Source organism: Cibotium barometz, chromosome 50, assembly GCF_041138505.1.
Source record: "Cibotium barometz isolate CiBa-2024 chromosome 50, ASM4113850v1, whole genome shotgun sequence".
In the NCBI taxonomy this organism is placed as follows: Eukaryota; Viridiplantae; Streptophyta; class Polypodiopsida; order Cyatheales; family Cibotiaceae; genus Cibotium; species Cibotium barometz.
The window spans coordinates 43,468,062-43,540,150 of NC_141095.1; the positions used below are offsets into that span (position 1 = coordinate 43,468,062).

The following is a 72,089-nucleotide window of genomic DNA, read 5'->3' on the forward strand; positions in this document are numbered from 1 at the left end:
ATGTGCTTAGTGCGAGCATGAAACACTGGGTTCCTCTCGCAACTGCTAATGCGCTCTGGCTGTCATTAAAAATCGTAGTGCTAGACGACTGTCCAACACCCAAATCAGCCATAAGACATCTGAGCCACACACACTCAACTGTAGCTGTAAAAGCTACCCTGTACTCAGCTTCACAACTAGAAGTGGCCACTATAGGCTACTTCTTACTGAGCCATGATATACATGAATTACCCACTAGTGGACACTCATGTGTCATAACATCCAACCTAATCTGAATCATTGAAAGCATGCAGCTGTGACTCACCTCCCTTTGGATACAATAGTCCAAAATACCGAGTGCCTTGTAAATAGCAAAAAACCCACTTAATAGCTTGCCAATGCTTCATACCTAGGCTATGCATAAATCTGCTCAACTGTGGTATATCTAGCCTTATGTTACACACATAAAGAAGGGATCTAATAGCCTGCTGATACAAACTAGCATCAAAGGAGTCTCCTACATCTTGAAGACTAAGTCGAGTACTTGTCTCCATAGGTGTAGCCACAGGTTTATAGTCTTCAAGATTAAACCTCTTAAATAGCTTCTGTATATATTTAGACTACTGCAACATAACAATGCCATCATTGCGTTGCATAAATTGAATCCCCAAATAGTAATGCAAGGGTCCCAAATCTGACATCTCAAACAATGATTGGCAAACCAGCCTTAAAGGTTGAAATCTGATCTATATCGAGTCCCGTGAGGAGCATGTCATCAACGTATAGAACGATGACCAAAAATGTGTCCTTACTCCTCTTCACATATAGGGTACTCTCTGTTGGACTGTTATAAAAATAATTTGCAACCAAGTATACATAAATCTTCTCATACCATGCTCTAGGAGCGTGCTTAAGGCCATAAAGAGCCTTTTTCAACCTGCATACTTTAGACTCTTCTCCTTTCACAACAAAACCAGAAGGCTGCGATACATACACCTCCTCATGTAAATCACCATTCAAGAATGTAATTTTAATGTCCCAACTGATGTACATTCCACCCATGATGTGCTGCCAAAGAAATGAGACACCTAATGGTAGTCATACGAGATGTGGGTGCAAAGGTCTCATCATAATCAATGCCCTTTTGTTGGGCATACCCCTTTGCAACAAGTCTGGCCTTGTAGAGCGATCAATGCTACCATCTACTTTGCGTTTTAACTTGTAAACCCACTTAGTACCAATGGCCTTCTTGTCATGAGTTAGATCTGTCAAATACTAGGTGTCATTCTTGAGTATAGAGTTATACTCATCCTACATAGCATGCATCCAATGATCATCATCCTGTGCTTCCTCAAAGGAAACAGGTTCCTCCTCATTACATAAAGTAAAAATGAGAACATGATCCACATGAGAATAATCTACATGATGAGAACCTGCATGAGTTCTGTTAGGTAAAGGAGCTACCAACTTGCTATCCCTCAGTGTCTGCACAAGCCATTTTGGCATACGCCTAGATTCTTCTATGGTTGCTCTCTCCTCATCCATTACATCCTCAATAATTGCCTCATCAAAAGGCTGATTTGTAGGCTGAATTTCAGCACTTGTTGGTTGAGCATTCAATTGCTCTACATATGGCTGCTCTCCATTAAACAAAGGTAGGAGCGAATCAAACATGTCCTGTGAGCATACATTCAGCTGTTTTTTGCATGAAAGCATGGAAAAAACTAAGTTTTTGACAAAAACAACATCTCTACTTACCAAAATCCGCTTTGAGGCCGGATGGTAGAGTCTATATCCCTTGCTTTCTGAACTGTATCCCACAAATATGCATTTATCTGCCTTATCACATCAAGCTTATTGTGTTGTTGCTCAGACATAAGAGTATAAGTAAGACAACCAAAAACATGCAAATGAGCCACATAAGGCTTCCTGCCATGCAGAGCTTCATAAGGAGTTTTAGGCTGCAAGACCTTGGTAGGGCATTTGTTCAACACATAGTTTGTGCACATAGTTGCCTCTAACCAAAAACCATGAGGTAAATCTTGGGCTTTCACCATACATCGTGCCATCTCCATGATGAGAGACCCGTTCTTCCTCTCAGCTACACCATTTTGCTGAGGTGTGTATGGCATTCTACATTGATGCCTTATGTCTTTTTCAGCCATATATGCATGAAATTCCTTGGACATATACTCCCTCCCTCGATCTGAACGAAGGGTGCCAACTTTACATTCACATGCATTTTCAGCCATAGATACAAAGTGCCTAAAGCATATAAAAACCATTGACTTATGCTTTAATGGATACACCCAGCCATATCAGGAGTAATCATTAATAAAAGTGACGAAGTAGAGATATCCCCCCCAATAGATGGTGTCCTCTCATAGGACCACATACATCACTATGTATAAGTTGTAATTTCTTAACAGCTCTCACAAATCCATCCTTTGGAAATGATGCCCGATGCATTTTACCAAGAATACACCCCTCACATACATGTCTAGAAGGGGTCTCAAGAGTTGGCAACCATATCATGCCTTTGAAAGCGTAACAAACTGCCATAATTCAGATGGCCAAATCGTGTTGCATAACTCATAGCACGAGTCATAGTAGAGACTGAGCAAGCATCGTGCTGTAACTTCTCAAATACATCCATCTTGTATAGGTCATGAAACAAGATACATAAGACAATGATAGAATAACCATCATTTCTATTCATGAACTGTACATTTGTCATCCACAAATTTCACCATTAAGCCTGACAAGGCTAAGGCTGAAACCGACAAGTTCTTCTTAATGTCTGGCACATATAAAACTTTAGAAAGAGTAAATGCGTCCCCATTTGCAGCAGTGAGCAAAACTCTACCAAGTCCTTTGACAGGATATGAGGAACCATTTGCAGCACATGTGACGGTTCCTACACACGAGATAGATTCCAAAGATGAGAACAATTTTTTTTGTGAAGCAATGTGCTTACTAGCACCATTGTCAAAGTACCAAGCATCCGATTCTACCATTGACATGCATACATCATGAACAGAAGGGTCATAACTGCAATGTACAGTCCATGCCCAATCATCTTGAGCAAAACTTGTTCCTTCTTCTCTGCACTTGGTGCAGATACACCTGCCACACAGCCATGCCCGATTCTTTGTTTTTCTCCTTCTCTAGCATTTTTTGCACTCATTTATGTAATACCTTAGTTTCCTGCAGTAGTGACACTTGCCCTTCTTTTTAGGCTTATCACCTTCCTTACCTGAGGATTCTAATTTTGGCTTATAGGCACCATGTGAAGAAGCTTTACCTTTGCCTTTCTGGCTAGCAACAAAAGCTTGGTCACCAACTCGCATAACAGATTTGTTTTGCCTAGACTACTCATCTTGTAAGAGTACTGAAACCAGCTCATCAAATGTAAGGGCATTTGGATTTCCCTTCATCTCATGAGTCTAAGGGTAAAGGCAAAACTCTGATAAGAATCCGGCAATGCATTGAGAACTGTGGGCACCAATGTACTATCAGGATATATCTCATCCACACTAGTGAGCTACTCCTAAAAATCTTTGATCTTGGTCAAGAAGTCGTCCATTTAGTCTCCCTCATTCATGTGCTCAGACTCCAACTGTTTGCACAGATATGCGACACGTGCTTCATTGCGCACCTGGTATAATGCAGCAAAGTGCATCACATGCCTGTTTTGAAGTCTTACATGCCTGTTTTGAAGGCAAGTGCATCACATGCCTGTTTTGAAGTCTTACGTGACCAAATATGAGGAATAATGCTTCACTTCACAGAAAGTGCAAGCAATGCATGTGCCTATGCATCTCCTCCATCCCATCTCGTTTGAGCAGCAGTGGGAGGTACTGGTGGTGCATGTGGGGGAGCCACATCTGTATCAGATTCTACTTCAGATGTACCTGCAACACCTGGTTGCACTAGTAGTTGTGAAACATGACGAGTTTCACTACCACTAATCACATTCCAAAGGCCTTTATTTTAGCAACCACTACATGCCTCATCATATAGGACCACAATGGGTAGTTAGTCCCATCAAGTTTATCCTCAGCAAACAACATGTTGAATACATCACTACTACCAGCCATGACGGTCTACCAAATGCAAAATATTTCAACACACTACAAGTACCCTGAATGTAAACCCGGATGGCTGCTAACTGGGCTGAATCACCTGCAAAGTGTATGAAAACTAACACAGAGTAGAGAATAGAGTGTTACTGGCAGTACACACCCTAAAATGAGTAGATAAGAGGATGTACATACACACGCGAGGGAAAAAACCTCGGGAAAAAGTACCCTGGTGGTCCTAACTATGTTCACACACATCACTACTATATAATGCTACATACTTCACATGTACTTAACTCTCTACTAATTTATTTTCTCCATATATTCAATGCACATCTATCATAACCTAGAGATGATCGTGGTGACTCAAAATCTTGCATCATGGTTAAGGGATATTTATGATAGTCAATTAACATATCTGTCATTCATGTATGATAATCAATTAACATATGCGTCATCCATGTAACAAACTTCATGACAAATATGTCAAAGAAAGTAGCCAAATTGGTGAAATATTGAGGAAAGTAGTGTGATGGAGTGAGTTTGTGTCAAATCATTTTAAGAATGTTAAAAAAAAGTAGATTGAGTAGGGGAAATGTTAAAGGAAGCAATTGAGTTGCCAAAAAAATGTCAAAGTGAAAAAGTGTTAGAGAAATGTCAAAGAAAGTGAAGAAGTGTTAAGAGTAATTAACGAAAAGAGAAGAACAAGTCCATGAATGTGATGGGAAAGGTCCCAAATGTGAAAATATATGCAAAAGGGAAGAATCTTCAAATTTTCAAAAGGGGACACGACGTACAAAGTCACACTATATGAATTGAAAAGGCTCACTTCTCCACCCCTAGAGGTCCAAACACTTCTTCAACCGCTGTAGAAGTCATCATTATCATTACTTTATTGATTGTAGAACACTATATGAATTGTAGAAGGCTCACTTCTCCACACCTAAAAGTTCAAACACTTCTTCAACCGTAGTGTAGTCATATTTGGTAGTGATGTGTGTGAACACATTATGTTAGGACCAACTGGGGCACTTTTTCCCTCTTTAGGAGTTTCTTTACCCCATACTAGTATACAACAATCTTGGGCTATATGTATCATCGTTGTACAGCACACACATTCATTATAAATATATCATCTCATTGTGCGCTCCCTTGAGCTTCTCCACTTTGTGTGTGTGTGTGTGTGTGTGCGCGCGCGCGCGCGTGCGCATTCTCGCTACCCTATTTCCAACATTTGGTATCATAGCATATGCTCCTCGCCCCTATGTTGTTGTCAACCCTTCACCCCAAGTCATCTATCTTCTTGAATTAGATCAAGGAGCCCTTTTGGGAGAAGAAAGAGGATCATGAAGTGTGTAGTACTTTATACTGTAGTTTTGTAATTAGATTTTCATTTCAGGCACGTTTTGGAAACTATTTGCCTGATTTTTTATTTTTTGGAGACATCTTCGGGAACCGGATTTGTATTGTTCTTCATCGGATTCTAGAGTAGTTTTGTCATATCTACCTATAGACGGGTGTGTAAATACACAAGAAAGCATCAACAGACACTCACAACATCGGATCTTGTCTACGAGCTACACTTCAACGACATCGATCTCTACATCTTACGGGTAAGATTTCTACTCAGTTTACTCTCCATTTCTTTCATACACTTTTTCCCATTGTCATCGGCGTTATTAGCAACCACCTTGTTACATCAAAGTATCGCTTAGCACTTGTAGGTTGCATGGTTACTTACTTGGGTATTATTAAAAATGGTAGATAGTGATGTATTTTGGATGTTATCGCCGGTCGCTAATGTGATAAGCTTGATGGAACCAACTACCCGTCATGGTTCTATATAATGCAGCATGTATTGGTAGACCAAAGGGCTGTGGAATGTTATGGTTGTTACTAAGAAACATTTTGGTTCCTCTGATGAACATGATGTAGAAGGTACATCTACAAACACGAACGTAGTTACATGGTGCATTACCACAACATATCATACCTCCTATGTAGGAACAAACAAAGCGGGATGGAAGAGATGCACAGGCACATGCGTTGCTTGATTTGTCAGTCAAGAAAAGTATCATTTCTCACATTCAGTCATGCAGGACTGGTAAACATTCTTGGGATGCACTTGCATCATTGTACCAGGTACATAATAAAGCACTTGTTACTTATATACGCTAGCAATTAGAGTCAGAACATATGGATGAGAGAGACTCCATGGATAGTTTCCTTACAAAAATTAAGGATTTTAAAGAGCAGTTGGCCAGTATTGATGAAGTGTATCTTGACAGCTCATTGGTGCCCACTATCTTGAATGCATTATCGGACTCATATTAAGGTTTCGCTTCTACCACAAATGTTTAAGGAGTTTAATGCATACATGGCTGATCATGGGGTAAAACACCGATGTATTGTACCTTATACACCTCAACAAGACGGTGTAGCTGAACGCAAAAACAGGTCTCTCATCATGGAGATGGCATGATGTATGGTCAAAAGTCAGGAGTTACCTTGTGGTTTCTATCTAGAAGCAATCATGTGTGCAACATATGCTTTGAATAGGTGTCCTACAAAATCTTTACATACAATTACGCCTTTTGAAGCTTGGAATGGCAGAAAGCTCTCTTTGGCTCACTTTCGCATTTTTGGTTGTCTTACTTATATACTTGTTCCTAAGAAAATTCGTTAGCAAGCTTGACGATAAGGCTATTAAATGTATTTTTATGGGATACAACTCAGAAAGTAAGGGTTATTGTCTCTATCATCCTGCTATACGAAGCGGATTCTTGTGAGTAGAGATGTATTTGTGGAAGATGCAAGTTAGTCCTTGCTTTCATGTAAAAAATAGAAAAATGTATGTTCGTATGACATATTCAACACTCTCCCTTCATTGCTTAATGTAGGACACATTAATGTAGAACATTTGGGTAATCAAATGAATGTTGAGCCCACACACAGGTTACAAATAAGCATTTTTTCAGCCCACAGATCAACCTATGATGAGGCAAATATGGATGATACATATGATAAGAAAAAAAGGAAAATTGAAGAGTCAAAAAGTATGCCAAAATGGCTAGTGCAAACACTACGTGACAATAAATTGGCCACTCCTTTTCCTAGCAGAACACATGCAAGCTCTCATCACACATCTCTTGTTGATGCAGGTTATGCTTTTATTGCCAGTGTATGTAAGATGAAGAGGAATCTCTCCTTTGATGAAGGAAATAAATTTGAAAATTGGATGAGTGCTATGCAATCTGAGTATGATTCAATACTAAAAAACGATACATGGGATTTGGTAGAGTTACCTCTTGGCAAGAAGGCCATTAGTACGAAATGGCCTTATAAGCTCAAACGTAAAGCGAATGGCAAAGCTAGGCTTGTTGTGCAAAGTGTTATGCACAAGAGAAAGGCATTGACTTTGGTGAAACCTTTTCACCCACATGTCGTATGACTACCATGTGGACTATCATTGCATTTGCAGCAGCACATAAAGGTTGGAATGTACGTTAGTTGGATATCAAAACTACTTTCTTAAATGAAGATTTGCATGAGGAGGTCTATGTATCTCAACCTCGTGGTTTTGTTTACAAAAGTCAACAATCAAAAGTATGTAGATAGAAGAAAGGTTTATATGGTCTTAAGCAGGCTTCCAAGGTAAAGTATGAAAAGATTCATGCATACCTTGTTGCACAGGGTTTTTGCATCAGCCCAACTGACAGTACCCTCTATATTAAGAGGACTAAAGTTTTTTTATTGGTCATTGTGTTATACGTTGATGACATGCTACTCATAGGCCCTAATGATGATCATATTTTAGCTTTTTTAGCTTATTTAGAGAAGTCTTTTGAGATGTCAGATCTTGGACCATTGCACTATTATTTGGGCATTGAGTTTTGGCAGTGTAATGATGGCATTATTATGGTGCAGAGGAAATACATAGATGCATTGTTGAAGAGGTTCAATCTTGAAGACTATAAACTTGTGGCTACACCTATGGAGCCAAGTTTTTGACTGGAAGATGCAAGTGACTCTTTTGATGCTAGCTTGTATTAAGAAGTTGTTGGATGCCTTATCTTTTTTTGGGTGCTTTGTTGAAGAGGTTCAATCTTGAAGACTATAAACTTGTGGCTACACCTATGGAGCCAAGTTTTTGACTGGAAGATGCAAGTGACTCTTTTGATGCTAGCTTGTATCAAGAAGTTGTTGGATGCCTTATCTTTTTTTGGGTGCTTTTTTTTAGCGAGCGAGCGAGCAGTTTTGCGAAACTAGCGAGTGGTTAAAATTATAACACATAGGTACCTCTAACATCTCTCTCTCTCTCTCTCTCTCTCTCTCTCTCTCTCTCTCTCTCTCTCTCTCTCTCGACACATGTACACACCAACACATTTCACACTTTTGCGAGATACTGATAAAAGTTGCATCCATACATGAGACATTGAATATAAAATCCACCAATAAGTGTTCTTGGTTGAAATCGTAACACATAGGTACCTCTAACATCTCTCTCTCTCTCTCTCTCTCTCTCTCTCTCTCTCTCTCTCTCTCTCTCTTGTTATTGACATCTCTTGTTATTGACACATGTACACACCAACACATTTCACACTTTTGCGAGATATTGATAAAAGTTGCTTCCATACATGAGACATTAAATACAAAATCCATGGAAAACATCAATAAGTATTCTTGGCAACCAATGACATTTCACACTTTTGCGAGATATTGATAAAAGTTGCTTCCATACATGAGACATTAAATACAAAATCCATGGAAAACATCAATAAGTATTCTTGGCAACCAATGACATGGCCATCTCCATGACTCATATTCCATGTGAGACACCAGCACTACTTGAAGTTGCATGATCTTGCTGGTTTATGTTGGATCATGGAGGTCCCTCCCAATTCGGATACTAATATGTTGGATCATGGAGGTCCCCCCCAATTTGGATACTAATATGGGTTGGTCATGTTATGTTGTGGTATACCATAAGGATATGGCATCATTGCCGGTGTCATTTCTACTCCAGGTGGTGGTGGATAATAAACAAGTTGTTGGGCTGTATTGGTAACTCCATAGGTGGTGGTGGATAGTAAGAAATTTGCCAAGCTGTAGAAGTAGCACCACGTGGTACATATGCATCATGCCATGCATCATTTTATTGGATTAATTTTATTTTGTTATTGAGAGAGAGAGATAAGAGAGACACAAATAGAGAGAGAGAGAGAGAGAGAGAGAGAGAGAGAGAGAGAGAGAAAATGAAAAATTGCCATATTTGGGAAAATGATCACCCAAATTTGTGTAACACCATTGCATGTGTTCAAGCTAGCTTGCTCGGCATTCTCCAAGATTGAGTTCTTTACAAGAATGATTTTGTATATAATTTTTGCACAAGATTTGGCATGTATATGAGCTTGCTTTGTACATGAGATTTTTTTTTGTTTTTGTAAATAGGTAGTGATGTGTATGTGAGCATTTCTTTTTCATTATAACTTCAAAAGTGTAGGAATGCGTATATATATCAAATCTTTTCAACTTGTAACGTTTATATTCTTCTAAGATGTATAACGTATAAGCTGGGCTCCACTGTAGGAAACGGCCGGTGCTCGTGCTAGGCTGGACTACATGTACTGGTCTAATAACAGCCCCAAGGCTACCACAGCATGCAGCCGCCTATCGGGTGTGAGCCTGTAGGAACATCAGCGCTTGCTCGGGCTGGTCAGCGTCAAAGTAAGCTCGATCCTCCCAAGAGCCCATCCTCCGGATGGGAGAGGAATGGATAACGATACAGTGGCCTTGCATTTGAAGCCCATTTTGGTAGTCATATGGACTATTTTGAAGAAAAGCATCAAAATTGGCATACCTAAATCTAGCATTTCCTCTGCTTTCAATAGAGCACCAAACTTGGCATACATATACACATAGAGAGAGATGTGTCCTCTTTTATATATAGTAAGAAGTGACGTGACCTGTCTCCGACATGAAGTAGCCATCTCTTGTCTCCCATAGGTAGGGGTAGGGCACACCATTCTAAATAACAACTCTGCAAAAAACTCATGAACTCCTGAGGTGCACAACACAAAAATATACACACTTCAAACACATCTCTCTCTCTCTCTCTCTCTCTCTCTCTCTCTCTCTCTCTCGCGGGTGCACACATGCATTCCTTACATTCAAGAGTTTTCTACCTTCTATTTAAGATCAATTAATTGGAACAAAATGGTAGTGCATGATCATTTTGTTTATTTAGACCAATTAGGGTGAAGGCCTTACATTTATACGCATTTTTATATACATAGAAGGTTGTGCACATAAAAACACTTATGTGTAAAACGAAAAATATAACTCTTTACTTTTAGTCCTTCCCAAGGATCTGTTCACATGCAGAGGCTTTTCATGTTGCAGTTCAAGCCAAAGCATCTCCAACCAATTTATAGCGTTTGCATAGAGAATCTGCAAATTCTGAATTTTGCAAATATTTTTTTATAAGAGCCTATCCACATTATATCTCCTTTAATTTGATAATTACATCCATGACTCTTTTGCGTTTTCACACCTATGTCTTGGTGATTCACATGGAGTCATTTAACAAATGCATGATATTCTTTTTAATGATTAGTTATATCTGAAATTCACATATATGTGGTTTCTAAAAAAATATCTCACAAGTGACTATTTCTGTCTTGCGTAAGTCTTTTGCCTATTTAGAGGTTTCATATTCCATTTAATAAGAAATATATAGATTTTTTCCCTTTACACAGATAACTACCCGTTATTAGAATCTTTAGATTATAAAGCTCTAAAACAAATTTACTAGAATAAAGCAACACTTGCAAAATTCAACATCCACGAAACTTACAAATCTATGGTACTAGGTTTACAAGAATGAAATTACTCTTCCAAGGAAGGGCATCTTCCTTGGATCTTATAAGAGGAAGTGTGCAAACTCTCCACTCATATGAAAGTGTGGTTATATTATCTATATAAATATATTTATTTATTTATAGATATATACACATACATTAATTATGTGTTTACAAGAAAGTGTGTATGCACTTTGGTAACTCATTAATGAAATTTGTATTTCACAAAGCTCTACAAACAATTACAACACATGTAGATTACAAAATCTCACACTACACATTACACATTATACATTACACACGGTTGGTGAACTCAATTGCATAACAACACACTCTTGTTAATATATAATGATTTTGTTTGTGGTGCTTGAATAAGGGAGGAATAATCATTTGTCATGCAAAAAAAGAAGTGGAAGCGCTTTACTACATTAAAAAAATTATGGATAAATTTATATCTTTTTATAAATGTATAAAAATAAAGTTAATAATGACACTTAAACATGTCTCCTATTAACTTTATGAAATTTACATGTATAAAGATTAAGGAAGAAATAAACACACACACACACACACATGTACATACATACATACATATGTATGTATGTATGTATGTACATGTATATAAACACACACACACACACACACCACACACATCTTTTGATTGATGTATGTGTGTGTGTGTGTGTGTGTGTGTGTGTGTGTGTGTATATACATATACGTATGTATACATACATATACATACATACATATATATACACACACACACACACACACACACACATGTATACATACATACATACATATATGTGTATGTGTGTATAAGTATATGTATATGTATGTGTATGTGTATAAGTATAAGTATAAGTATAAGTATATGTATATGTATGTGTATATAAACACACACACACACACACAGATACATTTGATAGATGTGTACATTGTTTTAGGTTTATGGTTAGTGTGAGTGGTTAAGATATTATAAGTATATTAATAGTTCATTTTTTGACAGATGTATCTATGCTTATGTGATGAGCTGAAGAATTTTGCATAAGGTATAATGTCATATACCTATAATTTTGGCAATATTGAGCATGCGAAAAGATTCTTAGAATTTAGTTAGTGGGGCTAGAAAAAGATTACCTAAAAGTAGTAACAATAGCTAGAACAAATCTTTTTGTTTCTCCCTTCAAAAAATGATTTCATCTAAATAAGCCATTTGTTCACATATATAGTCAAAACTTTTGATACAAAAACACCATAAATATCTTTCATGCAAAAAAAAAACTTTGTATGAAAGAATTAAGTAAAATTAATTAAGAAATAGTTTAAAAAACCTACTAAATTTTATTGTGCCAAATAATGCAACTTATCCCATCTTTGTGTATGCTAATTGCAAAAAAATTCCTATTATGATATAATCTCCCAAGCACGCACATAGAGGGGACTAGCCATGTTCCAAACCAATGTGTAGAGATGGCGGATTGCAATAACCAAACAAAACCAATGTGTAGAGATGGAGGATTGCAATAACCATATTTTGAGACCTTTTTACCCTACATCACCACACAAAACATTTGGGAGCCTAATATACTAGCTTGTCTAGGTTTATTCTTGTTTTATTATACTATGTGGTTTTAAGCATTTGTATGCTTATCATGTAACTTTTCTTAACATTTGAAAGAAAACTTACCTCTCATAACCACTTTATCACTTAGATAATGATTAAGACACAAAGCATTGTAACAAGTTAATATGTTATGGGGATGTGCACATTTGTTAGCATTAGTTTTAATGTGATATTGTGGTATAGATTTTATTATATATTGAATCAAATAAAGTAGTAGGGTTTTATATCATTTCTTTTCTATAAAAGATATGATGATCTAGATTTAAATCTTTAATCGATGTATAAGAATAACTGAGGCATTCGATGCCATTAAACATCGTGCCTTCTCCCACAAATGTATAAAAGATATCATGATCTAGATATCATTTTTTTCTTTAAAAGATATCATGATCTAGATGTAAACCTTTAATTGATGTATAAGGATAACTGAGGCATTCGATGCCATAAAACACGATGTTGCCTTGTCCCACAAATATACATTGAAGCAATGGCAAATGATGAGGTAATTTTGAGTGCTTGATTAAAACGTGCTTGCTTACACTAAGAGGAGGGTGCTTTTTATGAGGTAATTTTGAGTGCTTGCTTACACTAAGAGGAGGGTGCTTTTTATGCTAGATGTGTTTAATTCCATGTTTTTGTAAAGCAAGTATATGATTTATATTTATGTAGTGTAGGATTGTCCTTTGATATTTGAATAACTTAGATTTTTTAAGTGAATTGAATTTCCTTGTTCTAGTCCATGCATTGCACGAGATGGTCTACTAGTGGTTCAAATTTGGCCTCCTCTCTTGATGTGCATTTGACCTTTGTTATTGGAGTCCTTGCCATATTACTTATATTCAATCTTTTAAAAAACAAGGTTAGTTGTATCCTTAGTTAGTCCATGGTATTCCTACTTTAAATATGGCTACATGGTAGTATCATTAAACTCTTTTATATATTTTATTTTTTTAATATTGGAATAGACACACAAGGTAGTATCATAAAACACTATTGTGTATGTCTTTTTCTTTTTTTGGCATACACCTAGACACCCACTAGTTTTCTCGTTTGTTATGCACCAAAGTTCCTATAATCACATACCAGAATAACTTTCTCACTTTTTAGACATACATCATGTGAAGGTAAGTGTAAATGATACATATAATTTTTATTGGTAATACAATTGGAATCCTTCAACTTTTTGATCACTCTATGACATCAACACTCCCATTTTGAGTTGCCACATAACTTTGATCGAAGCCTTGTTCAACAAATAGATATCTTATTTAGTGCACATGATCACAATCATAAAATTAGATTGAATGTTAACAAAGGCAACCTGACAATTGTAAATGAATTACGTATGATTCTACTTTCCTTTATCGACCACATCATGTATCTTCTTAATACAATATCTTAAAGTGAAAAGCCACAAGAGAGAACCTATATTACTTTACTATTTATAAATCTCTATGATAAAAATGAAAAAGCCTTTAAATATATTTTCTAAACTTGTTTTTTAAAAATGTTTTGGTGATAGAATTTATTTAGTGTTTTAGTAATATATTTTCAAAACTTGATTTTTTAAATGTTTAGGTGATAGAATTTATTTAGTGTTTTAGTAATAACAATGCAACCATTTTTTAAGATTTGATTTATTTTACATTATACTTTGCTATAGCACACATGTTTTGACATCTTATGTACAGCTTTGCTACTTGTTAAATATCAAATTTCCATTATACTTGATATGTTTTGTTGTCGGACGTATCTTTCAAGGTGAAAATCAATTTAGTGGATGCAAAGTTTGTTATAGCATGATTGTATACAAGATGATTGTGGACCAACCTATATAGCCTTAAAAGGTATAACCAAAATCCTATAGAGCCTCAACACAAAGTTTGTCAAGGTTTCTCCTCCTCGAGAAAGGTTGCAATAAAGACATATATTCTTTAACCAAGCCTGCCGGCTTGGTTACTTAATTAAAAAACCTTAGCCGGTCTAAGGTTTCAACCTTGCCCACGTCTTTTCCACACATCGCATGCACGACCAGGGAGATAAAGAGAGACAACATAATTTTTTTCTCCTATTCTAATCGCATCGGGTTATTAGGCTCGCGCAGGCCTCTGCATTGCCATGCACGAGAGACCCAAAGAGACAACGAAAGCCAGAGCCACCCAACCCAAAAGAAATGGATCAATTGCCTTGGATTCGTGCAAGCCTCTGCATCGCCATGCACCAGAGCCACCTGCCAAAGAAAAAAAAAGATCGAATCCTTCACATGCTCACCACCCCCCTATTCGTTCATCTCCTTGACCTATAAGCTTCTCACCGCCTCAAATAAATTTAAGGTTTGCATCACATCATACCTTATCCATTAATTTTTCAATCCTAAGGTTGCTTTTCCCTTGAACTAGTTAATCAAAAAGAATATTTGGGACCCATATTGTGTTATTTCCTCAATATCATATTTCTTTAGAAATGTTTAAACTTTGAGGGGAAACAAATTTATCCCTTGCATAAATAAGGATGTAAAACATTCTCCTAATTTATTTATTGATTTGTACAAAGCAAAATGTTAATTTTTTTTGAAATAAAGCCATTGTGGTTATTGATGCAAAAATATTCTCCTGGAATTGATTGATTGATTTATACAAAGAAAAATGTCAAATCTTTGATTTTAAAAAACACATTTTGTTCAAGGATCTATATTAATTATTGATGCAATAACATTCTCCCAATTTATTTATTGATTTATACAAGTAAAATGTAAAATCTTTGAAACAAAGCCATTTTGTTCAAGGATCTATTTTGAAACACATCTAGTTTTCATGCAAAAACATAATCAGTACTAGCCATCGTTGAATTGGGAAGAGGTCCTTTGTAATTGTTGATTGGTTGCGCGATCGCCTATATTGTGCTCCTCTCAAAGGTGTGTTTACCTTCAAAACATTAACATTTATCAAAGATCTTATGTAAAGGATCTTTAGAACTTTATTATCATGCTACAAACAGAGTACGAGACACGAGGTAGCGATGGCTATCAAGAAACTATACAAGGGGAATTGAGAGGAGGATACATGAGAATTGATTGGGAGGAGGTTACAAGTGGTTGTATGGAAGCATAGTTGCCAAATAACTAGAGCCTCCACATACGCAACTTATCTGTGGATTTAATCTTGTTGTCACAAGTGGGACAGGACAACTTTATCATTGATAGGGCCCGACCTCTCACACACAAGTGGGAAAGGAGAACTTTATCTCATTGATAAAGCCTTAACTCTCTCTCACGTGGTGTTGCAATAATGGAAGAAAAAGAGGGGTGCTACCTCATTTGATAATGGACTTCGGCTATGCACACAAGCTTGAGCCCATTCTTACATGGTTTATAGATAATCGCAGGAATAATTAGAAGGATAGATTAATAGTGGGGATCATGATGCTTTTCACCAGTAACAATTTATTGAGAAAAGAAGCAATCTCATCAAATATGGATTGGTTGCTAGAATCAATCGAGCATGCCTCTCTTTTGTGGAAATCAATCTGTGATTAATTTTGGGAGGTGTCTTACACTAATTGGCATGTTACTTCTAGTTTTTTGGAGCTATTCTTAAAGCTTGATGTCAATATACAAAGACCCAAGATGGGTTATCCACTTGGGAAAGACAATTAAAGTGTGTCTTTCACCTCCCAAAACTAATGGCATTCTTTTTGAGCATGAAGAAAACGCTTTCCTTTCATGTTTACTTCTTTGATCAATGAAGTATATATGATTAACGTTTTATTAAGCGAAAGAGAGTCGCACCATGCATGTGATGACTTATGTGCAAAACCATGTTATTGCTTCCAATAATTAATTTTATGGCTTTCTTACTACAAACAAGAAGCTTCATCTTGAAAATTATCTTTAAAATTTTCAAATAGTAGCCTAGCTCTAGCCATAATACTTTGAAATGGTGGTTAATAAGGACCATAATGTGTAAGCCCTCTTGTTAAAAACATAAATTGTTTACTTGGTGTGCTATTCACCGCATATGTATAATGTAAGAAATACTCCTCATTGATTTGCTTGTCTTAGATTCTAATTTGTTTAAGTTCCTTTTATGTTTTTTCTCTTAAAGGTGTCTCTTCATGACTCTTTGTGTAATACATAAAGAGCTATCTTGAATGTGTCTCTTTATCCCTTTAAGTTGTCTCTTTATGTAGTACATATTAACATGCAAGAATTTCATCATGCTTCTATCTCTGACATCAAGGCCAATTCTTAGAACATGAAGGGTCCTACATGGGACTTAGTAGTCTTGTAGTAATTTAATGATGGCTTTTTTTAATCGCATACTTCATGTTATCAAACCTTTAATCTTTCTATGTGCTGAGGCTCTATAAGATTTTGATTGTACATCTTTAGGCAGGTCCACAATCATCTTGTATACAGAGGCATGGATTTAATGTGAAGATATGCTTTGTGCCAAATTTGACGAGTAAGGTACCAAGGTACAAAGGTGGGCATTGGGGAAGCAAGAAACCAGATGTGCGGTGTCATTGGCTAGGACTCTGGACTGCCCTGCTGGAGGAGAGACAAGCTGTCCGAATGAAAACAATTCATGTCTGAGCATCTTCATCTGTTTGAATGTTTACCTCACACGATCACCATTGGCCAAATTCCCACCACGATCTCCATGCCTGACTCCTTCCCCTGCTCAAAACCAAGGCATTCTGACCATCGATCCTGCAGGCCTGCCCCGATTACGCTTGTCTTGCTGCCTTTCTCAACATTGTGAAATGCAAATGCAGCGCAGCTCCGCCCAGCAGCAGGGCGTGGCCCTTGCCGCCCCTCCCAATGGCTTCTTCCTCCGCTATGGCGGCGCCGCCCTTCACGCCGATAGCATGGACGACGACGAGGAGCCCGCCTCCCTTACCGCCATCGCCCCACAGATTGTGGCCAAGGAAACCTCCGGGCTGGCGGAGCTGCAGCGGCGATTCTCCGTCCGGGACCTCGCCAGCAAGTTCGAGAAAGGCCAGGCCGCCGCGCAAGCAGCCGTGGCAAATCTCTCGGACGATGTAAGAGGCAGCTGTTGCCATCTCTTATTTCTGCGCTACAGCCATAGTGATGGTTTTCTGAGGAGATTTTTGTTTGTCAGGTGAGGTTCCGGGAGGCCGCTTCTCTCGATCAGCAGGCTCTTCTACAGAAGCTCCGCGAGGTTCTGGTGGCCCTGCGAGGTCGAGTCGCCGGACGCAACAAAGACGACCTGGAAGAAGCTCTTACCTCCGTATGTCGCTGCCGTTGACATACTTCCGTCAATGCGTAGACGAACTTCTTTGTTCAACAATAAAAACTTATAAAAAATACAGACGTACTCATTCTTTTCCAACACTGGCTTCTCAAAACAGGTAGAGGCATTATCCTCCCAATTGACACAAAGAGAGGCGGAGCTCGCACAAGAAAAGCTGGAAGTCAGAAAGCTGGCAGCTCTTTTCAAACAAGTAAGTTGCAAGTTCTCTTGTGATATGTACCCATGCTTATTCAAAAGTAAAGAAACTGGGCGGTGAGGTGTGTGGAAGCTTTAGGGTCTCATTACATAGGTGCTCTTATGCCAAAGCAACTTCATCAAATAGAGTCCTAAGCAACGGTGGTCCGGAAAGTCAATGACCCGGGACAATGGACCAAACCTGTCCTTGAAGAGGCATTGGACCTTCCCCATATCATATTGCTAGATATCAATACCCCATCCAGGGACTTCCATGCAGTCGTTTGTGATCAAGGTTAAGGTAATCCATGGCCAATTAGTGGCAATGGGTATTGCCCTGACCTCTTCTAAGTTAGTTGCCCGTCAAAGGATTGTTAGTCAAAGGACAAAGGCAAAGTCAAGGACAAGGGCAAGTCTTCAAAGAAGGGCAAAGACAAGTCACAGGACATTGACACAGACTCGTCTAGTGATAACACCAGCTCTCCCAAGGCCTTACAGACTGGAGAGAACATGATTAGTGTCATGCTCTTGCTCTGATCCTAAGGGCATCCCCCCCGCGTGCTGTCTTCTAGAAACGGCTTGTGGGCGGGAGAGGGGGCTTTCAAAAGCTCTCTTATATTAAATCTGGAGCATGGGACCCGTGTGTCGGAGTTCCAAGTATAAAGACAGACAAGTTCACTTGATGGTCCGAATGAGTTCCAGGATCAACCAAGTTTCCTTCATGGTTCGGATGAGTTCCAGAACTAACGGTTGTCAGAGACTATGGACAAGATGTGTTCCATGTTCATTTGTTGGAGGTTATTAGATGTGATGTGTTCCCAGTTCTACCTAGAGTTTGGAGCCAAGCAGATTTTCTTTTGCTCTTTACAGTGGCATTATGTTTTCTGAAAAAAACAAGCTGACATGTGCATTTTCCGAGGTGTACTCAGTACTTGCCGTGCTGAGGTGTCCATGGTCGCACCTTTGTCGTTAGTTTTCTTCTGACATTTTTTGCACACTTCAAGATGCAGAGGGGGTGTTAAAATAATGCATCTTCAATATGCTGTCGTGGAGGTCCTGTCGGCTTGTTTCTACAGCCGACTTGGTTCATGCACAAGTTTATAAGAGTTGCTCTCTTTTATTCATTGTATCATCCAATAGTGCCCTATTTGCCGGCTCTTGTACTTTGTAACCTCAAGCTAATAAAGGTCTTGTTCTTGCTTGCAATCTTTCTCTCTCTCTTGTTCTTGCTTGCAATCTTTCTCTCTCTCATGTTTATTTGCTTCCGCTTGTGCACACACTCTCTCTCATGTTTATTTGCTTCCGCTTGTGCACACTCTTTCAGGTGTTACATGCGGAATCTCTGAGAGTCTTCTTTCAGTCCTAAACACCATCTAGAACATCCTGATGCAAAAAACGCCAACAGAAGAGAGAGTAGAGAGAGAAAGAGACAGCTAGAAATTCAGTATATCATATGGTACAAAAAGGTACATCTGTCTTTGCAGCCATAGGTTGCCTTCTTGAAAAGGTAGAATACCTAATTCTATGGTCCTAGTCTATGAACCAACTCAAAAGGAGTTGAATGAAGAAAACGATGAGCAACTATGCCTTAAATAGGCTGGAAAATCATTGATGGACTGGCCAACTGGTGGTCGGCCATGTCCGAGTCCAAAATCCATGTGATATGCAACTGAGAGGTTCCTTAGTCTATTCTTATGCTGGCTGACAGCAACACCACCTCTTCCATCAGATAATCTCTTGCCAAAATAGCATTACATGCTCCTAACTTCCGGCTCTAGTGAGTCTTTATCATGTTGCCTCTTCAGGACTAGCTTTGAAGTATGCATGTGCATGTCTTGACACCCCCCTCTACTAAACTTGATGACGGGATTAATCTGTTTCTTGGATGACTGTCATCGTCCCATTCTATTCCTGGAGTCCCCTATGTCATCCTTCCTTTTGTGGAAACCTTTTCACTAAACACCCGGCCCGACCTCCAAATCCACTCTAACTTTGACGAAGATCTATGCATCTGTTCCATCCAATTCCCATTCCGTTCTTGCCTTGTCTCTGAACACTGTCTTGGTTTTCATTCTTGAGAAATGAGTTTGGCACTCTCACTCCACCCCTTGGAGGATCATCCTCCCTTGGAACCGTTGCCTGAAAGCCTTTCCTGGGTGCCCCAAGTGGCACCCGACTCATAGGACTGCCATCCCCTTTGGGCTTTGTGGAACACCACCAACCAACCTCCTGGGAGTCCTTCCTGGTCTTGTGTTCCTTGGCTTGGGCCTCCTACTTGTGCACTTTCCTGTACCTTGGACCTGTACACCTTCATATGGGACTGAATCAGGGTTTAGCCTTGCTGAGCCTGATGCTCTGATACCAATGTTACATGCGGAAGCTTTGAGAGTCTTCTTTCAGTCCTAAACACCATCTAGAACATGCTGATGCAAAAAACGCCAACAGAAAAAAGAGTAGAGAGAGAGAGAGAGAGAGAGAGAGCTGGAAATTCAGTATATCATATGGTACAAAAAGGTACATCTGTCTTTGCAGCCATAGGCTGCCTTCTTGAAAAGGTAGAATACCTAATTCTATGGTCCTAGTCTATGACCCAACTCAAAAGGAGTAGAATGAAGAAAACGATGAGCAACTAATAGGCTGGAAAATCACTGATGGACTGGCTGACTGCTGGTCGGCCAGGTCCAAGTCCAAAATCCATGTGATATGCAGCCGACAGGTTCCTTAGTCTATTCTTATGCTGGCCAACAGCAACACCACCTCTTCCATCAGATAATCTCCTGCCAAAACAGCATTACATGCTCCTAACTTCTAGTTCTAGTGAGTCTTTATCATGTTGCGTCTTCAGGACTAGCTTTGAAGTATGCCTGTGCATGTCTTGCACCTGACAGCAGGGATGATGGCGACAGCTTTGATGAGAAATGCATAGAGGACATGTGAAACATAGACGAGTTGGCTAAGGATAGAGGACATGTGAAACATAGACGAGGTGGCTAAGGTGGCTCTGATACCATGTTAGCATTCATGGTGCGAGGATGGAGCATGTGTAGACAGACATTAGGTTTTGCTGAAAGGCTATGGTGGATGGAGGATAGCCATGGTGAGTGTGTGTGTGGAGAGAGAGATGTGACAAAGCTCAAGAGAGAGATTGCACAACTCAAATGATACTCCATGTTACAACTAAGTACATGCTTTTATAGGCATCAAACCTTATCTTTTGACCAAAACTAACAAGGGCTGTTCACACCCAAAGAGGGTGTTCACACCAACTAACTCCGAAACACCCAACAGTATTCAGGTCAGCTAGAGCTTTTATGATCCTAAAGAGTCATAAGAAAGGCCCTTTATTGTGTTCATATCGTTGTGCCCAACTTGTGTCCCAACTATTGGTCCATGTCTTGGGCACCTCCCGGCATCTCTTGGGTTGCCAAAATAGCCCCAAACAGGCCATACTTTGCTGCCTAGAAGGAGGCTGCAAGTAGGAAGCATGCCTACATGGCACTCGCATGGGTGATGCACGTGACGCATGTGTTTGGCCTTTCTTTCCAATGTACTATGATTGAAGGTAATCTTAGGAAGGCTCTTCAAATTGAACACGAGTCTCCACTTTTGAATGGAAGTTTTAACTTTCCAACACCACCAACTTTTGCCTTTTTTTTCTCATGACGCTAGTTTTGCTCCAGATTTCGGTAATTTAAATCAGTTTCAACTGAATATTGTGGTTCATCTCTATGTTTTAATTTCTTATGCTGAAGCTTGGTTTGAACTATTTGCTGTACTGGTTGGTGTTGGGATGTGGGTCAGGCTTCTGATGATGCAAAGAGGATGATGGAAGAGGCAAGGGCATTAGCACATACAGAGATTGAGGCTACTAGAGCTGCTGCAAGGAGGATTGAAGAGGGACTAGAAGAGAAAGAAAAGTTCCATGGAATCGTAGACCAGCAGGTATTTTACAATTAGACTGAGAATTATTACTTTGTCTAGAGATGTGCTCACTCGCAAGATGAGTTCCACTGTTTGCTCAAAGGAACTGGAAGACATGAGAAGGGAAGTGCAAGAAGCCAGAAGAATAAAGATGCTGCATGAGTCAAGTAAGGTGAATATCTAACCTTGTTTGTGTCGTTTCACTGTGTTCTATTCTATGTTTAGGATCTTGAGGTGATAAAATTACGATACTGGATATATTGCATTACAACTAAGCACCATAAAAGCTGTACTTTATATGGGGATGGTTGGTGAAGTAATGCACTCATTGATATCATAACGTGTATTAATAGAATTTCTGTAAGGCCGGGTATGTTATGGGGAGTCTGGAGGGCCAGGACAATGGATGAGGTGGCCAATTTAATGAGAAGTTCGTGTCATTTGTGTTTTTTCTCCTCGTTGGTTCAAAAATTGAGATGCATGTTTCAAGTGTTAGTTAGAGATATTTATACTAAGATTCTGAGGTTTTGTTTAACGTTGGTTGCTTAACAGGCAATGGATATGGAGCATGAACTAGAGGGTTTAAGGCAGCAGCTTGCCCAGAAAACTGTTGAGCTTACAGCATTGCGGAAAGAAGTGAGTCCAGAATTAAGTTCACATGTAGAAAAGCAGTTTTACACAATCAACGAGTCATGAATTTTTAGAGGATATAGGAAGTTGTGTGTGACGATATTTTGGTTCATAGTGAAAATTAAGAAGAGCTTAAAAAGCATCTCAAGATTAAACTGGAGGTGTTATTTAATAACTGTCTCTGTGTAAATCCCAATCGTGTAGAAATTTCTTATTTGGGACACATCATTTCACCACCTCTAGGTAATGAATTTAAAGCTGTTCTTCAATGGCCTACTTGTAACATGCATTGCGGAAGTATTAATGTTTAAGGAAAGATGAAGGTTGCAACACACTCAATCATTACCATCATCAGGGCAGCTTGTAGAAGAAAAACGTAGCCAGCATAAAGCACCCAAGCAGGGTCCTCTAGGGGTGGCCAGAGGGCTGTAAATGCAGCCAACACCTAGGGCATCCCAGTGGACTTTGCATTCGGGTAATCTGCCTTTCCCTGCTCCGCCTGCCCTTGCTCATCACAAAGGGATGAAGCCCTCGCCATTGCCTTGACCAAGAGGGGTTGAACGTATTGTTTTTCACAGAGGCGTGTCTTCATTCAAACCAGCAAGCAACTCTTCATGGCAGCCACAAATGCTTTTTGGGAAGAGTTTCTTTGAGCATCCAAGGAATAAGAAGACCGATGCATTCGGGCATATGAAGAAAGAAGACATGAAGCCGAGGAGCAAGCAGAAGCTCATATTAAGGCATATGAGAATGCAAAGCGAAAAAAGGAACAATACCAAGCCCAAGAAGAGGAGCACCCACATGCGATGTTTGAAAGTGATGGACGAGTTTTTTGCCAAACAAAGTGCGGAGTTACTAGCCATGATGACTGCATTCATGAGATCAAGTACAAAAGTGGAAGTAGTTTTGGTGAAGCCAAAGGAAGTTGACAAGAGTGTTGCAGTTGAATACCAAGGGAACCTTCCCCAGGTCGATCAAGGAGCACAAATTTCTAGTTGTGCAGAGTCACCGTTAGTTCTTGAACTGGTCTCCGAGGTCATCACATTCATCGAGAGGAGGTGGCAACACCTGAGGTTCAGGCATGTCTCTCTGAATCCGTTGAGGAGGAGGATGAGTTGAGTACTTTAGTAGCTCTTGAGCTTTAGGTGGTGTTGCATGCGCGGAAGCCTTACTGTACTGATCCACAGCCCTAAGCTTTATTAAGAACAAGATGCTGATTAAACATGATTAAGACAGAGGAGAGAGAAGAAGAGAGAGATAGTTGGTGTTAGGGTTTTCTTTATTATATGGTACAAAAAGGTGACATGAAAGTCTGTACATAATCTAGGCCCTTGGTCTACCCCCAAAGGGGTGACCTCTAGCCCCTTCTGCATGTTAGATGCTGACTTCTATTGCTGAATATGCTTAATGTGCTAAAAATGCTGGATTATGCTTATATACATGCTGAAGTTGTTGGTTGGTCTAGTCCAATGGCTGTTGGCCTGTTAGGTTGGACAAATATTACATAAAACACCCTTTTTAATTGGTGCGCTTACTTCAATGCTCCCACACCTGCTAGCACAACATATAGAGGCAAAGAGGCATGTGTAAGTGCCCATAGTTCAAGGAGATAGCGGCATGTTGGAGGCTCAACCCACAGTCAGATTGATAGCGTGGAGCAAATGTGCATCATGTGCACCCATGCTCCAAGTTAAGCAGGAGGGGATGTCACGTGCACACTCTTTTGAGGTGTGACGTGGACATGCTTCTAACCATTGGCCAGCTCAGAGGTTGAGTGCGTGGATGGATTCATGTATTGTAAGGGCATTTGTGCCAATTCATTGTATTCTTGTCCAGGTACCCAATGAATAGCAAAGTGTGGATAGTATGTGCATGGGTTAATCTTTAGATCTATCACAATAAACTAATCCATCGTAAAGTCATGCATATGAATGCATCAATAGGCTAGGTCATATCTTTATCTATTGTGTATCTCGCATGAAGAAGAAGTATGTGTATGGGTTAATCTTTAGATCTATCACAATAAACTAATCCTAAACTGCTTCTGCAAAGCACCCATGTTACAATAGGAGTATTGGTGCAATGCATGTATGAACAACGGACATTGTAGGGCTACTGGTGAAACCCCATCAACTTACACAACCTCTTGTGGTGAAGACACGTCTACAAACATGTCCTCGTGTGGTGGCATCTTTGCCGAAAAAATTGTTAAATTTGTTGAAGAACGTGAAGACACTCCAGCCAACTCCTATAATGGCTTTCAAAAATCCTCTTGAAGTGCTTGTTGCTATGCAACTATTGTAGAATAAGAGCAAGTAAATCCCGTGTTGTTGGCACTGAAGGAGATAGCACAGGCGGAAGCATAAACAGTAAACATATGAGAGAGTGCAAAGGAGATTGAGAGATGTCACGTGCACACCCATCAGGTGTACAAGTGGCATGGCATCATCAAGCATTAAGGAGGACATTTAAGTATTATTCAGGCATATATCAGCATAAGCATGTATATGGGGGTGTTTCAGCACCAACATCAGTACCTTAGCCTTCATAAGCATGTATATGGGGGTGTTTCAGCACCAACATCAGTACCTTAGCCTTCATAAGCATATAAGGCATTTAGTTGCATCAGGTCGGGGTTGTTAGCACCAGCTGACAGCACTTTATGACTAGCCGACAGCATGTTGTGACCAGTTGACAACAGATATGCATTTATGGCAGGTCGTGAGCATCCAGGAGCTGGCCGACAGCAGCAAGGCTGGCCGACCAGCATTATTCCCACATATATATAAGAAACGCATCCATTGAGTCCTTCATCTCAGTTCAGTTCATAGATCTCAGATCAGCAACGCATTGATCATCCTCTCCTCAACGTTTCCTTCTTAGGCAACAAGGAGAGCATCAGTTCGTCATCTGTTCATCAGTTCAGCATGAGTACATCAGCTTTTCAGCATACAGACAACATCGCATTAGTTCCAAGCATTCCCTTCAGCGTTTCCTTCCTAGGAGACAAGGGAAAGTCAGTGGGACAGCAGCTCATCCAGCAGATAGTCATCAAATCAGCATATTCTCAGCATTGGAGCAAGGAACAATCCTCATCTTCAGCATTCAGCTCATCCATCTCATCCCGAAAAGGATTTTCATCTAGGACAGCATCATAGATCTAGATCTCATTGTAAACCCATTCATTTTAATATAGCTGCATTGCATTGCATGGACACTATCTGTCTATTTCTTAAGCATCATTAAGTGAAGTTTAGTCAGCCTAAGGTTGTGTTTACGACGGTCAATCTCTCACATGTCACAAGAGAGTTGGACAAGATCACCTTTTATAACAGTAGTAAAGCTTTACAATGGCAATAGCCAGCAATTGAGTGTTGAACTATGTGCAAGGGAAGTGGATGAATGAGTGATAATTGGGAACTCCTTACATAGTATAGTAGGGACCTGGCCGATTGCCTCTAGGGCTGGCCGATTGGCCCTGGACAAAATAAATAGGAGAAAATAGATAAAATACCAAATAAATGGTAGATCCCCAAAACATAGAGATGCGCAAATTCTAACACCCCCTCTACAGCTCACAGTGTGCAAGAGTCGGAAGAAGATAAGTCAATGAAGATGTAAACATGGACCCTCCAGTACCGCGAATACTGGAATCACCTCGGAGAGAGCACCCACTGTAACTCGCGGCGGTGCCCGGGAGACTAGGGCCTTTGGCACACTTGTTGATACCATCAATGCATATTAAAACATTTAAACATGGCCACAGCCTTAACACATATCCATCATCACTTTGCATAAAACATAAAGCTGGACAAAACATCCACAAATGTTGAAAATGGAGCTTGCACATGTGACACCGCATAGAGGCCGGAATGGGCCGACCCCCCTCCCTTGGAGTATTTTATTACCCAAGGAGAATAATATCATGTACAAGCTTTGAGGGCCTTACTCTCCCCACGAGAGATGCCGGATTATCCATATACAAATGCCATAACACAGCCCAACACGAGGCTACCAGAACACAGGTTGTAGAAATGCCGAGCCAACAATGTAATCCATATACCTCTGTGTGGGTACTGATTCTTTCCCAAAAACCACGGGTCTTCATGCAATAGAGCTGGTACAGCAAGTACAACATCCATTCAGCCGGTACATCAGGTACAGTGGCTGGTATAGTAGGTACAATGGCTAGTACAATCGGTACAAGGGCTGGTACAGCTGGTACAAGGGCTGGTACAGCCAGAACAGTGGCTGGTACAGCAAGTACAAGGGCCGGTACAACAAGTACAATGGCTAGAAATCATAATAAATGATTAAATACCCTTGCTTTCAGTATTTCTTCGCGATGGAAGCCTCCAAAACAGTCCCCAACAGCCGGTATTCTTCGTGGGCAGCCTTCAAGAGAGAGAGAAAGAGAGTAGCCATCATTAGGGCAGCCTGTAACGGTGGTAGAGGCTAGTGTGTAGCAAGAGAGTCTCCATTAATGAAGAGAGAGGGCTTCAATTTATAGATTTGGGGCTCCCATGAGTGAAAATGGAAAGAGAAGGCTATGATGACAAGTGGAGAGCCACACGATAGCTGGAGCGACAAGTGTGAGGCCACTTGTCTCACTTTGATCCACTTTCTTGCCACATGTCCACTTTGATCCACTTTCTTGCCACATGTCCTAATTTAAGAGATGGGTTCTCCCATAATCTTTACCTCTAAAAATATCCCAACTAGTAGACATTCTGTCATAGGCACTTTGCCAACTCTTGGTATCTCTCAATTCCACATGTAATGACGCGAACAGAATTTCCATTGGAGTCGGGTCAAAAATAGCAACTCCTAAATTTTAGGAGTGTGGTCCTTTGTATTCTAGGATAATCCCCATTCCCAAAGCTTGTACTTCCAAATATTTAGACATCCTGGCCTTTCATACTGGGAAATGTCCAGGCTGGTGACACCCACCAACCTGTTTCCTCAAAACAAGATGCCACCACGAACAGTAAGGAACTTTGCTTAGCCACGAATTCCTACACAAGTGTGTGATGAAGTCCAAGAATAGATGATGAGCTGTTGGACACACCACGCTCATAATCCCAACAGTGGATGGAACACATCACGTCCCAAAAGCCTCGAACAATGAATTTGGAACAGATCCAGTTCATAATCTCTGCTGTACCAAAGATAACCATGTCTTGCCAGATGTCTAATGCTTGGAACTCCGAATCATGGTCCCCATGCACCAGTAAGTGGAGTTGCAATCAGCCCCCTCTCCGGCCCACAAGCCTCTTCTAGCTGGAAGCACATGGGGGAAACTGCATGTGTACTAGAGAAGTACACCATATGGGGTCTCCTGAGCCAGAAGCGGACTGGGAGTCCTAGAAGTGGTACTAGAATCTGTATCACTATCCTGTGTCGTGTCTTTGCCTTTTCTCTGAGATGAAGCCTTGCCCTTGGTCTTGTCCTTCTTCTTGGACAAACAATCTTTGGACAGATGGCCTCTTTTTCCACAAGTAAAGCAGCGACTCCGACCTTTCTTCTAAACTGAGGAAAGTGCCTGGTTACAATTGTTGGCTAACACCTTCAACTTACCCTGTGAGACGAGAACGGACTCTTCCTCCAAAAGTAGGGAGCTAAGATCATCAAAATCCAATTGAGTGGATGTGATTTGGCACTGCAAAGATCGAGAAATCACATCATGGTCTGGAGGAAGCTTGGTGAGGATAAGAGCAGCCAGCTGAGAAGAGGACAAAGCACCACCCATAGCCAGTAACTGGTCATGGATAACCTTGGCCTTCATGAGAAAAGATTGCATGGAATTGTTTTCAGGAAATAACAAGCCGTAGAGCTGCCCCTGCAAGGTAATTGCCCTCATCGATGAATCTCGTGCAAAGAGATTCTCCAATTTTGACCATACCTGATGAGCACTGGTGAGAGTTTGCACTGTTGGTGAGACCTCCTCGGTGATGGTCCGCACAAGCTCAGAATGCGCCTTCGAGTCCCGATTCTCCCAGTCTTGTAATTCCACAGCAAATTCATCCTCTTGATCTTGAGTCCATCGGCTAGAGTTTTGAGGACGCTCGGGCTTCCTTTCAGCGCCTTGAACAATGTCCCACAAACCCTTGTGGATGAACCAGACCCACATCTAAAGCTTCCAATGAGCGTAGTTGGGTCCTTTCAACTTGTCATCCTTGTTTGTACAAGGGAGAGCCATATCCACAACAACAAAGGACAAATCTCAGCTCTCAAACACTTCTCTCAAGTGCTTACCAAGGAAGCGAGGCACCAGGAACAATCAGCCCCCTCTCAAACCATAGAGAGAAAGAGGCGGGCCAGTAGCAAACAGTCCAAGATCCACCGGGAACCGCCTACCGGAAGGGCAGGGACTTGTGGAGGAAGAAGACAGTGAAGAGCCACTTGTTTGGCAGCACCATGAGCAAGAAACGCACCACCAACAGATTCTGAAGAAGAAAACAGAGCCAAAACACTTCAAAACTTGCCTCTGAAGAGCAAAACACAGCCTGTAGGGCTGGCCGACAGCAACCAGAAGTGGGCTGGACCAGAAAACGCAGTAGTGTGTGAAAACGCAACCACTGTTTGGGGCTGATCTTCAGCCAGGAGGAGATAGGGTAGAAAACGCAAGGCAAAGATGTGACGGCAGGCAGATTTGCAGAGCTTGGAGCAGCCTGGACCTAAGCGTATGATACCATAAAGGAGATAGCACAGGCGGAAGCATAAACAGTAAACATATGAGAGAGTGCAAAGGAGATTGAGAGAGTTGGACAAGATCACCTTTTATAACAGCAGTAAAGCTTTACAATGGCAATAGCCAGTAACTGAGTGAACTATGTGCAAGGGAAGTGGATGAATGAGTGAATAATTGGGAAGTCCTTATATAGTGTAGTAGGGACCTGGCCGACTGGCTGTGGACAAAATAAATAAGAGAAAATAGATAAAATACCAAATAAATGGTAGATCCCCAAAACACTGAGATGCACAAATTCTATCAGGCACTCCCCCAATAGAAGTGGTTATATCCATGTTGGCTTCAATGATTCTTGGTTTATGACAATGCGCACTTGTATGTTGTTCGTTGTTCACGATGACCATCTAGAGAGTGTCGATAGCTACTCGTGGCACTCTTCTCGAGGAAGATAAAAAGAAATCCGCAGACGAGCATAGCAATCATATGGTTGTCCCTCACGGCAGTTGTCAAGGCGACAAAAATGTTGACTTTCAATGTGGCTTGGCTACGATGTCGCACGATCCACCGTTTATTCTTGTAGCAACGTCGTCGTGCATAGACCCATGGCGAGTAGGGGCATCGAGGTGAGAGATCCCTTGTGGTCACCGGCAGAGGTCTCCATCCTAGGTTGGATGAAAGAAGCTTGTGATGGAGGGCTGATGTATCTGGGGTCTACATTTGTGCCTCTTTGCATAGGTGATCTTTGTGGTGATCTTTGCATAGAAGATCTTTGTGGTGACTTAGCTCTATTAGGTAGAGTCCTAGGCATCGGGGGGAGAGAGAGAGAGAGAGAGAGAGAGAGAGAGAGAGAGAGAGAGAGAGATTAATCATCTACTAAAGACCCAATGGGACTATGAGACCAAAGTGATACAATAATGTCCATGGCATATCTCATCATGGAAGAAAAAATAAAATAGAAAGAAAACAAAGCCATCTCACTAATGCGTGCAATCATCATCACTAATGGCCTTTCCATATGCTGCCATTCATCGTAATAGTCTCTCTCTGGTCCGTCCTGTCCTGCCAATTCCTCTTATGGAAAAGACTAGGCCCCCATATCTCTGCTCCATAGAGAAGTGTCGATGTAACCAGAGTGTCAAATAGCCATAGTTTCGTGCGTGGCTCCTGAAACTGTATGTCTGCGCACTGTTTCTCAAGTGCCCCCAAAGCTGCAAATCCTCGTGCTAGTCTAGCCTCTGCTGTCTCCCTCATAGAAAACCGCGGCCCTCTGAAGGTCACCTCCAGGTACACACAGGATTTGACATACTCAACTAGATCTCCTCTAAACGTAAACTATGTCTGTGTTCTAGTCACCCATGCTTGTGTGGTATTAAATGTCATAACCTTGGTTTTACTAAGGTTCACTGTGAGATCTTTGTCCACACAAAAAGACTGCAATGCATCCAAGTGTCTCTGTAGTCCCTCAGGAGTGTCTAAGATAAGCACAATGTCATCTGCATATAGTAGGATGGGTATCAACACCCTAGCTAGGCTCGCCCCTGGGCCACCCAATCTATCCACATAGTCTGAGACCTCATCAATGTATAGCCCAAAGAGCGTGGGTGAAAGCGGGCAGCCTTGCTTCACCCTAATAGTACTGTTCACTGCATCTGACAAGCCCCCTGGGGCACGTACTCTGCCTATCACTGACTCATACAAAGTGTATACTCCCCATTGCATCTCCTTAGGGACACCAATATCCTGTAGTCTCCTCATAAGCCTGGCACGTGGTACCGTATCAAATGCTTTGCGGAAGTTTACAAAACAACAATATATCCTCCGTCCTCGTGCTCGTCCCTCCTCAATAAGAGAGAGAGAGATAGCCGAGTTTCAATATATTCATGATGTACAAAAAGGTGTACAACTTTGGCTAGCCATAGGCTGCCCTTCAAAAGGTGGAAAACGCCTATCTTATCCTTAGTCTATGACTCAATCCCTTGAGGAAGTGAATAGCTCTATGAATCCTAGGCTGAGTCCTTTTATAGGGCCAAGAACACCTTCATTTGCTGCGGCCGTCGGCCAGTATCTGTGGACATTAAATCCACAAATGTGGCCAACCAGCCCACTAGTCCCCTTAGAACCATGTCGGCCAGATCCTGATCAAAGAGAATCCAATCCGGTGTCCTCCTTTGCCCTGTTCAAGTTCTAAATGCTCTATTTATTTTGCCGCCCTTCAAGGATTAGCCCAAGAATGAGCATGTCCATGTGCATGCACATGACATTGGGTCCAGAAGAAGCTGGTGATAGCTAGTTGGTGAGAGAGGGGTCAGGGTGGTTGGGGGTGAAGCTCTCAAAGAAGTTTCCCTGTGTCTGCAGAGCTCAAGCATGAAGAGCCCTAGGCAACGTTGTCCCGAGAAGTTAATGATCCTGGAGAGTGGACCAAATCCCTCATGAAACAAATAGTGAAACCTCCTGCAAATCTCATAGTATATTGGGTAGCGACATATGTAATACTCCTCTGTCTCAACCTCTGTGTGGCATAATTGGCAGATCCTCTCCTTCTTGGGTCTCCGTATGAGCTCCCCGGCTCTAAAGACGTGCTCAGCTCTACCTTGTCTCCACTCTGAGGTGGTGGGATGAAACCTGTATCTGGCCAATCGCAATCCGCATGGCATGGGACATGTGAACACTCAGGTAGCTTGGCTGCCAGATGAATCCATCCTCAGTGAGTGTGAGGAAGTGATCTCGCATCTTCGTTGGGAGCTCTGAAGGTGTGATCCATGTGCAATGGGTGTAGAGACTGAGAAGATCTAATTGGAAAACCCGATTGGTGTCCTCATGAGAGAGCTGGAGAAAAGGGGAGTCCAAATTGTACTGAAGGGGAGGATGTGAAGCTCAATTTGGATGTGAAGGGGTAGGAGGTATTGAAGACCATTACCGTGGTTTTACCAATGTTAATAGAGAGGTCCCGCTGAGTGCAGAAGTCTTGTAAGGCATCCAACTGCCTCGAAGCCCCTTGGCTGAATCTGAAAGGAGGACGATGTCATTCGCATAAAGTAGTAGGGGGATGAATATGCCTGCCAGTGTGGGAACAGCCCTGCCTAATCCGTCAATGAAGCTCGAGATCTCATCAATGTAGAGTCCAAAAAGAGTGGGTGATAGAGGGCAGCCTTGTTTCACCCCAATAGTGTTGGAAACCTCTTGCAATGTACCTCCTGGGGGCTTTCACGTGACCGACTCATAGAGGGCCATAATGCTCCAAACCATGTCAGATGGGACTCCCATCTCCTGTAGACGGTGTAGGAGGTGGGCTTAGGGTAGAGTATCAAAAGCTTTACGGAAATCCACAAAGGAGCAGTAAATCCTCTAATGTTGTGCTCTACTCTCCTTGATGATGGCATGGAGGGTGAAAATGTGGTCAAGGCTAGAGTAGCTCCTCTGACAGCGTGCGTGTCTCGAGGCTCTGCATCCGTGTCTCTCTGCAAATGAATTGAGCTCCATCTCTAGCATTGATCCATAGAGTTTGGCCAATGTGTGACCAATCATGATCGTCCTATAATTATTAGGATCAAGTGGATCTTTGGCTTTGAGGATGGGGATGATGGTGTTAGCAGACCAAGAGGGTGGAAATCCTTCACAAAAGGACTCTATTGAACATGTAGGCTAGTAAGGGCGCCAGGGTATCATCGGCATGTGAGATGTACTCGGCAGTGTTCCTGGGCTCGGCCATTATGTAGTCTACGAATGGCCTTGAGGACCATGCCCTTTGTGAAGAAGGTGGAGGTGGTGGGGGTAGAGGTGGCTGATGGGGGATATGATAGAGGGAGCATGCATAGGAGTGCCATGTGTCCGGGCAGGTGATAGTTGGGGGGGTGATGTTCTCGGAGTTTCCTCTAGGCCTCTTTGTAGTTTGGCCCTAAGAAAAGTAGGTATAACTCATCCTCTTTCTTGCGTTGAGAGAGAGAGAGAGAGAGAGAGAGAGAGAGAGAGAAAGAAAAAAGAAAAGAAGGCCAGATTGGCCTATGAGACAAATCTGTATACAACAAGTCCATGTCCTGAGTATCATGGAAAGAAAAACTGAAATGAAAAGCTAATCCTAGTCATATGCAGCTCACTGTCTAGCATGCTATAGATGTACAATCATGATAAGTGGTATACTACTAATTCCACCCAGTGGAGATGGTGGGATGTAGTACATCATACATGGGAGAGAGAGAGAATAATTTGAGCTGTTTCTCATGTAGTTGGAGGCAACTCAAGCACTAGATGGGGAAAAGAGCAAGGTCTTTCGACTCGAAGGTGTAGAATCCTTGGGCTCCTGCTTGCAAGTGGTTGTTTTGGATGAATCTACTGTAGATCTTTCACAATGCAATTTCCAATGGCATCGCATATGTGCTGAAGGCAACAAGACTGAACTTATTTCAGGTGAGCTGAATTGACGTTTTGTAGTGCTTTACTGAATAAGTTGTTGAGAGACGTCTACTGATTAAGTTGTTGAGAAAGCATATGGCTTTGAAGATATCTTCAAGCATCTTGTAATGAGAGTAACACTGTGCATACCATACTACGTAGAGCCTCCCTACCGCAACAACTGGGTTACTCATAATCATTGGAATGAACTTGAGTTTTGAATCTAGCTATGAGCTGTTTTACCATAACTAGTAAACTTCTCAATTTGTGGGTTGTGGTAAAGTACGTCCAACTGAACAACCCACTTCTCTTCCTTCTACACAATAAAAGTCCTATACATTAGCAGCGCTGGAAAATATTCCTACAGAGCTTGTGTGGCGCACATGCATTTTGTAACGAGTCAGATCCAATTGAGGTGTCAGTTTTTTTAAAAAAGAAACTGACCTGTCAACCCCTCCCCACGACCATGACGGCTGGGAATGGTGAAGACGAATCTTCCCCATTATCTCAGGGAGGAAAGATTCCCTTTACTGCTCCCTAGTCCATTCTTTCCTTAAGCTTATATTTTTTGATAATAGTTGAGAAAGAGTCTCCCTCGTGTAAGGGTCGATACACCAATCCCTACCTGGTTTACGTGTGTCAGAGACAACTATCAACAGCAATGTAGCAAGAGAGCAGGCTACCTCACCACCCAGCCATAGCGCCGCCCAAAACCTTGGCTTCCAATGCCAACAGGGCCCATTGTTCCAGTGTTTGGCTAGAGCACAACTAATGCCCGATTAGGGTCCGTTGGAGTGTCCCACGCAGGACTTACCCTGTGTGGGTAAGTAATAATCAGTAATAACTGACTTTTATAAGCTCTTATCAATAAATAATTATAACACTACCCCATGCCTTAGTGGTTCAAGACTTTATAATTTTACATGGTGGCCATCCCACTAATCAGTGGAGGGCTATTTTTGGAGTATACCCCCGCCTGCCCCAGATGCCAAGTAGCTTTTGAGACAGTGCAACATTGTATATGGGGGTGTAGAGTTGCTTAGAGGATTTGGGGCTCTATAGTTCAAGTGTATGTGCAGATTGAGGAGAGAGACCATTTATGTTACTTCGGGCGCTATTGCTTGGCTCACTCAGTCTGCCCCATAAATATTTTTTGAGGGCAAGGATCTGGACACCACCACAATGATATGCGGAGGTGTGGCCCAACGTTGCATGTTACAAGATATTCCTCATACCCAGTATAGACCACCTCTACTGAGAATTGATATTACTTGGGAGCTCATTGCCAGTATCACAGCTTGGCAGATTTGGAGGGCCATATACACACAGGCTATTGATGGCACTCAGATATACGACACTCAATGCATTTGTACTATATGGGGAGATGTTACTCACACTGTTATGGCCACATGGGCTCGTATACAGGGACCTTCTAGATCTGTGCATGCAAAGTGCACTATTTTCATGAGGGACTTGGATCAAGGGATCTTTTTCTCAACGACCCCAACAGGACTCTCTTGGCACCTTTGTGCCCCATATTGGTTGAGATCACCCTACATTTTGGGATGAGGTTTTGTTTTGTTCCAGCTTCCAGCCATGATTTTTGTAAGGTTATTCATACTTAATAGAAGTCTCTTTCAAGCCCAGCTTGAATGTCTTTAGGGAGTACATCAACAAAAAATCTTTCTCGGTTCAAAGAATTTATAATTTTACGATCTCCCCTTAGGAATAAGCCCAACTTAATTATGTCTTTAGGGAGTACATTCTTGGATCCATTAATGCGCATCCAAAGCTTGAATGTTGCACCCTATTAAGCTGATGGCCTCTTAAGCAGGTAGTTCCACTCGATTGTTGGCATTGCTTTGATTGCTTTGATTGCCATAGTTCAATCATACTTATCGGACGTCAAACGCCTGGAAGTATGATGAGTATGAAAACGTTTGAAATGTTAGGCCCATCAATCATACATTTGTTATGTGCTTTATTCTAATGCCTTTGGATCCGTTTTCTTACATAAATGTAGTCCCCAAATATGTTTTAGAAACTTTCAAACCCTTATCGAGTTAAAAACATTTGGGGGTAGAAGATTGAGAGGTTGACTTGTAGCAAGCTGCAACAAGACATGTTATAGACTGTGGTCATACAAGGTGAGTTTCTAACGTATCGTATGTTACAAACCTTGCATTTTTTTAGTGTAAAAATATATGTATATATGTGTGTGTGTGTGTGTGTGTGTAGTGGTGTGAGACGCGAATCTGTGGAGCTCAGCAGCGCTGCCTATTGCCTGTGCAAGGCCGCCTGCTGGTTGCCGTCCTTCGCTGCCTTCTGCTTTGTAGCGTTGGCTCCTGTCATCCCTTGTTCCCTTGTTGAGTCTGCAGTGCTGGTTGCGCTCCTCATGTCTGCTGCCTTTGCAGCGTTGTCTATCTTGCCTCCTCCCGCCAGTAGCCATCTCTGCAGTTCTTGCGTGTCCTTATGTCTGTCACCTGCTCCCTCTCTTGCTGTTCGTTGTATTCTTTCTGGGTGTGGTTGTGTGTGTGACTGTGTGTGCACCCTTTCTCTTTCTCTCTCCTATTCCTTCTGTCTTGAATATATTTGCCTGCTTCTCTTATTTTTTTCTTTGCTCCCCTCTCCTCTTCTCTGTGTCAATGTCCTCCTTTTTTTGGTGCCTTTTGTATCTTCTTCCTTTTTTTCTTGTCTCTTTTTCTTCATGGCCCAATCTATAGCTACTTATCATAGAAGGGAATTGTTTGTTGATCCTAAACGCAGACAATCGCATTCTGATTCACAACCTGATTCGTAACCTTTCCACTGTGACAATCCCGAATTGCAACAGTTTTGCGACACTCTTCAGGAAGGCTTTGCAGACATCCGACGATCATGGGATGCATCATGCGCTTGTGTTGGATTTCCGTTTGAAAATCCCTCGTCATGTACTCTTCGACCCTGTTACGAGACTATCTCAAAAAACAGCAATCTTTTTTTTCCTTAGGTAAAATGCCTGCTCAGATGTTGGCCAATGTATAAAAGCCATCCTTGGTGGATCTCCCAGTTTATATGCGCCTGCACTGTCTTTTCTAGTTGAATCAATGGGTAAGGTTGTATGCCGCCCTCCCAGATCTTTTGGCAGTGTTAACAGATTCTGTATCCTTTGGGATATAGACAAACAAACCCTTGACAAGGTTGCAATGGATATTGAAATACAAGGGATTCCGACATAGGAAGTTTTCTTTAAGCTTAAATGGAAAAATTTTGCAAGTTCTTGCTTTACTTGCAAAAAGTTTGGACATATGTAATTAGAATGTCCTTCGCTTTTATTGCAACTGCCTGTTTGCAGCCATGTCCTCTCCTCAAACAACTCCTATGCCATCTGTGCAAACTCAAAAGGGCAAAAATGTAAATCATTCACAGCTTGCAGGTTTAGATAAAGGAAAAGCAAAAGTTGTCTCAACAGGTTCTCGAGTGATGAATGTGAAGGATAAAGACAAAGCTGACTCTGATACATGGTAGACTAGACAAGGACCCCTGTCTCTCGCAATTGGACGGAAGGAGCTTCTAAACTGCTTCGCATACCCTGTGCTTGACACTTGAGGCAATATTACAGGAGTAGGAAGGATGTGGGTGGCAGTAGTCAAAGGTGATTCTTTGTTTGCACATGATACAGAGAATTTCATGCACAAAAATATGGCTGATTTTCAAATTGTAGAATGTCCTTTGCATGGTGACTTGACCAGTCAGGCTACCATGCAAGTTGAGGTGTAGCCTCTACATTGCTCACACTGTAAATATGTCTATACCAATCCAGTGTTTTACTTTCAATATACAAGGCCTCTATGATGTGAATAAATGGAGGTTGCTTTGGTCATATGTAAATACTATGCATCCATATGTGGTTTGTTTGCAAGAGCATAATCAGCATAGTTTTGCTGGAAGACAAGAAGTCTTCTCTGGATATCAAATCTTCTATGTAGGATCTTGATCTTTTTCTAGTACCCTCATGATGGTTAAGCATGATTTACAGCATGTATCAGCCTACAATGATCGAATGGCTGTTGGCTCGTGGTACAATGTATGATTCAAGGAGAACTCTATGAATTTGCGAGTGTTTATGCTTTGCAAACTTCAGCATATAGAGCTGAGATGTAGCGCTCCTTACGCGCTTACCCATGCATTTTGAATGCTTTCATCATAGGGGATTTTAATAATTTCCCTGATTTCCATGATAACGCCACTCACCGGTCTCATATAATGTCCTCTGAAAGGCAAGATTGGATGCAGACCTTTGTATAAATGTATGCTCTTGTATGTGTGTGTGTGCGCGCGCGCACGTGGAGCGTGTGTGTGGGAGCATATATTAATACCAAGTTCTACACCCACTATTGGGCACTAATGACGTTAGTGGGGATGTCGTAGTATCTAGTCTATACTATGCATGATGGAGTGGATGGTTTATTTTCTTGTGGATGAGTACCATGAGGTTATAAATTGCACTTTCTTATAAGGTGAATTTGGGCATGTTCGTGGATTCATCTAGGTATATATAAATGACTTCTTTGGATGCATGTGATTTGTGGACACAACTCATGCCGCAGTCAAAGGGTTGTACGTTTCATCATAATGCGGTTTTGCATTACTGGGCATGTTTGGATAGATGGTACCTTCTCAATGCTGCTCAGTATGATGCATACGCATGTAAGATGTGGATTGATCATACATTGCGTCTTTCCGATCATTCGCCGCATGCTCTTTTTGCTTATTTGGTACATACAACTGTGCATCATCTTCTCATGCACATGCAAGAAGACATAGATTTTGCTTGGTTCGGCTTTGTGTGGCAAGATATAAGACTATGGAAGGTGGTATATAGGAGAGAACAAAAGATAAGTTGAGCAAGCAAAATTGGCAATACAAAAGTACACTGAAATCAGTCATTCTAGAGAGTTGAATAATGATGAGCAGCAGCGGTTAATACAAGCTGAAATTTGTCTTCGTCATGTTGATGTACATAAGCTTAATAAATGGCAAACTAGGGCGAGGCAGAAGCCATTGCTTGATAAAGGCTGCTGGTCAAAATCTTTTTTCAAAAGTCTCCATGCTTCCAGCAAAAAACATTGCATTACAAGAGTTAAAAGAACAGATGGTACCTGGACATGCACAAAATAAGAGCTTGGTGACGCTTGCCATGCTAATGCTTGCCATGATTAATTTTCTCGCATTTTTGCTACCCCTCTCTCGCTTTCAAGAGAGGCTCTTGATGCACGAGAGCTTTTCTTACATCAGGTTATGCCCATCATTACATGCCAAGAGGCTGACATTATGGATGAGCCCTTCACGGATGTAGAACTGGATGATGCTTTGAAAGGAGGTAAATGGAAGTCTCCAGGCTGGGATGGTTTGACAGTGGAGTTCTTCCAGATGTTTTTGGATATTTTGAGATCGCCAATTTTGCTTATGGTGAATCACTGGTGGAATGTTGGATGCTTGCCATCTTCATGGAAAGAAGGTTTGTTGAAATTATTGCCCAAAAAATAGCTTTGTGAAGTTATATCAGATTGGCGTCCTATATCTTTAATGCCACTCATATATAAATTGGTTACCAAGATACTTGTTAATAGAATAAAAGGTGTCTTACATGCATGTTTGCATCGTGTGCAGTATGGATTTGTCCCTTGAAGACAAATCACTGACAATATAGCAAATGTGTATATTGGCATTAAATATGCCAAGTATACAGATTAGGATGTTCTTATCATGCAGGTGGACATAGCTAAGGCTTTTGATACAGTACAATGGGAGGGATTTGGGCCTAAAATGAAAAATGTTATCTTTTGGCTTTATTAAGAGGAATCAACTAACTGCATTTCGAACAGAGAACTTTCAGCCTCATGGTATCTTGGGAAATCTGTTTGGCGGGGTTGTCTGCTTAGTGTACTTTTGTATGTCATTGCGACTCATCCATTGCTCCTTTACATGGACAGATTGACAAGAGATGAACAACTACATGGCCTCTCCATGGCCGATGATACACAATTTGTAGCACAGGCATATGCTGATGACTCTTTCTTTTTCCCAAGAATACAGAGGCTAATGTAAGGACTCTCATGAAAGCACTGTCCCTCTATGGTGTGGTTGCGGGATTACATGTAAAGTTAAAAAAAATCAAAGTTTCTCTCTTTGGAATCAGCTTTTGTGGCCGGGTTAGATCATCCCACCTAAAGAGATATTCAGGCATCTTGGTTATCCCATTGGTTGGGAATTGTCTTTGAAAGATGAAACTCAATGGGTGATGACAAAATTGCACTCTAAAATAGAATATTGGAAATTATCTACATGGCCTCTACATGTGTGGTTGGGTATAGTACAATCAATAATCAAGGCATATGTTTAGATCTATCTTCTGCTCTTACCTTGGTCGAGCAAACAGATTGATAATTTCATGTTTAAAGCAATGGAATGCCTATGGAAAACCAAGGCAGATAGAAAAGGGTTACGTTTATTAATGCAGGACCTTATCTGTTCGCCCAAAATGCATGGTGGACTCAATGTTCTTAACATTCATTATCATATACTGGCAAGAAAAGCCACTCTTCTACGTTTATTTATAGAGCAATTGGAGTTAATGGTTGCACTTTTGAGTCGAAGTCTTTTTTAAAGTTTAGCTTAATGTTTGGTTCTGGCTCTTAAGTGCTTTAGGTCTAGAGTTTACAGTTCTCTGTTTTGCTGTTTTGTGTTGTTGTTTAGTATCTCAGATCAAAAGGTTTAAGTTCTTATTAAGAAGAAGTGTATTTTTATTATTTTTTATTTTTTAAAGTTTCTTTCATTCATGTAATTGTTTTGTTTTGTTTTGTTTTCTTGTTTTTTGTTTTTTTTTTGTTTTTTGTTTTTTGTTTTTGTTTTTTGTTTGTTTGTTTGTTTGTTTTTGTTTGTTTGTTTGTTTGTTTTTTTTGTTAATGTCTTAATTAAAAGTCTTCGTTTGATATTATCTTTTGATTTTCTCTCGTAGCTAGGCTTGTTAGTTTATTTATTTTTGATCTTTCAAATGCTTTGTTTTTGTCTTTGTCCTTCTTCACTATTATTTCTTTCTCAAATCTCTCAATTCGTAAGTTTAGATTTTTCTGACCTTAAGAAGATATATATATTTATAGAGCAAGTCTAGCCATGGAAACGCATGCTGGGAGCTCTGTGCACTAACATGCAAACAAATGCATATGGTCATTGGATCATCAATTATGATGATATAATCTTTGAGCATTTGCGTGGTTGTATTCTAGGCTCTCCATATTCGACTGCTCTCATTCGAGATTGGCAAGCTATATTGTGTCACTTGCAATGGTCAGGTAGGCCTCCAAATCAAGGAAACTCACTTCTTTCACAAAGTATTCATTGGAGCAGGGTGTTTGATCCACCGCTTGCTTTGTCTCAACCAAGAAAGGCCTACAATCTTTCCACATTGGGAATTTGTCGCGTATGCGATGTTGTGGATGAAAATGGTTATGTTCTTACCTTCCTACGTGCAGTCAAGCAATGCAATTTAGGGATGCACCACATACCAATTTGGAGACTCATTTCGGAAATAATGCAACCCTTCAACCCTTTCAGCCAGTCCTAATGCTTGAGGAATCACTTAGAATCCAAGATTGGTGTTTTGATAGACAACTTTCAAGATATACCCCTATATCATTTGACAACTTGTTTGCAGCGAAGGCTTATAAGTTGCTCTTACCACCTTCATGGATTGAGGATCATGCAAATCGCGTTTGGCATTTGTCAAAATCTCTTGCTTGGTGGAAAGCTGCATTGAAAAGAATTTGGACGAGAGGATTTCCCCTCAAGCAATGATTGTTTCTATGGAGATGTCTGGTTGGAGTATTCCTAGTTGGATCTCTTTTGGTACGAAGGCGCATTGCCTCTGCTTCTTGTAGGTGGTGCTCTTATCCTACAGAGACACTGCCTCACCTTCTGTGGTATTGTTCGCACTCTCGTGATTTTCTTGATGATTTGTTTGCACATCTTCAGGCTCATTTTCCGGGGAGACATTTTGGTCAAATGTTCTGGGTTTTTGGTTCCCTTTCTCCTCCCCTACCAGACTATACTGACTTCCTTGATTGGACCAAATTTTGGGCTTTGTGGACTATCATGCTCGGAATCAGTTGCTCTCCTCTAGAGATTCTATCCGGCGGTTTGTTTATTTCTATAGAGCCCTTTCTGAGTCCACAGCTATGAATGTATATTCTCTTCTTTCTTAATGGGACAATGGTTTCATTAAAAAAGAAAAAGTTTGTAGAGAGATGCCGTCGTCTATATCAGCCATGCCCTATTCATGCCGTCGCTTTCCATCATTAGTAAGCTGTCTGTCGTTGCCTGTTCTTGTTTGTGTTGGAAAGTGTGTCATCGACTGTTGTACTTGCTGGAGTCAGAGCCGTCTCTTGTACATGTTGGAGTCTAATCCGTCGCTTGTACCTGTTGGTCTGTTCTTGTTGGCTTTGCCTTCCCAAGGCATTCACTTGTACCTGTTGCTTGTCGTCTCCTCTTCTGACATGGGTTGCGGAAGTGTGTTCTTGATTAATGTTAAGCAAAGAAGATTGACGCTAATCCTTTGTTTAGCAAAGACACATAAGAGAAGGAGAGATAGACCTAATCTACTATATATTGTGAAAACATACAATGATCTTGCTGATTCACAACTTTGTGCAAATGATCTTGTTTATTCATAACTTCATGATGCATACCAAAGATCCCTGTAGCCCTCTACTTCCAATCGGACAAGAGAAGCTCCTTTGATCCACTAGTATGTCCTTGTTGCCTTATAGACTCTGACGAATGGATCCTCTTGATCTTTTAATGATGGTTCTAATGAATGCGTAATGATCCTATTTATAGGGAAAAAATAGAAATTCGTAATTGAGTTGGTTTTGTCTTTTTAGCCCACAAAACTTTGTCCAAAAGTCAAAATTTTTGTTCATAATGTGTCCAACTTGTGCTCCAACCATTGGGCTATGTCATGGGCACTTTTGGGCAAAGTTTGGGCTGCCAACACTGCTCAAATCGGACCATATTCTGCTTCTTATCTTGCCCATGTATCTGCTGATGAGGATAAGCATGTCCATGAGCATCAGGATTAACGGATGCACATGACATTCCCTCTTGCTAATCTTGGAGCACTAGGGTAAGCGATACACTTTTGCTTCGATTTGGTTCCGGTCCAATCTTGGAGCACTTGGGTAATCCATACACCTTTGCTTCGATTCCGTTCCGGTCCAATTGAAGACTCCACTTCATACCCACTGGCTCGATCCCAAGCTCTCTGACTTGGTCTTGAAGTTCTTTGGCTTGATCTTTGGATCTTCTGAATCACATGTAGTCTCTTCCTCCTCCTCACAAGCTTTGGATAGATTTTCTTGAAGCTCCTCTAAAACTGTTGGGCCGACCTCATCCTTCTCCAAATAGGATTTGGAGCGATCCACCTCCTTGGGAACTATTAAATGATCTCATCCTCCTCCAAATAGGATTTGGAAAGATCCACCTCACCTGCTCGATCCGTAGTTTTGGTTCTGTTTTGGCTTCTTGCTCTAGTTCTAGTTCTGGTTCTGGTACGTGCATCTTGAGTAATGGCACCTCCCCATGTATCTGTTGATGAGGATAAGCATGTCCATGAGCATCAGGATTAACGGATGCACATGACATTCCCTCTTGCTAATCTCGGAGCACTGGGGTAAGCGATACACTTTTGCTTCGATTCGGTTCCGGTCCAATCTTAGAGCACTCAGGTAATCCATACACCTTTGCTTCGATTCCGTTCCGGTCCAATTGAAGACTCCACTTCATACCCATTGGCTCGATCCCAAGCTCTTTGACTTGGTCTTGAAGTTCTCTAGCTTGATCTTTGGATCTTCTGAATCACATGTAGTCTCTTTCTCCTTCTCACAAGCTTTGGATAGATTTTCTTGAAGCTCCTCTAAAACTGTTGGGCTGACCTCATCCTTCTCCAAATAGGATTTGGAGCGATCCACCTCGTTGGGAACTATCAGATTGATCTCATCCTCCTCCAAATAGGATTTGGAAAGATCCACCTCACTTGCTCTATCCGTGGTTTTGGTTCGGTTTTGGCTTCTGGCTCTAGTTCTAGTTCTGGCTCTGGCACGTGCATCTTGAGTAATGGCACCTCCTTGGAAACCTCTCTTTCTGTGATCACGTCTCCCGAGAACACTTGTCTTAGAAGCTCTCTTTTCATTGCGTCAACGTGCTTTGTCTTGGGTTGCTTCACAGATTCCTCCTTGGCCTTTGTTGATGCTACCATGAATTGTGCCCATTTTTCCTTGAGTTGTGTCGAACTTTGCTCGTACAGAAGCTGGGCTTGACGCGCCTTTTCTGAAGCTTTACTTCATGTGCTTCTTTCTCGTATTGCCGACAGTCCTCCTCTATGAGTTGTTGCCTATACTCGGCCATGATTTGTTTGTACTGGGCTTGGCGTTCATGTTCCCTTTTTTATCACAAGGCTTGGAGTTCTTGTTCTCGTTTGTATCGTTCTTCATCTTCCCGTCTCCAATGTCTTTGCATAGTCTCATACTCATGCCATAACTCTTCTTTCCAAGCATCATTGCTCTCCGTCGAGGTGAGGTTTTGGTGGAGGGAGTAACAGAGAGAAGTCTTTTACTACTACCTAGGTTAGACCTAGGCTTACTCTTTTGCAGATCTTACCCTACATGCAACCTATGCTACATGCAAAAATGGGCTGAAACCCTAAAATGAAAAACCCTAATTTGGTTTTTCCACTTTCCACATTGAATCTAGGGCTGAAAACACTATTGCTAGGGTTGAACTCATGCGAAATATGAAAACCCTAATTTTGGCTTGCAAACCCTAATTTCAAAAACCCTAATTCAACGTGCATAGAACGTAAACGAAGGGCTGTCCTAGGATGACCTAAGCTCTGATACCAATGTGACATACATCACGGAAGTGTGTTCTTGATTAATGCTAAGCAATGAAAATTAACGCTAATCCTATGTTTAGCAAAGACAGAGAAGAGAAGGAGAGAGAGACCCAATCTATTGTATATTGCCAAAACATGATATGATATATATACAATGATCTTATTGATTCACAGCTCCATGCAAATGATCTTGTTTCTTCATGATGCATACCAAAGATCGCTCCAGCTGTCTACTTGCAATCGAACAAGAGAAGCTCTTGCTATTGTGTCTTTGCTGCCTTGCAGACTCTGACAAGTGGATCCTCTTGATCTTTGAATGATGATTCTAATGTCTAAGATCCTATTGATAGGGAAAAGATAGAAGAGTCGGTTTTGACCCTACAAAACTGTGTCCAAAAAGTCATATTTTGTGTTCATAATGTGTCCAACTTGTGCCCCAACCATTGGGCTATGTCTTGGGCCTTCCACTCGACAATTTAGAACTAACTTTCAAAAGTGATGTCATGTGCCTGAAAGATGCCATGGACATTCTCAGATGCTGGTCCAGAAGAGGCAGCCAGATAAAGAGTATGAACCAGATAGAACCAGAAGTTGGAGCACACAGTGCTGATTTGGCAGTAGTGTGGACTTGGAGCATGGGAGACAAAGGCGATGCTATCATAGGACCTGGCGGTTGCATTGGAAGAGGCTGTCGGCTGAGCCAGTTGGAGTCGGCTGAACCAGGAGGGCTGTTAGATGCAGGGGCGCTTCAGTGGAGGAATGCCAGTTGGACAGCGTTGAAGCATTTATGCACTGTAGGCTGGCCGCCCAGTAGTCGGCCAGTATGCCATGTATTTAAGTAGACTATAAATAGACATGTGGTGCTCCTCATTGATTCATTCAACTCATTTAGGAGTTGGGTCCTTAGGGTCCAAGTAGGGACCAGATTTTGGTGATGTTCACCTTTTATGAAGACAGCCTAGGGATGCGGATTGAGTACCTTTTTGTACCATATTAATATACTGAATTTCCAGCATATCTCTCTATCCCTCTCTACTCTCTCTTCATATCTGCGTTTTGCATCAGCATGTTTCCAGGAGTGTTTAGGGTTGAAAGAAGACCCCCAGAGCTTCTGCGTGTTATATTGGTATCAGAGCATCAGGCTCAGCAAAGCTAAACACTGAATCAGTCCCATATGATGGTGTACAGGTCTAATGTATAGGAAAGTACACGGATACGAAGCCCAAGGCAAGGAACACAGAATCGAGAAGAGCTCCCAGGAGGTTTGTTGGTGGTGTTCCACAAAACCAGAGGGGATGGCAGTCCTGCAAGCCAGATAGGTTCTTGGGCAACGGTCCCAAGGGAGGATTATCCTCCAAGGGGTGATGTGAGAATGCCAGACTCATTTCTCAGGAATGAAGACCAAGACAGTGTTCAGAGTCAGGGCAGGAATGGATTGTGGACTAGATGGAACAGAATAGATCTTATTCTAAGACAGTGGTTTTGGAGACCGGGCTGGGTTTTCGAGAGAGAAAAGGGTTGCCAAGGATGGATGGATGACAGAGGGATTTCGGGAAAAGATTGGGATGATGAAAGTCATCCAAGAACAGGTTGGAATCCTGTCATCAAGTTTAGCAGAGGGGGATGCCATGTGCATGAAAGATGCCATGGACATTCTCAGATGCTGGTCCAAAAGAGGCAGCCAGATAAAGAGTGAACCAGATAGAACCAGAAGTTGGAGCACACAGTGCTGATTTGGCAGTAGTGTGGACTTGGAGCATGGGAGACAAAGGCGATGCTATCATAGGACCTGGCGGCTGCATTGGAAGAGGCTGTCGGCTGAGCCAGTTGTGGAAGAGGCTGTCGGCTGAGCCAGTTGGAGTCGGCTGAACCAAGAGGGCTATCAGATGCAGGGGCGCTTCAGTGGAGCAATGTCAGTCGGACATGGTTGAAGCATTTATGCACTGTAGGCCGGCCGACCAGCAGTCGGCCAGTATGCCATGTATTTAAGTAGACTATAAATAGACATGTGGTGCTCCTCATTGATTCATTCAACTCATTCAGGAGTTGGGTCCTTAGGGTCCAAGTAGGGACCAGATTTTGGTGATGTTCACCTTTTATGAAGACAGCCTAGAGCTGTGGACTGAGTACCTTTTTGTACCATATTAATATACTGAATTTCCAGCATATCTCTCTCTCTCTACTCTCTCTTCATATCTGCGTTTTGCATCAGCATGTTTCCAGGAGTGTTCTGAAAGAAGACCCCCAGAGCTTCCGTGTGTTACAAGTGATGTTCTCTTTTATTTTCGTCTTCTGTTAGTTTTTGCTTCTCTCCTATTCTCACTATGGACAACCATGATCAAGTCCTTCATGAGAAAGTTTACACTCATGGGTGTATCACTTCGACTGTCGAAGATTCTAAGAGGGTAAAGGACTCAGCTTCTGCTCTGTCTCACCATGATAATCTAGATGCACAATACTTGTATCATGTTCTGCACAAGGACTTACAAGAAAATCAGGCTGTGTGGGACAAGCCTAAACCTACAGTTAAATACAAAATCTCGGTGCAAACAAATGTAAAGAAGTTTTCTAAGAGTGTTGTCATCTTATTTTTCCCTGGAAAAATGCCATCATTAATGATGTTGCACAATGGTTAAAAAGTATATTGGATGGATGCTTTGTTGATGCTGTATATTATGCCAGCGCATGGCTTTTTGAAGTGGTCCTTTTGGAAGCAACATTCAAACAACAACTGTTGGAAAAATTGCCTTTGTAGTATGGCAAGCAAATGGTCCATGTGTTTCTGTGCAATCCTACTAAGGATAATCAGGCCCTTATCAAACATCAATGCTCGGTATGGGTTGAGGTGGTTAACTTGTTGAAATAATACACCAAAATATACATCAGTGACATTGGGGCTAAGGGCAATATGTTCAAAGGTCTTATAGTCATCTTTAGCATGGTGTAGTATGGTGAAAGGGATCTACATATCAGCGTGATTGAGGCGTATAGAGCAAGTGGGGGAATATCTACCTTGCACCCAGATCTAGGCAAATAGGAGGATCGTGGTGGTGTTCACGGAGCAACAAATACGTCAAAGGCTTGATGTTGATGCAAGCTACACTCCGGTGAATGCTGGAGAGAATGCAGAGGAAAGTTCTCAAGTACCTTCTCCGGAGTTTGCACGTTTGCTGCAGATCACTGGTGAGCTTCTGCAAGAATATGTGAAGGCAAATAGCGTGCAAATGGCTGCAGTAGATAATGGTGGTGTGGTTGATGTATGCATGGAGACTCCTTTGTTGCTACAACAGCTAGCAGATTTTCATGATCGTGCTGCTATCTTCTTCTTTACTGGGCGTATTCCGTTGTTGCCTCGTCTTAGAGCATGGTTGGGCCGCTTGGTGTCGCATGAGGCACTTGAGGAGATTTACGATGGTCCGAGAGGCTTTTATGAAATACTTTTCGCACTTCGGAAGCCCGTAGGGCAGTCTTGGAGCAGGTGCCACTCTTTTTGGATGGGCAGTTGGTTCATGTGGTTCCGTGGAAGCCTATGGCAGAGTACCAAGATATGTTGCGCCAGGCTTGCCCAGTTTGGGTTGAAGTGAAACAATTTCCACCAATGTTTTGGCGTGTTTTACCAGGTCTCATGCGAGGTATCGGTGATGTCTTGGTGGTGCCTCGAAAGACATCTAGAAACCGAAATCGTCTATGCATGTTGTGGGATACTATGAGACCTAGGCCGAACACATTTGCGTGTCAATATGGCTGGGCTGCAACCTTTAATGTATGAATTGAGGTGGGATACATTTGCTGGCCACTGTTTCAAATGTGGTGAGATGGGCCACTTTGTCTCCGAATGTCCTAAGAAAGAACAAGTTGTTGCTACCAAGGATATCGTTGATGGGCAAATGCCCGTGGAAGATGAGCATGATGCTCCTTTACATGATGCCCAACACATGGATGTACATGTGGATGTTCAGAATGAGGTTGAGCAGCCATGGGTGGAAGTACGTGGTAAAAAGACACGATTTGTTGCCCCGCAGGGGGATTTCTTAGATGCTGTTTGGCGGGGGCCTTTGCGTACTCATCAGGGACCCTTACATGCATATGCTCGTCGCCCTTTGGGTTCAGATTATCCTTTGGCATGTGCTCGGGAACTCCAAGAGCAGTCTGAGATCACAAATACCATGTCTAAAAATGCAATGCTTCAAAAGGTTCGTGATTTGGCAGATTGTCCTAGGCCTAATACACGGCCTTGTTGATTCCTTTTCTGGAAAGGCTTATGAAAATTGTACAATGGAATGTAAAGGGTATTTCTAAGCAACATAAGTTGGCTGGCAAAGCCTATGTATATAAGGGTTTCATGTTTTCTACAGCGGACATCCTGCTTCGCAATCAGGTGTTATGTTTGGTGTTCGTTCGCAGTTTCAGCCTTCTCTTGTGATTCAAGATGTTCATGGAAGATTTCTAGTGATACAGATTGTTTGGGATGATACGCCTTTATGGTTGTTAGGGGTGTATGCTCCAAATAATGCTCGTGCACGCCGTTTGTTGTGGAATGACTTGTGTGCTCTTTCAATCTCTCATCCTGGCTTTGTGATGGGAGACTTTAATATGTGTGTCTCCAGGGAGCAAGCCATGTCGCCTCATTCTGTAATGGATGGCCCGGAGAGAATGGCGTGGGAAGCTTTCGCAGCAAGGTCGCTAAAACAAGACATGTGGTCTTGGTTGCATCCAGATGAAAGGGGTTACACTTATGCCTCACAACAGTTTCGGGGCACTTATGCTAGATTGGATAGGATGTATATTTTACATCAAGATCTCTTTTTGCCAGAGGTTCTTACTATGATGGTTGATCAGCAACAGGTTTTCTCGGATCATTGGCCGCTTGTGTTTGAAATGGTCTATCATCCCGTGGATGCATATAAAGGCTTGTTGGGACGCTTGCCTTTGCGCATAAATCACACTTTTTTGGAGCATGAAGTTTTTGATGTTTATATGCGTCAGTTGATACGACATTTCTCCACAAGAGTGTCAATGGTTGATTATCATGCTTGGCCAGTGTTCCTTACCAACACTCGGAAATTAGCACGGCATTATGGTCTTGCTAATGCCTCTATACAAAAACAGCATGTGGCTCTTCTTGAGTCGCTTTTAAAGGGCTTGCAGGCGTTCATGTTTACTGACTCTATGGATAGGCGTTCATGTTTACTGACTCTATGGATGCTGAAGTTGTGGATGCCATAGAATGGCTGAAAAAGGAGCTATCTAGGGTGCAGGAAGCACAATATGTTCGCTTTAAACTACTTGCATGTCTTGATGCTTTGCGGGATGCTAACTGTCAATCTCATCGCTTCTATGATAAGCTGTATCAAAAACATATGCGTGAGAATATTGTTAGGCTGATGGATGCCCTACTCAACCTTCTGAGGTTATTCAGCATTGCATCAGGTTTTATGAAGATTTGCTTGCCCCTCGAGAGGATGTCTCGCCGGCTGTCCTGGCTGCGAGGGAGTCATTGTTTGCTGAAGTACGATATCAAGTTGACCCTGATGTGGCGGTTCAGCTTGATGCTCCTGTTACTCAAGGGGAAGTGGAAGCTGTTCTCTCCAAACTTCCCATGGGAAAGAGCCCTGGTTGGGATGGTTTGACAAATGAGTTTTTCTGAAAATATGCTGATCAGCTTGCAAAGCCTTTGACGCTTATTTGTCAAAGGGTTTGGGATGAGGGATATATGCCTGTAGATTGGAAGTTGGGCATACTTCGTTTGTTGCCCAAAGTCCCTTCGCGTACTTCTTTGGCTCAATGGCGCCCGATCTCACTTATGGGTATTTTGTATAAAATCTTTACAAAGATTTTTGCCAATTGCTTGCAGAAGGTGCTTCCTACTCTTATTCATCCATATCAATATGGATTTGTGCATGGCAGGAATATTTTGCATAATATTCTTAATGTTCAAATTGGAGTGGATTATGCCAAGGCAAAGAAGCAAGAGATTGTGATGGTGCAGTTGGATCTTGAAAAAGCTTTTGATCATGTCAGCTGGTCTTTCCTTTCTCAGTTAATGACAGCCATGGGCTTTGGTCCCAAAATGGCTAATTTGGTGCATTTACTTGGCTCTGGCTCTATCACGCGAATTATGCTCAATGGAGGACTTTCGGATGGTCTTTCTCTCACCCGTTCTCTCCGGCAGGGCTGTCCTCTTAGCCCTCTTTTCTTTGCCATTGCCACTCATCCTATGTTATCTCGCCTAGATGCTATGGCATCGCATGGTGAAGTGGTTGGTTTGCATCTCCCTCATGGCAAGCAATTGGTTGCTCAAGCCCTTGCGGATGACACTTTTATGTTTCTCAGGGCCGAAAAAGCCAATATAGATCGAGCAATGGAAGTTTGGAATAATTTTGCATTGGCTTCTGGGCTGAAAATAAATTCAACAAAATCAGCCCTCATTGTATGCACGGAATTTGATCTTGAGGCATTAGGGTGGCAAGGCTGTGTGGTGCATACAGGAGACATTGTTCGTCATCTTGGGTATCCGGTGGGTGTGGATGTGGACCCCCAAGCGCTTCTTGCTTGGATTTTTGCTCGGATCTCGGATAAATTTGTGTATTGGAAAGCTCAAGGGTGGCCTATGCACGTGAGGGTTAAGGTAGCTCAGGTTATTATGCTTAGCATGATTTCCTATTGGGATTTGTCCTCAAGTCATTACTTCGGACAGTCACCTTGTGATATTCCATTTCCTTAGATGGACAGGACTTTGGCATATTTGGACTACACGGAATGGGTTCATCTTTGATTCCTTGTCTGGAATACATGGGCACATTCTACGTATCCGCGGTTTGCTTCTTTGGTAGTTTTCTTCTCCTCTCAGCTCAACTACTGGATGCAGATGTTATTTCGTTATGGTCTACGGCGGCACGGCTGGCTCATCTTTGATGCTTATTTGGCGAGGAGGCTTTCTTATTAGTGTACAAGTTTGCATGGTCATGATCCTTGAGAGGATCTTTTGTGGGGGTTTTTTTGGAGCCATAGGTTCTGTGTGAGCCATGTGGCTGATGTACATTTTTACATATAATATAAAACACCATTTCACAAAAAGAGAGAGAGAGAGAGAGAGAGAGAGAGAGAGAGAGAGAGAGAGAGATTGTATTAATGTCCACCAAAGACCCAAATGGGTATATGAGACCAAAAGTGTATTACATACGATCCATGTATGAACTATGATCATAAAACATGGAAACAAGAAAAGACCTACCTACCAAATGAAGCAGTACACGGGTCCTGCATGTACAATGAATCAAGGAGACATCATCATGTCTCATCCTCCCCCACCCAATGTCCACTCCTTACGTAGTGTTGCTGCTCTATGGTGCTGGAGTATATCCCAGATCTGAAGCTGCCGGGAGGATGGCCTGGATCTTTGAGGGTGGGGGCATCTGGCTCTCTGGAGTGACTGTGTTGTCTTTCGGATGACGCAAGTGTGCAAAGCGCCACCATGTCTCGGGTCGTCTCGGGTCCGGGATGCACTCTCCCGATGAGCTTGGGTGTGCTGACCATGATCTGTGTCGCCCCTAGGATGCTGCAAGTGTTTGTCGCAGTTGTCTTGTGGGGGGTGAAGAAGTTTGTGATGGATGTCTGGGTGGTATCCTGCTGCTCTGGCCTCCCTCTGTGTGTGGGTGTGTGTGTGTGTGTGTGTGTTATAGAGAGAGAGAGAGAGAGAGAGAGAGAGAGAGAGAGAGATTGTTGATATTATAATGGAATCTTAACAGGTGCAATGGAGTCGCAATATGCTCTTGAGCCTTTGGATGTGGGGAGATTTTTGAGAGTGGATATTACTTTACCAAACGGACAAAAGTGCACAGCCTCATCTCATGGAGTGGTTGATCCAGGTAAGATGGGTGTGTTATCATTGGGTTTGCTTCCTTAAGGAGCTATCTTAAAGCAACATTTTCTCTCTCCAAAACTGGAGATATTTTCTTATTGATTATGGGAAATTTGCATTGCTTTGCATCTATTTTGGCCTAGGGCTTTTCAAATGAAGATGGTGCTAGTTAGATCAGTAGTACTTGGTAGTGTGTCCTCATTTGCAACATGTAGACAATTCTTCTCTTATATTCTACTGTTTTTAAGAGCAGATCATGCTTGATCTACTTTTTTTTCTGATTAATTGAGGTTTTTAAAGCAATCTCCTAACGTGACCGTGACATTTTGTGTTTGGTACGGCAGCCCCTGGTCTAGGTAATTACGTGGAGACTCTTGTCAGAAAAGAAGGTGCTGAATTTCAGGTAATTCTTTTGAAGGTCATGTATGGGCATTGGGAAGGGAGCGATGCCAAGTGTTGGGCATTGTTCTTTTCCTCCTTGACTGGGGCTCATGAATTTTCTTTATGCTCTGTTTCCTTTGGGGTGGCTTACTTGATTATTCCCCTAATGGGATGGTGTTTAGTCTACTACAATTCTGTCCGTCCTGGCTCTCAGCAGGTGGTTATTATTCAGCAAAATGGGCAGGTTGTTGCAAAACAAAGTGTCCATGGGTTCAATATTGGGCGAGTTCGTATCAAGCTTAGGAAAGGGCGAAGTACCAAGGCAAAGGAGCCGTACTCAGCCCTCATGCAGGTATATTAGTTGAGTGAGCTTACCAACTCTGGGCTCTGGGGGAACTATATGTAGGTGCCAGGGCTTGAATCTTGGACTTGGACACTGACGCTACCACTGGGGCTGAATACTGGGCTGGCGAGCAAGGGATCAATTGGGGCGTTTTAGAATGAGTGATCTTGATGTGCACGCATCGAAGTGCGATTAACGTAGAGGCTTGTCATGTGTGAATGCAGCTTTGTGGAGCTAGAAGTGGTGGACTTGCTGCTGCTCAAGGCCTGTTCTGGCAGGCCAAGAAAGGATTGTCCTTTTTGCTGGCCTTCGAATCTGCTCGTGAGCGAAATGCTGCAATCATGTTGGCCCGAAGATTCTCGTTTGACTGTAATGTAAGACCCCTGACATGGTCTGGGTATCAAAGCACGTACTTTGTGACTCTCACTTTCTGGGATTTCATCTATTTTGTGGCGGCGAATGCGGCAAGTCTTCCTTTAACAAGATGAGGCTTTTTTGTACAGATGATGCTGGCTGGGCCAGACGAGAGAGCCACGTTGGGAACGTGACTAGCAGGCATGTGCATCATGCTTCCAGCAACATCATTATAAGTTTTGCCTTTCCTTAGTTTCCTCTGTATGTATCCATCTCAAGTTTTGCATGGTGGTAGAAATAACGTGTGCATACCTGATTTTGTGAGGTGTATTATCATCGCAGGTTGAAACCTGTAAATTATTGTAAGGTTGCAATCTGCAATTAAATGAAATGATGTTCTCAAGTAATAGAAGCAGAAACATTGTAAAAACTAAGCACCACTTCGTAGGAGCCAGAGCGCAACAGACGAAAGTTGCAATCATAGACTCGAGTAAAGTGATGTTAATACCCAATCAGAACACCGCCACCCATTATGCAGATCAAAGAAGCAAATTGCTAGTGAATCAAAAGGCCTCCATACTGATGAGCACATAAATTGGGTTGCATGAATAAGTTGCGGTAAGATACCCTAGGTATCTGTTACCAATTCAGAAAAATAAACAGAGAATCAGAAAATGTACATAAGCACCATCAATAAAGATTTTGTCCTTTGCTTGAAGTTGGCTTATGAGGTGTCGACGCATGGCCACCCACAGTGCACACATTGTATTCAAATCTCGCTAGGCATGCCTGCTTTTTACCTTGGGTAGCCTAAGATGCTTGCAAGAAAGCAAGCATCCCTAGCAGCCCACGTGGCTACCCAAGCACCCTAAAAACAACTGAATTGATTTATTGGAAAAGCAGCAGGACACTGCTCAAATTAGCGAAGGCCACGCTTCTTCTCGATGGCTTTCTTGTCCAAAGAAGAATTCTGGATGATATCTGCAAACAAATCAATGGCGAAGGGGACATCGTCCTTGAGGACCTTTGCAAAGTAGCTGTTTTGCTCACGCAAGGTGTGGGTGTAAAACTGTCCGCCGAGAGCCTCAACGCCCTCGTCGAGTTCATCGGCGCTGTGCTTGGCCGTGCCTTGAAGATCATGTGCTCCACGAAGTGAGCGGCTGCCAAACGGCCTACGTGTGGCCACGGAATCCTATCTCGTCTGCCAGACGGAAGCCGCTACGAAACACAAGCCGCAAACGATCAGCCACACGAGGAAGAAAACGACGACGATCGAGGGACATGAAGCGATCACCTTGCACCGCCAGCACTCCTCCATCGCAGAGGCCTCTCTTGGGGGAGCATAATGTGCACGTTCTCCATGGCCCCGCAGAGCTCCACCTCATAGCATTCGAAGTGATCACCTTGCATCGCCAGCACTCCTGGGCGAGCAGAATGTGCACGTTCTCCATGGCCCCCCAGAGCTCCGCCTCACTAGCCCCAGGGCAGCCTTCGCCATAGCCATGATCTAGAGAGCCACGACGATCGAGGGACACGATCATCAACGGGATGAAATGCAGCTTGTCGTGCCCTCACTGCAATACTGTGAAACAAAGGAAGTAGATTGGTGAATCTTGGTGATATATTTTAGCGAAGAATCTAAGTGTCAATTTTTACAGCGCCAATTCGTAGCTCATGAGATAGCTTGCCAACCTCGATCTCGTCCGCCACGTTAATGACGAAGGCGTTGGGCACGGGATAGAGAGGCACCCATTTGTTGCGCTTTTTGATCTGCAGGCTGGACACCTCGTCAGGAAGGAGGATGGTGAAGCTACTAACGTCAGAATGGGCACTGAGGGCAAATGCCAGGCTCGGGTCAGGGTAAGGCGGGTAGAAGTTGATGGCCAGGACCAAACGGCCAAGCCCTTGCTTAGCCCAAGACTCTCAAATATGGCCTGGTGGAAGGACTACTTGAGGGAGCCCTCCAACTAGTTGGACAACCGAAAGAGCAAAGTAAGTTGTTGTCTTCCCTTTCTTGCTCTAAGTAAGTGATGAATCTTTCTCAATTAGTTAGATAGGCAAATCCACAAGCCCCAGATTTCAAGCATAAACTTAACGAGGAGTCGCTATGGATGGACGGATGCTACAACCCAAGTTGGGTGAAAGACAGGCTAACTGTTGAGGAAACCAAAGAGCAGAGAACGCATAACAAGTGTTTGACAAGTTTCCAGTTCGAGATGTCGTCTCGTGGACCATACTAAATTGATATGTTGGCAACTCCTTAATTGATATATATGCCAAATGTGGCTTGCTTGCCAAAGCACAATCATGGACCATACTAATCGTAGTATATGCTGAACATGGGCATGGTGAGGAAGCACTGAAGTGTTTTGAACAGATGCAACTCGAGAGTGTCTCCCCAGAAGCTCTTATGGTTGTTTGCAGCTTAAAAGCTTGTGGTAGCATAGGAGCCACAGAGAATGGTGAAGAAGTACAGGCTGAGATTGAAAGAAGGGGTTTGCTGGAAGGAAACCTTTTTGTTGGCAGCTCTTTGGTCCATATGTATGCTAAAGGTGGCTTGCTTGCCAAAGCACAACAGGTGTTTGACAAGCTTCCTGAAGTCTCGTGGAATGTGTTAATCGCAGGATATGCTCGGCTTGGAGGAAGTGAAAAAGTTTTCCATATGTTTGACAGAATGCTAATAGAAGGCATAAAGCCAGATATGGTCACCTTCATTATTGTTCGCAAGCATGCCCTCTTTAGGCTTATTTGATCAACCTGCCTCGATAGCCACTTGCAGGAGAAGCTTTGCCTGCATCTTACTAGCTATTTGATCAACCTGCCTCGATAGCCACTTGCAGGAGAAGCTTTGCCTGCATCTTACTAGGGAGCAATGCTAGACTGACATCCGCAATCGATGAGCTTGAAGCTTGTTCTTATGTTCTGTGGGGATTCAAAAGTACCTCGCAAATTAGAAAATTACAAATTCATTACCACATTTGAATGAGTTTTGTATCATGAATCAATACATAAGACTAATGGTTCCCTTCAACACTGAAGATGTTTTGGTCCACTTTCAATATCAAAAGTGCTATTTGGGAAACGGGGGAGGGCATGTTCTCCTATGTTTATAAGATTTCGGGGAGTATTGTGTCAACTCCCCGCCATACTTTATGTATAGTTTTTTTTAAACTTCACTCACACAAACGAGCACGAAAATCCTATGACTTGATGAATGACGTGTAACTCAGATTCAAATGTGGTAATGAATTTGGAATTATCAACGTTGCAATGTACCTTGAGATCTCTGTCGATGTTCATCCATTTTTCATGCCAAATATAATCATAGCCTTGATGTTCATTCTCGTTCGAGCTCTATAAGTTGTTCATAGAAACTTGAGAAAGACATGCATACGAAGAGGACGTGCTGCAGAAATGGTATGGGTTGCAGTGTCCATCTTCATTCAAGTGCTTCAAGATGTTTATACGTGAACAGAAGGACACGTTTTTTCAAAGTACATTGACAATGCACATGTGCAAGCAATCAAGAGGATAAGGGTACCCAAGCATTCTAGTTAAAGCTTTTTCACCCTTTCTTAGGTTTATACAAATTAGTGAAATAAGTATGTTAACTGGACATGGAATAATGTCGACCTTGGGCCTTCTTGTCGACCTCGGGCCTTCTTGCCTAGTTTCAATCATTTTACACTTTCCTCGCACGCCAAAATGTGTAGCCAGGAAAAACTCTCTTATCGGTTTTCTTGCAATATGCTTTTTTTGAAAGCTTTTGTACCGTATCTTAGGTGACATAAAGACTCCTCGAACAAGGAGACGACTTTTCCAAAGGAAGAGATGAAGCCCTCAAAGGATGTTCATTACTAATTAGTGAAATAAGCATGTTGACTCCAACATGGAACAATATCGAGCTTGCTCTCAGGCCATCATTCCACCTTTCTCATCCTTGCATCATGTTGGACTTGGTAATGACAAGTTTTACACATCAAATAACTGGAACTAGAAACAAATATAAAGGAGACAAGTTTAGATGTAAAGAAAAGTAACTATATTATGAGAGTTTGTACAACAGCTATGAGATGCGGAGAAAATGAAGTCCAAAAGTGAATAAAATCGAGGCTTTATATAACGTTACGGAGTCACCAACTGTTTGTCAAGATTCTTGGCGACTATTATAAATTCATAAACTATTACGAAATTTGATGTAGATGACCCTTTTGAGGGTCTTGTTTGCTCCGTGAGCCCACAGAGACACACAACTACTAGCAATTCTATGTTGTCTCGTCGTGTATGCTCCGTGAGCCCAAACTACCAACAATTCTATGTTGTCTCAAGTCACCTGACTTACGTTGGCTTCATTAGATAGACCAATGTATAGAAGTGTGGGATTACTTGATCTATAACTTTGCATTCCATGCATGAACCTTCGTGGGTGGGAGACACAATTGATAACATTGGTCATATAAATGCATTCTTTTGTTTCATCCATGATGTTGTAGTAGTATTAAGATACTTACTTCCTCAGCAATGGCCTTTGATGCTTGTTCAAGACTCTTCTTTCTCATGCAAGGCAGAACCTTTGCTTGCAGCTCCTTCGTAAGTGGTGTTGGTTGGTTGTTTACTGGTATATTGGGCGTGCTCTTTCTCGCTTTGGTGGTAACTTTGTGAGGGATCCCTTGACGTCCTCCAATCTCCTCTGCTTATAGCATCTTTTTGCTCCTCCGTCTTGTTCATAGGCTTTTAATTGTTTGGGCGGCTTCTAGGATAGTGTCTCTAAAATTTGATTACCCCTTGCTTAAGTTGGAGAAGGAAATGCTCATTTGTCTCTGAACCCCTCTGTTGAAAACTCTCACAATGATACTTGGAAGAAGGAGAAATTCCATGAGATCTCTATTGGAGGTGCTCATTATAAAGTTCTAAACGTCTTGTATCCTACGAATAAAGATGAGGGGGAGGAAAAGGAGGAAAAGTTGGTAGCCGATCCAATGTAAAGAGGGACGAGGGCATGCCACAACCATAGCTAGAGGGTATCGGCAATATTTCCAAGCAAGATGACAAGAATAAGAACAAGGACAAGGAGGAGAAATCATAAGAAGCACATGTAGAAGAAGTGGAGCACTTTACAACGATGACCATCCAAATGGAAAGTCCATCTAGTACTGACAACAACAACGATGATGCTGCTGCTAGAGGTACTCCTCATCGACAAAAACACTTCTTGTTTGGCTAGGATTTCCTTTATGCTTATAGAAGAAACTTTTTGGACCATCATTCATGCATATGTTGGTAATGACTAACCATGGATTCCATTTGCTCTGGTAGCGTATCATCTAGCTTCACTTGATCCTTCATAAAATTTTCAGGTTGTTGGACCCTCGTGTGGTACTTCTAGAAATATTCTTACTTACTTCATGGCCTCTTGTTGTTCATGACTCAATGAAGTTCCTAGCCAAAGGATTTCAGTTGATCATATTAATGTGAGTTAAGGCTTCTTGCCACTCATTGTTGATTGTGTATTGTGCCTACAAAAAAGGATGGTACTAGTGACCAATTCCTATCGATCTACTAGAGGGGCTGGAGGATACATGGTTATAATGGTAGTGGTAAAGGGATATGTTAACCCAAATAACTCCCGAAGATTGCCTACTAGTGAAAGGCTAAAGCTGTTCTCTTTGAAATGTTGCTCTAGAGGGCACTTATGATGCTTCTCTTTATTGAATAACATCCTTTTCAAGCTGATAGGTTTGTCCTCTTGATGTACCTTCTCTTCCCCATGCTGCTCAAGATCAAATTGCACACACCTACCTCAACCCTTTCCTCTTATTTGTGCTGTAGTAACCTTGGTAGCTTTCTAGACTTTGGCCTCCTTGCAAGCTTTCTTGTCGCACTCGATTATCTCCTAGATCCTCAACTCAACACGAGACTTACTTTGATCTGCTCTTTTTTATCTTTCTTTATCAATCAATGGTGCCTTTGGAAGCTCCAATCTTTTGTATTTCCATGTTCTCGTTTTCCCACCCAGAACTCCTTAGCCTTTCCTTTTGGTAGCTCTATTGATCGCCTGGATTGATTGATACTTGGTTGTAACCTGAGAAGCCATCCAAGGAGCTGTAAGCTTCTATTCTTGGTGACTCTCTCCAACATGTGGTCGGCGTAATGCAAACTTGGATAATGATCATAGCTTTGTGTTCTTCTTGAGAACGATCACTATCAGTGATAACTCGGTGTGCTCAATCGTATACACAAATGAGCTTGTCTAGCTCTTCTTTTATCATTTGTAGGTACTTGGGTGTAGGCTCTTTATTGGACAATTTTGTGCCTTCATGGAGAGGGATGGTGTATTTTACCACTTTAAAAGGAATTCCCTTTATGTCAGTGTATTTCGCTTCATGTCAGTGTATTGCCAAGTAAAAACATCTTGAAGTTCTTTGAGCAAGGAAATCAATTCTCCTTCTTGCTGAGGATTAATGTCTTTCTGGCTTATGTTCTTCACTTGGGCTAGCGAGATTTACTTCTTTAATCTCTATGGGGCCATCATATGACGCAAGGGCTTCTTCTTTGAGCCTTCTTGCCATGTATCACTCTTTCCCCGATACCGTAGGACTTCAAATACTTGGGAACTTGCCTTGGATCTTCCTCTTAAGGCTCAGCAAGCTCTTTGAGTTTGGCTTCCTTCTCTGTCTTAGCCTTGGCTTTTTATTGAGCTTACGATAGAGGTTGCTTGATCGAAGCTCGTGGGCTCCTTATAACCTTGATTAGCCACTACCTTGGCTTAAAGAGTTATCTTATTTAGGTTAGTTTCCCAGTGTTTGGAGGAGGTCTCATGTGAATCCATGGCCTCATAGTGCAACCAATGAAGATCTGTCTCCATATGGAGAAAATGCATCTTAGGCTTTCTATGTGGTTTTCTCCTTCTTGGCTTGGTGACTAGGCAATGTGTAAGTTGATCCTTGTATGTCCTAGCTAGATGAATCACTACCTACTCTTGGTTTCAAGTCAATGTTTGCTTCCAAAAAGGGATGTTGCACTAAGCATGAACATGGAAGTAATTTCTATCATGTGCAATCTTATAAACCTTGTTCCAACATTATGTGGACGAGTGTCAATGGTTTCCAAGACATGAACCTGCTCCTTAGAGTTGCGAGACTCTGGAATAGGCTCAAAATCTTGGTTCTCATCTTCACTATCCATCAACTTGTTGCAATATTTGCATATGTTAGTGATCAAAGCGATTTCAGCAACAATCCCATTGGCGAGAATTCCTCGATCCATGGGATGAGTCTAGCATGTTTTCAAGTTTATCTTTCAAAGAGTAGTACCTTTGCGTATGTACATCTGATTGGTTTCCCAGTCATGAACTCCAGTCATCTGATTGGTTTCAAGGCAGAACCTTTGCTTGCAGCTCCTTCGTAAGTGGTGTTGGTTGGTTGTTTACTGGTATATTGGGCGTGCTCTTTCTCGCTTTGGTGGTAACTTTGTGAGGGATCCCTTGACGTCCTCCAATCTCCTCTGCTTATAGCATCTTTTTGCTCCTCCGTCTTGTTCATAGGCTTTTAATTGTTTGGGCGGCTTCTAGGATAGTGTCTCTAAAATTTGATTACCCCTTGCTTAAGTTGGAGAAGGAAATGCTCATTTGTCTCTGAACCCCTCTGTTGAAAACTCTCACAATGATACTTGGAAGAAGGAGAAATTCCATGAGATCTCTATTGGAGGTGCTCATTATAAAGTTCTAAACGTCTTGTATCCTACGAATAAAGATGAGGGGGAGGAAAAGGAGGAAAAGTTGGTAGCCGATCCAATGTAAAGAGGGACGAGGGCATGCCACAACCATAGCTAGAGGGTATCGGCAATATTTCCAAGCAAGATGACAAGAATAAGAACAAGGACAAGGAGGAGAAATCATAAGAAGCACATGTAGAAGAAGTGGAGCACTTTACAACGATGACCATCCAAATGGAAAGTCCATCTAGTACTGACAACAACAACGATGATGCTGCTGCTAGAGGTACTCCTCATCGACAAAAACACTTCTTGTTTGGCTAGGATTTCCTTTATGCTTATAGAAGAAACTTTTTGGACCATCATTCATGCATATGTTGGTAATGACTAACCATGGATTCCATTTGCTCTGGTAGCGTATCATCTAGCTTCACTTGATCCTTCATAAAATTTTCAGGTTGTTGGACCCTCGTGTGGTACTTCTAGAAATATTCTTACTTACTTCATGGCCTCTTGTTGTTCATGACTCAATGAAGTTCCTAATAGCCTCCTCGATCAACAAAAACATTTCAAAGAAGAATTTCAAGGTTGTCCAATTTGTAATCAAATAATGGTCCCATGTGGAGCAATCAAGATGATCAATTTGTGAAGTCATGGGTATAAAATTCTAGAAAGTAGTCAACATGAAAAACCAAGAGATACTCATGGCCATGAGTAACTTGAGCTTTTCATGTCCAAAAAAGTGCATCATAAAAGCAACAAAAACATGATCAACAAGCCAGTCAGATCCGCAAATACTAGAAATCACTTCAAAAGATAAAAATTCCAAAGATTTTTTGATGTGAAAAACTAGGAGATACACATGACCATGAGTAACTTGAGTTTTTCATGCTTAAAAAAGTTCTTAAAGGCAACAAGAATCATACATAATGTTTCAGTGTGACAAGGGAACTCATAAGTTGAGCTTAAATTGGTCGTGAAAAACCAAACTTTGTTTTCACGCCAAAATAACCATGCTAAAAAAGGGGGCATTTGACCAAATCAACCATTAGCACCCCCCGAGCATACATTTGGTGTTTTCATCCACATCATGAGGCCAATCAAGGCACATGATCACTTGCCATAACCCAAATGCTACAAAGTGTGTATGCACCATACCGACATACATCTAGGTGCGTCTCTGGATTAGGGAACCGTGGTGTGGGCGAACGCCTCGTCCTTGGTATGACCCATTGCATGGGTTCCCTTGAACAATGTACGCACAAATGGTTGTTTTACCATTCTTTTGGATAACCCATTCTTATCTAGCCCTTCAAATGACATTCCTCGGCATGAAAAGGGCCCTCATTTTTTCTCTCAACAAAAGTGAATAAATATCAAAGAAAGCAGAAATATGAGCCAGAAAGTAGCGAGTTAGAGACTCACCACCATGTCGGACACCATCTACTACTATCCTTTTGTTTGTGGGCCCAAATCTTGTACAAAATCCTCGTCAAACTCGAAGAGGGGTGCCACAAAAGCTTTATGACTTTGATTCCCTTCAACCAGGAGAACACATGAGCACACCTTCAGCCCTCATATCCCATGGACAACACGTGCATTAATTCACATTTTTCACTTTACAAGAAAATCAGCACTCACAATAGCTAGCATCTGCACCAAGCCTCATCATCGACAACCCTCCATGTAGATATCTTTGGATGGGGCTATTGGTGGTGGGCGAAAGCCTAGTCCATGGTACGACCCATCACCTGGATCCTCTCCGAATGTGCAGAAGCCTCCAAAGATCTTTAAAAAATCCAACTTCCTAAGGTTTTTATGCAAGGAACCATTTGGTTCTTCATTGACTACCTTCACTAGCACAATAACAAGAACCTCACCAAGCAACAACATAAGTACCTAGTATAGTTTTTCCATCAGATTTGGGTGCAACAAGAATAAGAACCTCAACAAAGAACAACAAGCAACAATGAAGAACCCTAGTATAGTTTCACCATTATACCATGCTATGTGAAGCAATTCAAAACCATCATCAATTATTTCCAATCAAATGAAGGTGGACTTGGCACATAAATCCGTAAGCAAAGCAACACACACACACACACACACACACACACACACACACACACACATACATATACATATACATATATAAAGATACATACATACATACATACATATATTGTATGGATGTATGTATATACATATATAGATATATAACCCATGGGTCTTCTATCCTTACCAACTCATAGACCTAGAGATGAGGCTTCGCATCAAGTGTTTTTTCACCCAAATTACATATGGCTACTAACCAAAAACCTAATAGGTCCCGAAGCATATGGAATGGTCTCTTTATTGACTACATCATTCGACCATCCACACCTCTCTGAACTTGATAGTATCCGTGCCATTGAGCTTAGTGACACGAGGATGTAGTCACCATTAAGAAGGGGGTATATTAACCACTTTGTAGGTTAACATGGCTTCACCCGCCCAACCTATCATATAAGGCGCTTTGCCATCTTACCCATGTATAGTGGAAACCCATTTTTTAGAAGATGACACTCAACTTTATAAAGTAGTATTACCCTGAGCTTAATGCCAAATGAAGAAGTGACAAATTTTATGTATATAGTTTCTTAAGACTAGAATTAGTACCAATGGGCTATTTTTAAGTTTCATCCGATCTAGTTGTTTATTGCTTGTGACTAGAACTAGTTATTTGGCCTAGTTGCTTAAGACTAGAACTAATGCGAATGGACTGTTTTTAAGTTTTATCTAACCTAGTGTGTATATAAGTCAATTTTGACTATTAAGTAATACATATTCATTCCATTGTCAGAATACTTGTGAGCTCTTCCTTTTCTCTACTCTTGCTTATTTGTGCTGTATTGGATTCGTGCACGCTAGATGGTTTGCTTGCTTAAATAGGTTTGATTGTGGGCTTCTCCCTCTCATTAGCTTCTTCTCCATCCACCTCTTTTGGGAGAGAATCACCACCGCGAAGGCCACTTTCTTCTTGCCTCTATCTAGTCAAAGATAACTCTTCCTTCAACCCCATAGCCATGGAGCAATCCAAGATAACAACAAAGTGAAGATATATTAGCACAACCAAATTGAAAAAGTTGCATTTGTGAGTCAAAGGCAAGACTTAACAACACTTTGTTTTGGTATAGGCTAATTTTACTCATTTTATAACTGATATCTGTAAATTCTTTTTAATATTCATTCTATTTATATATATGTTTATAAATAAACATACCTACATACTCATGATTATAAACCTATATACTCATATTTATTATATCTCATAAATATAAGCTGTTTACCTAAATATAAGGTTTTTACTCTCACCGTTGGTCGTATATGCCCTCGTGTTGCATTCTACTGACGTTAATACCCCTCTCTCTCTCCCCACACACACTCTCTCTCTCTTCTCCCCTCCCTATGTCCCTCATTATACACACATACACATAATTACCTCGACTTACATTTCTTATAAATTTCTCTCTCTAACAATTTTGGTCATTCTGATCGGCGGCTACTGTTGAGTCCCGCCAGCTAGTGGTGAGTTATGCACTTTTATGATAATCGTGTCTATTATCATCTATAAATGCATCGTAGCTATGCTTGGTGGCTAGTGTTGATTCTTGCACTAGTCGCCAGTGCGTTGCTGAGTCCTACACTAATTGGCAGCGGTGAGTCTTGCACTGTTATGATAATCGTGTCTATTATCATCTATAAATGCATCGTAGCTATGCTATTCTTTAATTGTTATGCTTCTTAATTTCACTTATAACATGCTACACCCTCCTCTCCCACACTCAGTCTCAACTTACCTCTTTGAGACATCAAAGGCCTTTTTGTCTAGCTAGCCGCACTTTTATTTGGATTGCAATTGACTTCTTCCTATACAACTTCCAACAGATAATTTCCCATCCACATCTCTCTATGTTCACTACCTTTGGTTACACATCATGGTACGCCTCATCTTGTCACTTCCTTGGCCATTTTGCCTCCTCACCTAGTCGCCCTCTTGTCTCTTTTGAGTGTGGAGTTTGCTTGAGCACCTCCTCGACTACTAGCTATTTGCCATAGCTTTATAAAAGCTTTCTTCTCTATAGTCGCCCTCTTGTCTCTTTTGAGTGTGGAGTTTGCTTGAGCACCTCCTCGACTACTAGCTATTTGCCATAGCTTTATAAAAGCTTTCTTCTCTATAGTGTTTTGCATAGATATGTGATGGCCATAGTGCAAGCTTCACATTTCAATGAATACATAATTTAGTTTTTTAAAAATCAAAACCACCTTATGCTATCTTTAGTTTTTGCTTATTACTAGAGACATAGGCAATCTCGCAGCCATATTGTCCACAACTGTTAAAATGCTGCTAGGACCATTGTTACGCAACACACCGGCATTGTGGGTAGATGTGAAGGATGGGTAGAAGGAAAATCTAACCCAATGACCACTACGGAGGGGAGTTAGTTACCTCTAACAGAGAAAAACCTAGTGCATGAGGAAGAGGGAACACCCAGATTCGTCAAAATACGTGTCAATCAATTGGGCTGGTATTATGAGAGTGCTGATACAAATGCCACAATTCCAATCCACCACAACGGGTACCAAGCACTGGCTATCTTGGATGGAGCCACATGTGTGAGAATTATTACCAAAAGGTGTTAGGAGAACTGGGGAAAACCAGGATTGAAAAGAGAAAATCTAATCGTCAAGATGGCAGATGGAACTTCCTCAAGACCAATGGGACTCTTGAAAAACGTTAGGCTTAAGGTCTTTCGTTCCGCTACCATCGTACAATTGTTGTAATGGACTTTCTACGCTAGCCAGACTCATATGATATTATCTTGGGGAGACCCTTCATGGGGGAAGCCACATTGGTGCATGATTGGCGTTAGATCAAGTGTATGTAGTACGAAAGTATTTCGCAGATTCTAAAAATTGATCTACATACGTGGAAGGCACATCCCATGGAAGGGTAATTGTTTAGAGATGATTCGGTCCACAGAGTGGACCGCATCCTTACAAGTCTGCCAACAACCAATTGAGGAGAATTCATGGGAAGAGGAAGAGGCCGCAATGTATACGTCACTTCCACCTCCGAATTTTAGTAAAAACTGGATGCACGTGCTTGCCACTATAGATGTGTGGCCCCCTAGAGGAACCCAGTACGTTGAATCGGGCATTATTCCTACCACCTCAGTGTGCATGGAAGATGTGCAACCAAGAGAAGAGGAAACAGAGGACGAAGCCTCTAGCACAGAAGGGTCTGGCTCGCAAGGCTGAAACAACACCCAATGCCTCTCAGGAGATAGCGAAAACAAAAGAGGTGTATCGCTCAAGGAAATCCCCTATTACGAAGTAACCCTACGGACGCCCAGTGGCTAAGATATCTCGAGGTCACTAAGGTGCACAAGGAGTTTTCTAGGAACTGGAGTGAAGAGTTGAGTAAGATAAACCTAGAAGGAAAATGAGGGAAAGGGGCTATGCCACAGGAGCTGGAAATGTCTAAACTCACTAAGGTCGGACGTAGAAAATGAAATAAGGCTCTGATTGAAGCTGAACGCGAGGCAAGAAAGGCACTAGTTCGGATGAAAGATGAGGAGCACGATAGACCGGACCTACTCTGTGTGTCAGACCATTTCAAAACATACATCATTGAAGAACGAAAGGTGGTCCAACTAGCAGCTAAGAGAGTGAAGGAAGATGGCCAATCCACTACGGTCCAGTCGAAGGTAAGGAGGTGGATATTGCAGAGATAGGGGAGGACTCCAAACCTGTCTACATTACTAAAGACTTAACTACTGAAGAAGAAGAGCTCATTGCTCTCCTAAAAGAATTTAAAGACTGTTTTGCTTAGAAATACACGGAGATGAAGGGTGTACCACTCGAGGTGGTTCAACACACCATTCTGATTATGGAAGGATCGAGACCATCCAGGCAAAAATCGTACCAGATGAATGCAAAATATGCAGCCATTGTGAATGAGGAAATTGATACTCATGCCACGGATTTCATCTATGAAATCGAGCACATAGATTGGCTTTCACTAATCATGATTGTGCCAAAGAAAAATGAAAAATTGAGGGTATGTGTTGATTTCAAAAAGGTCAATGCAGCCACCAGGAAGGACCATTACCCACCACTGCCATATATAGAACATGTATTAGAATGGGTAGCAGGTGAAGAAGCCTACAGCTTCTTAGATGAGTTTTCGGGCTATAATCAAGTGTCCATAACACCCAAAGACTAGCACAAAACGGCCTTGAATACGATGTGGGGAACATATGCTTGTAAGGTTATGTCTTTTGGCCTCACCAATGCCCCAGCAACTTTTCAACAAATGATGTCCACGGCCTTCAAGGACTACTTGCAAAAGTGGTTGGAGGTATTTATTGATGATCGGTGTGCACACTCACGCTAGACGGAGCACTTGGCTTGTTTGAGAAAGGTATTTGAAAGATGTCGATTATATTGTATATCCTTAAACCCTTTAAAGTGTCAATTTTGGGTCAAGAATGGTGTAATCTTAGGGCACATTGTGTCAAAAAATGGTATTTCCACTGAATGAGAGCAAGGTAAAATTGATCTTGGAATTACCACTACCAACCAACTGCAAAGGTGTATATCAGTTTATGGGCCATGTAGGGTATTACCGACGCTTCATCGTATTCTATGCTGAAGTTGCCAAGCCATTGTATAGACTACTCATTGTCTTTGAATGGACTGAGGAATGCCAAGAAGCATACGATAAGTTGAAGAAAGCACTGGCAAGAGCACCTATTTCGAGACCACCCAACTGGGATCTTAAATTCCACGTGCACATCAATGCATCGAATTTTGCGATAGGATGCATATTGGCACAACTTGGGAATTCAAATTGGATTACCTAGTTTGCTTTGCCAGTCGTCAACTAAACGATGCAGAGATAAACACCACCACGAAGCGTGAAGGGTTGGCCATGGTTTATGCTGTAAAGAAATATCAACATTACCTATTGGCCAATAAATTTGTATTCTTTGCAGACCATCATGCCCTATTATATTTGGTGAACAAGTCTTGCACCATGGGAAGAATCACACGGTGGTTGCTACTACTCATGAAATTCAACTTTACGATCACGGTAAGAAAAGAAACACATGTGTTGACTGACCATATGTTTAGAATCCCAAACGGAGAATTTGCAAAAACTGTCATTGATGATGACCTCCCTGATACTTGTCTATTCAAGCTTGACATGGTGCCTGAGTGGAGTGAGGAGATTTCATACTACCTAACTCATGGCTTTCCGCAAGATAGACCTTTAAACAAGGATAAAATGCGTTGGCTTATTAAGCTGCCCGCACCGTATCAATTGATTGCTTATATAAGCTTAGGTAAGGACGATATCCTAAGAAGATGTGTGCAAGAAGATGAGTTTGTATAACGATATTAGAAGAAGCACACTTAGGAATAGCTGAAGGACGTTTCGCTGGATAAGTTACAGCTCGCAAAGTGCTTTAAGCGAGACTATGGTGGCCTACGTTTTTCGAGGACGCCATAGAGTTTGTGAAAAGATGCGAGGAATGTCAGAGATTTGCTATTCAATAGCAAAAAGACATGATGCCACTCACCCCTATAATTGTAAGATAACCCTTTGAGAAATGGGGGATTGATTTTGTTGGACCCATTAGTCCAGCAGTGCATCCGTTTCACAAGCTCAATATGTGATCGTGGCCACATACTATTCCACGCAGTGGACAGAGGCAAGAGCCTCTAAATGAGCCGATGCTTGAACCACAACCAAGTTCTTATATGAACAGATCATTTCTCGATTTGGTTGCCCACTTGAATTAGTCAATGCTTGGGGTTCACATTTTATGAATGAGGTGATTAAACACTTACTTACACGATTCCTTGTAGTACATCGTAAATCATCACCTTATTACCCACAAGCAATTGATCAACCAGAGAACAACAACAAGATTTTATGTGTGCTATCTCGACGAAAACCTTAGAAGCCAGTCGCATGGATTGGGAACACAAGCTGACTTCAACTATATGGGCTTATTGTACATTGTATAGTGTAGCGACGAGATATACTCCCTTCCGTCTAGCTTATGGCATCAATGCGGTAATGCTTATGGAATTCTTAGTTCCAAGCTTGCGAATTGCAATACAGGAAAGGCTTACTGAAAATGCATTAGTCGAGAGATTGTTGATTTGGAAAAACTTGATGAAACTAGGCTAATTGCATCACATGGGCTTATGGTCGAGAAACTACAATGAAAATGTTGGTTTGACCATAACCTGAAACACAAGGAACTGGAAACAAGGGACCTCGTCCTCATGTGTATGGTGTTGGAAGCACCAAGAAAAATAAACTCAAATACAAAGGGCTAGGAACTTTCACAGTGTCTGAATTGAAACCATCGAGGGAGTAGAAATGGAAGGATACATCAATGGGAGAAAACTTAAAAAGTATTATGGACCCTTGACCCAGGAAATGCTTGCATAAGAGCATCGTCTGAAACAAAAGAAGGAGCTAGCCAAAGAAAAAATCAGACAAGCTTAAGAAGAGGGCAAGGCAAGGGAAGCCAAGGGAAGCTAAGGCAAAATGGAGACTCCCGGAAAGAATGAAACATGTGAACATGGCTTCACTCACCTTGCTTTTTTGATGAGGATGACATGGACATTGAGCCTGCATGTCTCAGTGTAAAAGTCTTTGTCTGCGAAAAGAGAGTCAAACTAAGAGCATTGCATTAATTGATACAGGATCAATTGTCATAACTTGATCTCCTATGGAACATGGGTAGCTCTAGATAAACCTCACCTCGAGGCCACTAATGCACAAGTTTGAAGTGTGTATTTATCAACTACAAAAATCGTGGGATTTTAAATGTTAATATTTCTATCAGAAATAATCCCTTCGTTGGAAAGGTGTTTGTCATGTCTGTAGGATCCATGTAAGAAGAGATTATTCTTGGATGATCTTGGATTTGCACTAATAATTGTCACATCTAATGGGAAGAACGGGCAACACAACTCAATGATGGCAAGGACACCATCACCATGCCATTAAGGAGTCCCTTAAATAAAGGAAAACATGTAATGATATGTGACATCAAACCGAGAGTACCAAAGAAAGCAGAGGTCATAACAGAGAAAGCATCCTCGTCTCACAACCTCATCTCCATACAAGAAAACCACAAACAAAGTAGCAAAAATATCCAGTACGTCAATAGTGGGTTCCCAAGGCCCAACTTCAAGCCCAAGGATACTATGATACAGACAAGACCTCATGGGGATCCAACCAAAAAAGCTATGCTACAAGCAAGAGACCAGAAAAGCAACCCAAGGATAGGAAGCAATATTCCAAACAAGCCCGCACTCAACTTAACATTCAAAAGTGGTGGATCCAAAAAGACTTACTAGAGCACAGAGCTACTCTCAAGGAAATACAGCCATATGGGTACCCAAGAGCAACCCAAGAACCAATGCTGCAAGAACCTTCAGGAGAACAGAAGAGGGTCATAAGCACAAACAGGACCAATTTCTAGTTAAATCAAGTGATAATGCAACACCCATAGGGTTTGAGCATATAGGAAACCATAGGGTATCAAAATTTGCATGTATAAGAGATCAAACAATTTCACGCCGTGAAACTGGTCCGGGCTACTTCATGTCGTGAAATGCTCAAAACTGTTTCACGCCGTGAACTGGTCCGGACTGGTTTATGATGTGAACCGACTCTAGCAGTTCACGCCATGAAACGGTCCAAAAACCCTGCACAAATCATACACAAACATGTGGCATACCCATTTAAGCTGGCCACTAGGACTGACAACCAAATCATATATGCTTCTTTTTTTCCCTTTTTTTGTACATTTTTCTTTGTCCTGCTTCTAGAGCTTGTGCATTCATCATCTCTTGTTGGATTGCGTTTGCGTCGGTGTTCATCCCTTACTCCTTGATTGTGACCATCGATCTCAGGTAGCAGCATGTTATCCACCTTTTATTGTTTCATTCATTTGAATAAAAGCATTATGTTACATCCTACGTGAAACAATCAAACACATTCGTCACTTAACAGATTGCACATGTCCTTCTTCTTGTTTTTCTTCTTGCCATTTCTTGTTCAATCCTCCGTCACTTCATCTATATGCGGAATGTGTCATGTTCCCCCAAATCACCTCACATGGGTATAAATTATTAACCCGTGAAATAGCAGTCTGTTATTTCACAGAGTCCACAGTAACTATCAGACTAATATAACAATATATTGATCACTTAGCAATCGTTTGCTCATACCAAGCCACAACACTAATACTAAAAAACATTACACACCCAATTCTGCTATCTCACGAAATAAGAAACTACTACTTCATGGGATAAGCCTCTCACGGCTTAACACTTCACAGGCTAAGCCTCTCACGACTTAATCCTTTCACGCGTTAAGCCTCTCACGGCTTAACACTTCATGGGCTAAACCTCTCACGGCTTAAGACTTTCACGCGTTAATAAGCCTCTTACGGGTTTACACTTTATGGAGCTAAGCCTCTCACAGCTTAAGCCTTTCACGCGTTAAGCCTCTCATGGCTTAACAATTCATGTATTAACACTTCACGGGCTAAGCCTCTCACGGCTTAAGCCTTTCACCACGCATTAAGCCTCTCACGGCTTAACACTTCACGGGCTAAGCCTCTCAAGGCTTAAGCCTTTCACGCATTAAGACTCTCATGGCTTAACACTTCACGTACTAACATTTCATGGATTAACCTCTCACACATTGCTATTTCATTGCTTGCACCTTCACAAATTAGAACTCATTCCCACACACACCCTTTATTACTCACCACACTAACAGTCTTCACATTAGAACAC

The 72,089-nt window shown here is 41.7% G+C and overlaps 1 protein-coding gene across 4 annotated transcripts; it reads left to right on the plus strand.

Annotated features, from left to right (window-relative positions):
- The first annotated feature begins 16,963 nt into the window (after positions 1 to 16,963).
- Positions 16,964 to 53,928, plus strand: LOC147610137 (stomatal closure-related actin-binding protein 1-like). Of its 4 annotated transcripts, XM_086786922.1 has the most exons (13): positions 16,971 to 17,591; positions 17,672 to 17,800; positions 17,922 to 18,014; positions 21,800 to 21,940; positions 22,023 to 22,091; positions 22,472 to 22,555; positions 33,464 to 33,644; positions 52,308 to 52,427; positions 52,765 to 52,823; positions 53,016 to 53,153; positions 53,369 to 53,518; positions 53,648 to 53,699; positions 53,841 to 53,928. In XM_086786922.1, exons 1-12 carry the CDS (start codon positions 17,313 to 17,315, stop codon positions 53,690 to 53,692), a joined length of 1,488 nt encoding a protein of 495 aa, XP_086643048.1. In that variant the 5' UTR covers positions 16,971 to 17,312; the 3' UTR covers positions 53,693 to 53,699; positions 53,841 to 53,928. The 4 variants fall into 4 exon arrangements, with proteins under 4 accessions (XP_086643049.1, XP_086643048.1, XP_086643047.1 ...); XM_086786923.1 differs by having other exon boundaries at positions 16,964 to 17,591; positions 53,019 to 53,153; positions 53,648 to 53,928; XM_086786921.1 differs by having other exon boundaries at positions 53,648 to 53,928.
- The last annotated feature ends 18,161 nt before the right edge of the window (positions 53,929 to 72,089 follow it).

Excerpts from the sequence above, each read along its gene's own strand:
- LOC147610137 (XM_086786921.1), top strand. The coding sequence starts at position 17,313 with ATGCAAATGCAGCGCAGCTCCGCCCAGCAGCAGGGCGTGGCCCTTGCC. Across the intron at positions 18,015-21,799 it reads TGGCAGCTCTTTTCAAACAA|GCTTCTGATGATGCAAAGAG; the intron begins GTAAGTTGCAAG and ends GATGTGGGTCAG. Across the intron at positions 53,519-53,647 it reads GATTCTCGTTTGACTGTAAT|ATGATGCTGGCTGGGCCAGA; the intron begins GTAAGACCCCTG and ends TTTTTTGTACAG.